The 70396-nt window shown below is 33.5% G+C and overlaps 7 protein-coding genes and 1 non-coding gene across 17 annotated transcripts in view; 5 read left to right on the top strand and 3 right to left on the bottom strand.

Annotated features, from left to right (window-relative positions):
• Window positions 1–2025, top strand: part of LOC107001713 (ADP-ribosylation factor GTPase-activating protein AGD5-like) — a 6440-nt gene extending 4415 nt beyond the window's left edge. Inside the window, exons 8-11 of the mRNA XM_015199684.2 lie at window positions 431–618; window positions 811–1047; window positions 1132–1181; window positions 1595–2025. Coding sequence (XP_015055170.1) covers window positions 431–618; window positions 811–1047; window positions 1132–1181; window positions 1595–1748 — 629 coding nt within the window. The 3' untranslated portion in view covers window positions 1749–2025. The remainder of the gene's footprint in view (window positions 1–430; window positions 619–810; window positions 1048–1131; window positions 1182–1594) is intronic.
• Window positions 2026–3451: 1426 nt separating this feature from the next.
• LOC107032059 (B3 domain-containing protein Os07g0679700-like) lies at window positions 3452–10577 on the bottom strand. Of its 6 annotated transcripts, none has more exons than XM_015233618.2 (8): window positions 10364–10577; window positions 8754–8835; window positions 8521–8619; window positions 7507–7640; window positions 6402–6501; window positions 5894–6068; window positions 5507–5586; window positions 3452–3762 (listed from the first exon to the last, which is right to left on the bottom strand). In XM_015233618.2, exons 1-7 carry the CDS (start codon window positions 10489–10491, stop codon window positions 5507–5509), a joined length of 798 nt encoding a protein of 265 aa, XP_015089104.1. In that variant the 5' UTR covers window positions 10492–10577; the 3' UTR covers window positions 3452–3762. The 6 variants fall into 6 exon arrangements, with proteins under 6 accessions (XP_015089104.1, XP_015089106.1, XP_027768351.1 ...); XM_015233620.2 differs by having other exon boundaries at window positions 5898–6068; XM_027912550.1 differs by having other exon boundaries at window positions 5903–6068.
• An 8899-nt stretch (window positions 10578–19476) lies between these two features.
• On the top strand, window positions 19477–30995 carry LOC107002384 (myosin-2-like). Of its 4 annotated transcripts, none has more exons than XM_015200384.2 (24): window positions 19477–20767; window positions 21381–21482; window positions 21584–21727; window positions 21813–21963; window positions 22057–22084; window positions 22255–22423; window positions 22564–22627; window positions 22811–22824; window positions 22925–23009; window positions 23851–23954; window positions 24069–24207; window positions 24688–24806; window positions 24924–25076; window positions 25159–25248; window positions 25663–25740; window positions 26139–26294; window positions 26572–26772; window positions 26889–27094; window positions 27173–27308; window positions 27972–28101; window positions 28463–28576; window positions 28656–28759; window positions 28917–28986; window positions 29489–29572. In XM_015200384.2, exons 1-24 carry the CDS (start codon window positions 20330–20332, stop codon window positions 29551–29553), a joined length of 3060 nt encoding a protein of 1019 aa, XP_015055870.1. In that variant the 5' UTR covers window positions 19477–20329; the 3' UTR covers window positions 29554–29572. The 4 variants fall into 4 exon arrangements, with proteins under 4 accessions (XP_015055870.1, XP_015055869.1, XP_015055868.1 ...); XM_015200383.2 differs by having other exon boundaries at window positions 29486–29572; XM_015200382.2 differs by lacking the exon at window positions 28917–28986 and adding an exon at window positions 30172–30995 and having other exon boundaries at window positions 19478–20767; window positions 29489–29692.
• A 613-nt stretch (window positions 30996–31608) lies between these two features.
• On the bottom strand, window positions 31609–31681 carry TRNAF-GAA. Its single transcript has one exon. It is a non-coding gene; the product is annotated as a tRNA-Phe (tRNA).
• An 894-nt stretch (window positions 31682–32575) lies between these two features.
• Window positions 32576–37123, top strand: LOC107032299. The gene is made up of 6 exons (XM_015233886.2): window positions 32576–32774; window positions 34239–34303; window positions 34401–34430; window positions 34509–35376; window positions 35683–35952; window positions 36818–37123. The coding sequence occupies exons 1-6, from the start codon at window positions 32652–32654 to the stop codon at window positions 36881–36883; spliced, it is 1422 nt and encodes a 473-aa protein (XP_015089372.1). The 5' UTR covers window positions 32576–32651; the 3' UTR covers window positions 36884–37123.
• Window positions 37124–39036: 1913 nt separating this feature from the next.
• Window positions 39037–46757, top strand: LOC107002473 (cyclic nucleotide-gated ion channel 4-like). The gene is made up of 8 exons (XM_015200511.2): window positions 39037–39861; window positions 41297–41512; window positions 43158–43471; window positions 43556–43664; window positions 44357–44593; window positions 45164–45250; window positions 45386–45651; window positions 46384–46757. The coding sequence occupies exons 1-8, from the start codon at window positions 39343–39345 to the stop codon at window positions 46631–46633; spliced, it is 1998 nt and encodes a 665-aa protein (XP_015055997.1). The 5' UTR covers window positions 39037–39342; the 3' UTR covers window positions 46634–46757.
• An 8467-nt stretch (window positions 46758–55224) lies between these two features.
• Window positions 55225–61221, bottom strand: LOC107031882 (probable serine/threonine-protein kinase abkC). The gene is made up of 5 exons (XM_015233372.2): window positions 60935–61221; window positions 58504–59860; window positions 57349–57618; window positions 56556–56711; window positions 55225–55856 (listed from the first exon to the last, which is right to left on the bottom strand). Exons 1-5 carry the CDS (start codon window positions 60946–60948, stop codon window positions 55737–55739), a joined length of 1917 nt encoding a protein of 638 aa, XP_015088858.1. The 5' UTR covers window positions 60949–61221; the 3' UTR covers window positions 55225–55736.
• A 1019-nt stretch (window positions 61222–62240) lies between these two features.
• Window positions 62241–70396, top strand: part of LOC107002597 (telomere length regulation protein TEL2 homolog) — an 8735-nt gene continuing 579 nt past the window's right edge. The window contains exons 1-14 of one of the 2 annotated variants that reach the window (XM_015200673.2): window positions 62241–62335; window positions 63442–63632; window positions 63815–63843; window positions 63931–64033; window positions 64505–64676; window positions 65265–65447; window positions 65857–66014; window positions 66396–66672; window positions 66807–67021; window positions 67154–67252; window positions 67350–67870; window positions 68151–68914; window positions 69253–69451; window positions 70177–70396. The exon at window positions 70177–70396 is cut by the window's right edge and continues 165 nt beyond it. In XM_015200673.2, coding sequence (XP_015056159.1) covers window positions 63446–63632; window positions 63815–63843; window positions 63931–64033; window positions 64505–64676; window positions 65265–65447; window positions 65857–66014; window positions 66396–66672; window positions 66807–67021; window positions 67154–67252; window positions 67350–67870; window positions 68151–68914; window positions 69253–69451; window positions 70177–70347 — 3078 coding nt within the window. In that variant the 5' untranslated portion in view covers window positions 62241–62335; window positions 63442–63445 and the 3' untranslated portion in view covers window positions 70348–70396. Of the gene's footprint in view, window positions 62336–63381; window positions 63633–63814; window positions 63844–63930; window positions 64034–64504; window positions 64677–65264; window positions 65448–65856; window positions 66015–66395; window positions 66673–66806; window positions 67022–67153; window positions 67253–67349; window positions 67871–68150; window positions 68915–69252; window positions 69452–70176 lie in introns of both variants that reach the window. The other variant, XM_015200671.2, reaches the window with a different exon arrangement.

Raw genomic sequence — 70396 nt, 5'->3', positions numbered from 1 at the left:
CCTAAGTCTTAGTGGACAAGTTACGCAAACCTAACTTTATTGATACCTTCCTCTTTATCTTGAGGTCTACATGGGTTCAAATTCCAATAGGGATAAAAAAAAAGTTGGATAATCTCCTCTTATTCGCCTAAGTATTTGTAGGCAGAGTTGCCAATAATAATTGTAACGGTGGAAGAGTTCTTGTTGCAGTTGGATTAGAGGTGCATGCAGGTTTGCTAAGCCACCAGCATTATACCAAAAGAAATCATTTCTTTCTCTTTTTAGTATGATCCATAATTTTCAGTTCCTTCTGTTTCTACTTCTGGAAAGAGGGAAGAGAGTGATAGTTTGAGAAGAGCAACAGCTTGAAAACACTCAGGAACCTGTATTACAGTTGCAATCTCGTTTCTTTAGCTCATTTTATTCTAATCAAACCTTGTAAACTTCTCAGCTTCTCAAGAAGAAGTAGAAGCAAAAAGCGGTGTTGCAAAATCTGATCATCGGAAATGCCAATCCGCTTCTGCAATTGATGATTTATTCAAGGATTCATCAACACTGTCATCATCAGTTTCAACTTCTTCCTTGTCAGAGAAGCTTCCGAAAGATGTCAAAAATGATATCATGAACCTTTTCGACAAGGTACTATATGCTATTTAACAATAGAGCTTTAGGGTGGTTGTTATTATTATTATTATTATTGTCATTGTTGAACTTGATTGGGGCAACATGGTCAGTGAGGATTCATATAGCTATTCTCAACTAGCATAGGATTGAGGCGTAGTTCTATATAGTCAAAAAATCATTTTATCTAAAATGATGTACTTTCTTCAGTCCAATATGGTGTCACCATTTGCTATGCATCAGCAACAACTTGCCCAGCTAGCTCAACAACAGTCTCTTCTTATGGCTGCTGCCGCTGCTAGTGGCAATTTGAAAATCCCTGGGGATGTTCAACAAAGCCCAAATGGCTCCAACATAGTAAACCAAAGTTGGCCACATGTAGGCTACCAGTTTCCTGGAATGATGATGCCAGCCAGTGGAAAGACTGAACTGGAGAAATATTTTCAGGTAAAATGCCTGAATTTTTAAAGTTCTATTGAAATGAGCCCTATAGACTCTGCTAAAAACTGTTTTTCTTTGCTTGTAAACTAGGCGGGAGCAGCACATTCAGCTGGAAACTTTGTGCCAGTATCGACATCCAGGTACGGACTTCTTATATGTCATTTGAGGACTGCTATAAATTGGTCTCGTAGCTGCTAGATTTAGATGCAACAATATTTTTGGAAGGCATTATCTGAGGTGAAATACCTGAATATAGGCTCTGTCTATGCAAAAAAAAAAAAAACGTTAATTAGACACAGTCTATCCTCAAGTTTTCACTTCAGATTGCGCCTTCTATCCCATGCCTAGTAAGCAGAAGCGTAAAATAGAGAAAACTGTAGCACAATAAACAAGTAAAATGAATAAAATCAATCATCAACTAAAATTATGTGCAAATATTTACGGAAAATGCAATATAAAGCTTAAATCATGGATCCGCCTCTGCAGAATGCAATATACTGGAGAGTATCTGCTATAAACCTCTCCCTTTTAATTTTCCTCTTGTATATTGCAGTGTTTATCAAATGGGACAGAATCATTCCGGCAATGGTACAGTTCCTTCTATGCCGAGTGGAGATGCTGCTACCACACTTTCATCAAGTTCTACACAATCGACAAAAGAAGACGACTTTTCATCTCTGACTCAAGGCATGTTCTCGAAACGCTGAAACTTTTTAAGTATACTAGTTTTCGGATCATAGTATACATATAGAGTTTTAATAGAAAAATAGCTACACACTGAGGGATATGCGTTGCTTAGGAGATTTTAAATTAATTGTAAAAAACGCAACACTCAGTTTACTTGATATCTGTTGATTAATATTTGTAGGTAGAATAATAAAGATATTGAACAGTTCATCTAAGAACAGAAACAGCTAAAATTAGATTTATTGCTCAACTCATTAGCAATTTTATTTATACATTTGGGGTCAATTGGTTTTGTAATTCTTATCTTGTTTTTAGTTATATATATTTTTACAATAGATTTTTATTTTTGTGCAAGACTTATTTGCTGTGTCGTAAAAATTGTACCAAGCTATCGTGTGAAATGCTTGAATTGTGAGTTGGATTTTCACTAAAGAAATTCAAAATATAGAGAAGCAAACACAAACTCAAAGGGAATTCATTATCTACTGGATATACGCACGGAAAAAAAATTGACGTGCTTCCATCCAATGTATTACTGCGGCTATTAGCACAGAGTTAGTTTGATGCTTATTCCCCATATACTTCTTCATTGTGCCATTTAGGATTTCATTTCCTAGCATCTTGATCAAAATGAACTTCTCCCTCCATTATTTGTTTCAAATTTATGTTCCTAGAAGGAAGATAATTATATCGACGAAAATGAACTTCTCCCTCCATCATTTCTTCCAAATTTATATTCCTAGAAGGGAGATAATCAAATTATGTGATTAGGTGTTCCAATAGCAAAGGAATGGAGGGAGATCGTAGTGTTTTTTCTTTATGTGAGAGTTGAAACCCTAAAAGAAGAATTGAGAATTTTTCTAGGAGATCGTAGCGTTTTTTCTTGGAGATGGAAAATCACGCACGATTTATTTGGTATCTAAATATATGGTTCGTTTCTATGAATTTTAACCGGCTTTTGTAACAAATTTTATTTGGATATTGTTATACGCAAGAATAGAATTCCCTTGTTAGCCGGCTTTTGTAATAAATTTTTATTTGTTCTTCGCCGCTTTGGGTAGGGCTTACTTCCTAGACCCCGTGGAAGTAGTAACTGTCGTTATAGGTCGTTGGGCAGCTGAAAAGTTGTCACAAGTAAATTTGGGGGGGCTAACGCAATTCTTTGTGCACCAACCGTGTAGTCTACTGAATCAATGCTACGAAAGATAGGATCGATTTTGATACAACCAAATCTACTCAATATCTTCCTCATACAAAACACTAAATATTTATAGCTAACTTGGTTGTTTAAATCGAGATAGTAACAAATTCATATGGCTTGAGCATATTTCTTCCTAAAAAATCTCTCATTGCACATCCTTTTCATGGAAAAAACTTTTCTGCACTGGGTGTTTACACCAAAATTCATTACTATGTGATTTAATGAAGTAAAACAAACATTAATTAATTAAGATTGAGTAAAATGAACTGTAAATTCAAACACGTGGCGTGCATGTATTGAATTGATGTAAACACCCGATGCGAATAAGTTTTACCCTTGTTAAAGTTTTAACCTTAATAGTCTCTTGTCCTTTTCCATTAAAAGATAAATTGCATAGATATAATTCATGTGAAACTTATCACACAAATTAGCAAAACTACTTTAGATTTTTGATAGTTCTTAAATGGTGAGCAAGTGTAATAAAATGATCTAAAATTATGACTTCTCATATGCAAAAACTTGTAGAAAGAAAAAGATAAAATTATACATAATAAAAACAAATATAAATTTAGAATGGCAATGGGACCTCAAGTTACAACAACTATGCCTCAATCTCAAAACAAGTTGTGATCAGGCTATATGAATCCTCGCTATTCACCTCAAGTTGATACGATTGGGTTTACAATCAATTATCTATAGAGATTCCATCAATTCCATAATACACGTACACGATCTGAGTATAGTTCCTGTGAACCTCATAAGTTACATATAGATCCGCCTCCGGTAAGAGTGTTGACTGTAGAGTGTCATGTTTCGGGACATCAAGCTGAGATCTGCAGAACATCATAATCTTCAGCTTAGTAGATCATCAAACTAGATCATTAGGATATATGAGCTTCGTATTCATATCATATATAGAATTCAAATAGAAATATTATATACAACTTCAACCATGATATATAAGTGCAAACTTTTTATGATGACTAATGAAAACTTAATAATGAAGGGCGGAAACATTTTGCATTCACGCAATGTTTGAGAAAGAGTTGCACTCCAAGGGGGTGTGGTGCAGGCAATCTACCCCTGACACAAGCATCAGCTCAAACCTGTGAATTATGGATCACAACGAGAGAATTTTACCGTTGCTCCAAGATTGCCTTCAAAGTAACTTGTAGTTTTCATACACAAAAAAGTATTTTGGTCAGTGAATTTTACTCTTTGTACGACGAGTAAAGTTAAGTAACCGGCATCAGATTCCAAACCAAACTCAGGATGTTGTTTCAGAGACCAAAAGGGAATAAAATGCATGCAAATCAAATCAAATTTAAGGACTAGCATAGGCACTTGCAATGGCGTCTTCCATACCATTTCAGCACATTGTCAGCATTTAATCTAGGATATAATGGTCAAAAACACATCGGAAACATCACTCTTTTGCGAGTTTCCACCTGGTGTTTACGTTTCTTATCTGAACTATCACCAACTAAGACACATCGATTAGTATATGATGGTGTGGTGTACACTCTTTTTTGTTTAAAACTGGTGTCGAATGGCACTCCATACGAATGATTAGAGGAATTAATTAGAAAATCTAAAATAAATGATGAAAAGCACACTTAAATGACATTTTTTACGAGTTTATAATCTGAACTATCTGGTGTTTGTCTCCTACCTGAATTATTTATCAAAACATCTCTCGAAATTAATAAGTCAACTGTCATGCGAAAAATTTTTGATTGGCAAATTAACTTGTCACCAACCTTTCGGTGATTGTACTCTAACACTTGGTCTAGTTAGCTTCGACGTGTGTTTTGATAAATAATTGGTGTAGTTCAGGTAGAAAACGCAAAACACCTGATAGTTCGGGTATGAAACTCGCAAAATGTGATACTTCAAGCAGTGGCGGACCCAGAATTTTCGTTCAGGGGGTTCGAAAAATAAAAATATAACCGTGTAAATAAGTCTTTAGAAATGGGACCCTTGATTTTTTTTGGGTTTAAAACCATACTTTTAGCACGTTTTAAAATGAAAAATAAGGCTAAAAAAAGCTTGAAAAACATAACTAATCTTTTCCTTAAAAAAAATGAACTAAAAAAGGAAAATAAATAAATGTTGTCGTAGGGATTCGAACTGGAGGAGTGCAGTTTAATATTCAAGGACTTGCCACTGAACCATCTAATTCTATTTATTATTGAGGGGGTCCGCCCCTTGACTTCAGGTGTGTTTTTGACCACCTATCTCTTAAATCTAATTAAATTCAAATCTCGTCTGGGGAAAAGTACAAGGTAAGGTACGAGTTCAGCTAAACAAGCTGAACCTGTACCTTTGGCCCACACCCTATATATATGTCGAGAAATCTACTACATATGTACAAGTATTCAATTTCGAACCAAGTAACTCAAATGGTCAGTGAATTCAGTAGTATACTAAATCTATAAAGTTCAAATCTTGGATCGCCTCTAAGCTCACCGTCAAACAATGCATATGATTCCATCATAATGGAACTTAAACTTCTCTTAACCCTTGCAAAGCTTTAGTTGGGTAATAAAACAAATCAAAAGAGTATGTCTTGCATACCTATGAGGTGGAAGAACCAGCCGAAGTATTCCTTAATCCCATGACCAGTTTCTGTCCTGGTTCAATTCGATAAAAAGTAACTGCAAACCAAAAAACTGCAACTCATGGTCCAATAAACGATGTTCCATACATGAGTAGAAGGAGCATTACACTACACTGATGCATCTGAACATGTCACTACTTATAGTGCTATAATCAACTAATTCACTAATGGTCGTCATAGATCAACAGGACATTCTATCAATTTTCTCAGTTAGAATTGCACTCTGCCTTCGAGAGGCATGTTGGTTTTATCTGAACCACTGTGAAGTCTTTTCTCGACATTGCAGATCCATTGACCACAAAGAAAGTACTCAAAAATTTAAATGGATAGATTACTTCAATTACCTACATCACCTGCTTGCCACTTCTTTGAGACCATGTAATCTCTAAGTCCTTCCAGCACATACATTTTACTCCTTGAATTAGGCCAAAACCGGAAGTGAAAATTCCATTCCTTGCCGTCGGTATCCAGTATACTAATGGGGATCTTGTGTGGCCCAGAAAGTGGAGGAAAGTAAGCCTACAAACAGGAAAGCTTAGAACAAAAACAACAACAACAACAACATACTCAATGAAACCCCACAAGTAAGGTCTGAGAAGGGTAGTGTACACCGAACTTACCCTACCTCATGGAGGTAGAGAGGTTTTGTTTCCTAAGGAGCCTCAACGCAAGTGCAGAAAATAAAAGTAGTTATGAAAAGGGAATGTGAAAGTGAAAAATTGGCAAGAGAAACTTGCTGAAATAAAAGATGTCGCAGGAATCAAAAATATAAAAAACAGTGGATATTAACATTTACCCCATAACACATCTTGCTAAAGAAGGCATGAAATTCCAGGAAAAATAGAAACTCACCTCAGCACACTTTTTGGGAATCACAAGACGTGATAATGTGAGATCAGCATCAGTGGCAGTCAACGATTTTTGAAACAAAGGGGTGACACCATGCCCACAGCTAAGGTATGTCAAGGAGCACAAGAATATCAATCGTTAAATTCAAAGTGCAACCATGAAGAGAGATCTTGTTGTCAACCACGTCGCATCTTAATGATTCAAATCTCAGTCATCAAGTGCAGTTAATTTTTTTAAAACAATTACAACCACTGAATGAATTAGAATAACAAAGTCTCAATACGATTAAGATGTTATATATTCACCAATTTCTGCAAAAATGACATTTCACCGCTAGTCCATCCACTTTCACGTCTAACCACCACCATCATCAACTACCAACACCACCGGCAATCACCACAGTCAGTCGTCACCACCACTAGTCACCATTTACAATCGTTACCACCAATCACCATTACAACAACAGTCATCAAACACTTTTAACAAGCATCACCATTATATATTGTTAATCTCACTATTAGTACTGCCACAATTAGTTGTCGTTATCATCCACCATGATTATAAGCCTCCACCACCATCAACCACCACTATTAAACAGCATTGTTAGCCACCACCCACAACCATCACCATTAGCGAACACCACCCCCTGTCGACACACACAACCACCACCATTAGCCATAACACCACCACCCACCATATAATTTTTTTGAAAAATATTTTGTTGATATAGTATCTTATTTGAGTTTCATATTTATTAATTTATAAATAAAGATAGGTTTTATACATTAAGATGTTGAGGAAACAAATAACCGTAATTATATGGTATTCAAATCCTAATACAACATTTTAATATTCAGATATGTATTCAAATTAACATGTTATAATCTAAATACACGTTTTAATATTCAAATATTCAATAAAATTCAAACGTTTTACTCTAAATAAAACAATATTAGGTTCTTATTCATCTCCATCTCCAAGAACTAAAAACGAGACCAAACTTTATTTGTGTACATACCACTTATTTTATTTGCTTAAAAAATGGCTTCAGTGCTCTCCCTTTGTAGTTTTCGGAGGCCAAGATGACTGAGTATACAACAAAGGATATTTTATGGAGATCTTCTGCAATTTTGACTCTGTGACACGAGGCCTGTACTGAGGTTCTATCATGGTTTGTGTGGCATCCAGCTGAGATTCTTCAGTTGGTACTGGAGTTTCATGGGACAAGCAGCGATTCCGTGCCTGCATTAAATAAAACTAGAACTTCATAGCATTGATCTCCTTGACCTCAATAGGAATGGCAATAGGATGAAGAACATTTTGAAGCATACCCTGATAGTTCTAACCTAAAAGAGTTGACTTTGCAAAGTTGAAAGTTTGGAAAGTAGGGAGAAGAGTTGCGACAAACATAGAAGTAGACCAGAAGTTACTATATGTCTAGAAGACAATATTTGAAAGATCCAAGAGCAAACTGGAAATAGTGTAAGAGCAGCTCTGTTTAGCTAGATTTCTTCCATACTAGTTTTCAATGGATCTTACCAATTGCAACAGGCCAAAAGTCAGTTATGACTGATAACCCCAGAGCTTCCATTGCTCTGGGAACTTCAACAAGATTCAGCAAAGAAATAATGAAACATCTTCTACATATCAGCCATAAACTAAACTCGTGTAGCATATAGTACAAATAGGATGGAGGAATATGAAGCTGAATTCTCAAGAATCATTTTAAGAAAGGTGTTAATGACCAACACAAGAGATGGGCAAAAATGTGCTGTGAATTGTGATCACAAATTTCAGATTAGAAAGGAGGGAACATATCTATGAAGCAGCTATCATGGTTAATGATCTTAGACTCAGTTGGAAATACTACGTCATAAGTGGATTTTGGTGGGAGCAGGCATTCAATGTTGCATTTTCTATTATAGATGGTGGATTGTGAAAATGATGGATTTTGCTATGCAGGTCAATTGGTTATCAGATGAAGGCATACTAAGCTGTGCTAGTTGGCATTGTAAGTTGGAACGAAAGTGAGAGAGAGAGATGGTCGACAAATATTGACAAATGATCTGGAGGGAGTAATAACGAGTTAACTACAAATTAAAAATGCCTAAAATATTCTTACAAGAATGAAGTTCTTCTTTGAGCACTCCATGCACATAATTCCACCAAAATCCAACAGCAGATATGAGTTGAAAGACACAATACATCCACAATGGATCAACTGCAATGAAAAAATATCACTGCTAAGAAATGCTTCTCACAGAGCATACAATATACAAATGAACAGAACCCTTCATTCATAGACATATCTATCTTTGTATCTACACAACTATGACTGATACCTTTTCCACTAACCTTCCCACAAGATTCACAATCTCTCCAGCCATCGTCACTTGGATGGAAAATCTCACAGAACCTCCCGTACTCATATACAGAACTAAACGAAAATAAGAAGTAATCAGGCCAATGAAAGTCTCATGTATCAGAAGAAAGATTGCATTTATTAATAGCCTTGCAAGCCTCAACATGTTACAGCACATTAAGCCAAGTAACGGAGAGAACTGGAATCTCTTCATCGCACTCAGCACAATTATGACACACACAATTTTCCTGACACAAATTATCATCACAAAGAAAGCATTTTTTCACATCTCCATTTACTATGTGAGGAAAGGGTTCTGCACCATAAACTTTTTTTGATTTACTGGATATTGGCTTTGCCCCAGCAAATACACGATATGAACTAAAGCTGTTGGATTAGGCCAAACCCATAGCTCCGAATAAGGGGGGCAATTTACTTTAAATACTAGGATAGTATTTTAAATTCAACTTTTCCACATTTTTGGTGAATTTCTTACTACAAATTCATATAGTTCTGCAGCATAATCTTTTATTTTTGTTTAATGCATTTTAAATATATTATTAATACATATCAAGCAAATTTTTAAGAGTTTAATGATAAAAAAACATATCTAAACTATCACTTGCGAGTTTCATACCTCAACTTTCCATTATTCACATTTACCTACCTAACTATCACCTTTTCACGAGTTCATACGACAACTATGACTCCATTTGTATTAAAATTCAAAACACACCTCGACTCCAACATGTGTAGGCCAACTCACCATCGACATGTGTTTTGATACAAATGTATTGATAGTTTAGGCAGGTAAAGAGAACAATGAATAGTTTAGATATGAAACTCGCACTCCATTTTTATTAAAACACATCTCGATGCTAAGTTGGCCTACACACCTTATAATCAAGGTGTGTTTAAAATTTTAATACAAATGGAGTGATAACTGACGTATGAACCCGTGAAAAGGTGATAGTTTGGGCCGGGAACAATGGATAGTTGAGATATGAAACTCGCACTCCATTTCTATTAAAACACATCTCGATGCTGAGTTGGCCTACACCTTAGAATCAAGGTGTGTTTAAAATTTCAATACAAATGGAGTGATAACTAACATATGAACTCGTGAAAAGGTGATAGTTTGGGCCGGTAAAGAGAACAATGGATAATTGAGATATGAAACTCGCAATCCATTACTATTAAAACACATCTCGATGCTAAGTTGGCCTACACACCTTAGAATCAAGGTGCGTTCCAAATTTTAATACAAATGGAGCGATAATTGACGTATGAACTCGTCAAAAGGTGATAGTTTAGAAAAATGGATAGTTGAGATATGAAAGTCGCACTCCATTTCTATTAAAACACATCAGTTGGCCCCCACACCTTAGAATCAAGGTGAGTTTCAAATTTTTTTAAATACAAATGGAGTGATAATTAACGTATGAACTCGTGAAAAAGGTGATAGTTTAGACAGGTAAAAGAAAACAACGGATAGTTGAGATATGAAACTCGCTAAAAGTGATCGTGTGGGTATGTTTTCTACCACTTTTAAACTATTTGGGGGCATTTGTAAAAGTAAAAACAAAAAAACAAAAAAACTTACGCGCAACGATGACAAAGCTGTGCGAATTTGCCACTACGAAGGCGCCAGCCATTTCTGAAGGTAACTGAGTTTGATGAATCTTCACATTGAAAGCAGAAACTTGTTATTGAAGAAGAAGGAGAAGCCATTGATAGAGAAGAAGAAGAAGAAAAAAAACGAAACCCTAAAAACAGAGCAAAGACAAAATTTTCAGAATGGAAACTGATTAGTATTCAAAAAATAAGTGTGTGATTAACATTTATAACAGAAACAGAGAGATAATTATGTAATTACTTTGATTAATTTGTTCTCTCAAATAATGAAATTAGCAGTTAAACAAGATTAAATTTTATTTTTTTTTTAACCATAAATACAAAATTGGAAATGAAGAATTTAGTCTAATTTGGTAGGTTGATGAAAGGGCATACATTGGATTTTGGGAACATTTAAGACATATTAGACCAATATGGCTTCTTTCACAACCAGAAAGTCTCAAGTTCGAGTCTTTCGAGAATAATAATTTTTATGTTAGGGATATTTTGATAAGTATTATTTCATCTTTATCCAAAAGATTTAAGTCGAGTCTTTTTGGGTACGGAATTACTTCTATTAGAGAGCGACAAGTCGGCAATATGAGACTTTTCGTGCAATTTTGAATTTGATCGGATTTCAATGTGAAAACCGGTGAAGTGAGAAACCAAAAGATAAAAACTTAAAAATGAACCTTGCAATGTCTAAATCTTAATATAATTGAACTTTAATATAGATATTAAATATCCAGATGGAAAATAAAAAAAAATTATATTAGAAATGTATACAAATTCGTAATTTACCTATTTCAAAACAACTTCAAACATGCGTTGTTTGAAGTTTTTTTATGGTTGAAATTCAAACAAAAGTAATCAAATTCCATGCATACATATATATTTGGAATTCATTTATTTTTATTCAATTTTATCTAGATGTGGCTCAATTAGTGAATATTGCTCACACTTCAGTTATTTTTGTCTAAACTTTGACTAGTTTTTTGAAATTTTTGTGCATGTATAATTGACATTGAGTATTTTTATATGAACTTAAATCATAATAAAGCAACATATTATGTAGTATTGTCTATAATTAAGTATCGGCAAAATGGTCTGGTAGATCCTTATACTTCTATCAGTTTGTATTTTGCACCATTCTATTTATTCCTTTGTCATCTAGACCCTTAAACTCAATTAAAATGAGACTTTTCAGCCCTTCCAACAATGTGTATAGCCCACTCTCCTTTATATAATTGACATGTCATATCCACGTCAGATATATTAATGTCACGTCATAATTATTTAATAACTATTTTAAAAATTATTAACCAAAATTATTTTAGAAAATGTAAAATAATAACATTTTAATTTATTATTGGCATTTCTATTTCTCCTAATTTTCACTATTTTACAATCAAAAGAAAGTCGACGCCGGGTCATCGGTCATCGTCATTTTTGCCGGCGAAATCACATATACTTTCTCCCTCACCTGTCGTCATCTCAGATGCACACCATCACTATTTTTCTTTCCTCCTCCAACCTCCACAATAACAACAACATGCAAAGGGATATTGGTATCATTACTTCGATGATCTCCACTACGATCATTTCTACAATGTTGCCGCCATTCATTTTTTGGTCGCAGGCTGTTGGTGGGGTTTGGGAGTGTTGAAGTTTTTCAAGTTTTGTTTTGGAAAATGTTTGGAAAATCTCAACAGAAACAGAAATTTGGCGTAACTAGCCACCACACATTAGATCTGGCCACGCACGACCAGATCTGGCCAAAAACATTTCTGTAATCCAACGCCGACTACTAGTTTACACTCTAAATTGCCTATAAATACAATTTCACAAAAATATATGTCATGAAACTCGTCGAAATTTACTCATTTGCGTGAAATTTTTTTGAGTTATCAAAATAGATTGAAAAGAAATGTTTAAGGGATTAAAAGGAGACTTGGAGGAGATTTCTTGAGTTATCGAAGAAGATATTCAAAAATTGCAAGCGAAAGAAATTAGAAGAAAACAAGTTAAAGGGATTAGAAGAAGTATTTCTTGAGTTAAAAAATTCATCCAGAATTTCTGTGAAAAATTGAAAATATGGAAGAAAAGAAAGTTAAAGTTGCCCGGAAAGCAATTAGCTTTGAGAAGAAAAAATATCTTTTTAATTAATTGTTTTTTTTTAAAAAAAAAAATTCTTTTATAATTTTATTTTTTTAACCTAAGAAAGTTGTTCACTCGCTTTAAAATGTGTTATGTCACGCATTTTTGTCAACTCAGCCATTTTAAAGACACATAAGCTTGGTCAATGGTCAAAGAGATTTATTAAATTGTGTTTTATTGAGTTTAAGGGTCTAGATGACCAAAGTGTAAGTATGAAAATTCAGAATACAAACTGATACAAGTATAAGGGTCTACCAGACAATTTTACCTTAAGTATATATAGGTATTATAAATATCATACTTATACATTAAAGGTTATACAGATATCTTGAATTTTTTTTCCCTTCTTATGCATTAGTTTATACATAAATTTTTGAAAGAGCAATTTTTCATCAAAGGCTCATGAATGAGTCATCCAACCTAGATTACAACTATATAAACTAAAACAAAATGGAAATTATATATTTTAAAGGTATTTGTAGTAGAAAAAAAATGTTACAATTTTTATGCAAAAAATATATAGATTACAACTATATAAACTAAAACAAAATGGAAATTATATATTTTACTTGGACTGGTTGTGTTGGGCCATATCTGAAGAATGTTGAGTGTATTTTGAGGAGGAACTGACACATATATACGATTATTATAGGCATAATACATAAATGTGCCCTTTAACTTAGCTTCAAATCATATTTTTGTCTTTCAACTTTAGATGTGCACAAATAGACACTTAAACTTGTATAAAGTTGAACAAATATACACACATGTCTTAAATATCATCCTACATGTCATTTTTTATCCTACGTGTATTGTGCCATGTAGGACTCATGTGTTTATTTATTTAAAAGTGTCTGTTTGTGCATTATGAAATTTGGAGGTCAAAGTTAAAATTTGAAGCCAAATTTAGGGTCCAATATATGTATTATGCCATTATTATATACAATTGACAATATATAGTACAATATTAATTAGCAATTAATAATCCCAAAAAAAAGAAGAAGCGCGTAATAGTCTAAAAGGAATATAACGATTTTTTATAAAAAAAAATTTAACCAGGATTAATTAAGGAGATATGGGATTATTTTTCATCCTTATTTTTAACTCATATAATTAAGGAAGTTAGCTTTCAGTTTCTTTAAATTATCAAACTCAACTTTATTATCACTTTATTTTTTTTAAAAAAATTATGAAACACAGTTTACAACAACATAAATATATATTGAAATGCTCATAAGTAATGAAACAAAAGTTTGACGTTTTAAATAAAGTAAAATTTAAGAATAGTAATGTGACTTATATTTATTTATTTATTTATCCTCAAAGGTCTTAAATAAATACTACTATTGTCTATTCAATAATTAAATAATAGTGTGCTCTAATTTTGATATTAAATACATGGTTTTGTGAATCTTTATTATATACTTTAGTAATAAAGTTTGTGATTGAATAAGCATATGATCTTGTAAGCATGTAATCAAATAAGCTTGTACAAATAGATAATTTATATGATAATTTGTGTAATCAAATAAGCTTGTACTAATATATATGATCTTACGCTTTTACAATTCGTACTATTTTATTAGAAAGTGAAATGCACATCAGCTTGAAGTTGAATACATACAGAATTCTCTACAAATGCCATCAATTTGTATCATTTAATGTTTAAAGTAAATCATTATGATCATTTTATCAGAGACTAATATAGTTGTAAATAAAAAAAACTTCAAACGTTCATAATTTTGGTTTTGGATGTTAGTTTTGGATATAGAAAAACTCTTTTTACGTTTCATACCTCATTTGAACTTATAAATACCTATAATTACCCATTCATACTAATACACATAGTTTATTAAATCATCACAAACACCTAAAAAAGTTTGGTAAAAAGCTACATGAAATAAATGTGTGCCTCTCTCGAAGGCAAACAATGTATACTATTATACCTTTTAGCACATAATGAATCATGTGAGCTGTGACGAATGAAAATTGTAGGTCCATGAGTTTTCTTTCAAACACCACCTAATTTGTATCATTTAATGTTTAAAATAAAACATTATGACCATTTTACTTGAGACTAGTGTAAACAAGAGAAACTTCTAATGTTCATGATTTTGGTTTTATAAGTTAGTTTCGGGTATAGAAAAACTCTATTTCATGATTCATACCTCCTTTGAACTTATAAATACATATAATTACCCATTCGAACTAACACATATAATTTATTAAATTATCACAAATACCCACAAAAATTTTTGGTAAAAAATAAACATGCAATCAATGTGTGCATCTCTAAAAGTTAAACAATGTATACTACCATATCTTTTAGTACGTAATGAATTAAGTGAGCCATTACATATGAAAATTGTAGGTCAATGAGTTTTCTTTAAAAATGCCATCAAATTTGTATCATTTAATGTTTAAGGTAAAACATTATGACAATTTTACCAGAGACTAGTAGAGTTGTAAATAATAGAAAGTTTGAAGTTTCATAATCTTAGCTTTAGATGTTTGTTTCGCGTATAGAAAAAATCTATTTCACGATCTATACCTTATTGGAACTTATAAATATTCATAATTACCCATTCGAACCAAACATAATTTATTAAATCATCACAAACACCCATAAAATGTTTTGATAAAAAAACTACATGCAATCAATTTGTGTCTCTCTTGAAGGCAAATAATATATATTATTATATCTTTTAGTACGTAATGAATCAGGTGAGTTGTGACAAATGAAAATTGTAGGTCAATGAGCTTTCTTTCAAATGCCACCAATTTTGTATCATTTAATGTTTCAAGAAAAGCATTATGACCATTTTATCATAGACTAGTGTAGTTGAAAATAAGAGAAACTTTGAACGTTCATAATTTTGGCTTTTGATGTTAGTATCGGGTATATAAAAACTCTATTTCACGGTTCATAAACCATTTGAACTTATAAATACCTATAATTACTCATTCGAACTAACACATATAATTTATTAAATCATCACAAACACCCACAAAAAATTTTAGTCAAAAAACTACATGTGATCAATGTGTGTCTCTCTTGAAGGCAAACAATGTATACTACCATATCTTTTAGTATGTAATGAATTAGGTGAGCCATTAAATATGAAAATTGTTAGTAAATGAGTTTTCTTTCAAATGCCACCGATTTTGTATCATTTAATGTTTAAAGTAAAGCATCATGACCATTTTTTCAGAGACTAACGTAGTTAGAAATAAGAGAAACTTCGAACATTCATAATTTTGGCTTCAAATGTTACTTTCAGATATAAAAAAACTCTATTTCATGTTCCATACCTCATTTGAACTTATAAATACCTACAATTATCATTCAAACTAACACACATAATTTATCAAATCTTCACAAACACCCACAAATAATTTTTGTTAAAAAACTGCATGCAATCTATGTATGCGTATCTTGAAGGCAAATACTACCATATCTTTTAGTACGTAATGAATTAGGTGAGCCATGACATGTGAAGATAGTAGTTCAATGAGTTTTTTTTCTAAATGCCACCAATTTTGTATCATTTAATATTTAAGGTAAAACATTATGACAATTTTACCACACACTAGTATAGTTGTAAATAAGTTCTGTAGAAATTAAGTTATACAAGAAACGCAATAAGCATAGTTCATAAATGTGCTCTTCAACTTAGCTTCAATTGATATCTATGCTCTCCAACTTTGTGTGTGCACAAGTAGACATTAAACTCATATAAAATTGAACAAATAGACATATTCGTCTTACGTGACATCCTACATAGCGTTTTCATTTCATACATAACGTCCTACATGTATTGCATCAAATAAAACATGTAAAGTGATAAGTATTTTTCTATTCTTAATCAATTCAAATTCATAGTATTAAATCACTTTTTAATTTAAAAAAATATACATTTTACTCTTTAACGTAAAACTTCTCGATACAAATCAAATATTAGACCTTAAAACAAATATCTAAACACCTAACATGGGAGAGATGGATGAAAACATACTCTACTCTAGCACAAGCAATATCAAAAGTTGTAATGATTAGATATAATGTTAGGACTTCTTTTAAGCATAAACATAAATAATTTCAAATAGTATATACTATAAATGTTGATTATTTACACAAAGCATATAACATGGTTAGTGTCAGTGTTACCATGGAGAACATCTTAATACAATTATTTTATTTTATTTTATTTTTTTGTGTACTTAGATAATTACTTTAGAGTTGATTAATCTGAATTCATTTATGAAGATTTCATTTTGGAGTAAGATGTTTTCTATATATATGAAGGACGACTTTGTTCATAGAAAACTCAAATCAACGTCGAAACAAGATTTTCACTAACAGAATTAAATATATAAAGAAGTAAATAAACAAAAAATTTAATGAGATTCGGAATCTGCTATAAATACATAAAAATGATGTTGACATTTGACGTGCAGTGCAATTTTTTCGTGAAAAAGGTTTAGGTAGATTATTACACCCTTAACTCAACACATGAGAACATAATACATATATTGGACCCTAAACTTGGCTTCAAATCTTAATTTTGACCTCAAACTTTCATAGTACACAAATAGACACTTTAACTATCTCATCTTTGAATAAATAAACACGCGATTCCTACCTGGCAAAATGCATGAAATGCATGCATTATGCGCGAGTGAGGGGTAATTTTCGAGGCCCACAAAGGTAGAAAAAATGCTGAAATGACAATTCCACCCTTAATGAATCTCTTTTATATTAATTAAAATTAATTTTAATTTTTTTTAGTTTCAAAATGACATGTAAGATATTTTTTTTCTAAAAAATGACATGTAAAATGTTTAGTTAGTTGGCAACCACTGATTGGCTACTAATACACGTGGGAGCGTTTGCATTTCACGCACTTTGGCTCCAAAAATCGCGTGTTTATTTATTGAAAGATAAGATAGTTAAAGTGCCTGTTTGTGCACTATAAAAGTTTGAGGTCAAAATTAAAATTTGAAGTCAAGTTTAAGGTTTAATATATGTATTATGCCCAAAAATAAAGAAGTATTAGACACTCATCGTAATCATTTTTTATTAATGACAATATATAAAGAAAAATATGAAATTTATGATTTTGTACCGCCATTTCATAAAGATAATGATGTAATAATAATAGTAATTAAATTCACCGTTAAACTTATAAATATATAAAAAATGTCTTATTACATATAAAAGATTTGATTTTTATCGAGTGTCTAGAATATATTAGTTGAATAACAATGGCATACATGCAATTCTATTTATTATTTTTGACTTGAATAAAATTAAATTAACACAATAATTTTTTATTCTTCATGACAAAAAAATATATAATTCTATTTTAATAAACTCTATTTAGATTATATGGAGAGTCTTGATTATGTCAATTTTTTTTCTTATAAATAAAAAATGTAAATATATAGACTTTGCATTTCAAATTACATAATTCTACGTGCTTCAAAATTTAAAAAATATTCCCTTACATGGCTCCAACAAACAATATAAGAAAGTCAATGACCACCACGTTACATTTTTTGTCTTGTATTTTATTTTATTTATTTATATTTAAATTATGGTCAAGCATGAAATATTATAATTATAATAATTAAATTTGACGTAGCACATCGTATAACGATAGTTTCAATTATTAAGTGATTTAAACTCAGGATATATTCATTGATTTGGATATGAATTATGCATGTATTAAATTAAGCATAGACGATATTTGAGTAATCCTAATTAGCTATATTATGCAAATAAAAAAGTAAAATAATTTATTTATAAATAATTAAACTCTACATAACTAATTTTGACATAAAATAATAAATAGATTTTTTTCTAACCAACTTCAATATATTATTAATTTACATAACTTCAAATTAACTACCAAATGATTCCTAATAAATTAATTTGACGTTGACGGTTAGCCTACTACAACCCTCTTCATATTTTATTCGAATTTAGAAATTAAATATTATGTAAATAAATTCGAACAGACCAAAATTAGAAGAAAATAAAAAGACAATATAACAACAAAGAATAAATTAAAACAGGTAATCCCATCATTTACCATCGTTGTCTGTCCACCAGATCATTAATATTTTTTTCGTTTTAATTTATTTATTTTACATATTTTTATCTTATTTTGTAATTTTTAATCATAAAAAATTAAATAAATTTTGATGTATTCTATCCTTTCTGCTTTGTAAATTTCATACCAAAAAAGGAAAACTATCATTTTTCTTTTTCTTATATTAGAATAAATATTTGATACTTTTTAGTTTAAAAAATTCAATGAATAAAATGTAAATAAAATACAATAATATGTTTAGTGAAATCTATAAGAATATTTTCTTCGTGTTTTTTAAATGTTTATTTTTGAATTGGCATACTTATTAAGAAAATAATTAGTAACGTAGTGAATTTACTATTTTACCCTATTAATTATAAAGTAGACGAAAAGTTTTACATTTTTAAAAATAATTAGTCATTTAATTGAGGATATTATAGGTAAAAAAATTGTCCTTTTTTGATTTGTCAAAATGGACAAGTAATTAGAGACAACTATAAAAGAAAAAGTGAACAAGTAAAAAGGGACGAAGAGAGTGGAATGTACCCAACTTTATTATTTTGCGAAAATAGAAAAATCGATAGCTCATATACAAAAAAAATATTAACGAATGCTGATTGACCGTAACTTGTAAAATTTTTATCGTCTTTCGCGTCACAATAATTTATTTTATTTTCAACCCGGTTCATCTTGCCTTGTATCCATATCCGTCTCGCATAACTTTAGATCCACCTCATTATCATTCGTAAATATGATATCATAAGTATTTCTTCACGCTTAATCAGATACATCGTGTTATTACACATGTATTATTTGTGAGTATTTTTATTATGTAATGTTTTTTTTTATGGTCGTGAAAAACAATAACCAACTCATAACAGGCCAACACATCTTGTTTATCCATTTTTCGCCATTTTTTTTCTTCCATTTTTTCTTCAAATCCAAATTGTTTGTTCTTTGTCGACAATTTGTAATCTTATCACATGTGTCAGCCTTGTAATATGTGAAAAAAATCTGCAAAAGAAGTTGGTGTTTTACTCTGTTTTTGATTTTTTAGCTTATAAGAAGAAGAAGTTTGCAGAAAGTTTCGTTTTTTCACAATTTTGGGAAGAAATTCAAGGTTTATTAGCTCAGAATCTCATTTTCCTTTGGTGGGGTTCGTTTTTCTTGGAGGAATTTGAGGTTTATTGCATTTTTTTTTGTTTGGGATTGGAATTTGACGTTCATGTTCGAGAACCCCACGTAGAAATCTCGAACATGTGTTGAAATCTGAATCTGTAAATCGGGTTTTTGGGATTGTGGGGTTGAAGATTTGGATGAAGATTGTGGGTTACTTTGTTTTTTGATTTTAGCTTAAGAAGAAGAGGAAGATTCCAGAAACTTCGTTTTCCAGGAATTTGTTACCATTTGGGGAAGAAACATAAGCTGTATTAGCTCAAAAATCCCATTTTCCTTTCTTGGGTTTCATTTTTTTCTTAGTAGAAATCGAATATTATTTCGAGGTTTATTGCGTAGTTTGATTGGAATTTATTTGATGTTCATGTTTGAGAACCTTCAATGTGTTGAATTCTGAATCTGTATCAGTGTTATTGGGATTGTGGGGTTGAACAATGTTCAGATTTGAATGAAAACTGTATTTTATAACAGAAATTTCTAAAAAAAAAAAGAGAAGCTTTTTTCCTCTCTTAATTTGGAACTTGAAAATGTCGTCGGTTTCGGAAACTTCTAGAACTCTTAGTTCTCTGGAAGAAATGCTGGAAGCCCTTAAGCAAAGGGACGAGAATGAGAAGCCTAAAGATTGCCCACCAGCATTACCATTTAGGCCAAAGTTAGCTTCGAGAACTAGGCCTCCTTCTCCGAAGAGATCGATGCCTGGTACCCCGGAAAAGCGTGACATCGAATTGGAAAATGGCAAAAGAGAAGAAGAGTTTAAAGGGAAACTAATTAATGTGTTTGGAGCCAAAATGTGTAAAGAGGTGGATTCTAATAGTGAGTCACCTTATGTTAATTCATCAGCTCAAAAGGAATATAGACAGAGATTTTGGGAAAACGATGGTGCCAAGCTTGATAACAAGCTTCCTTATTCTCTCCCAAAGTTTCGCGAGGATGAGGACGACAATATCAGTTATTTTATTGAAAAGGTAATAGGAACTGTAGAAGTTGTGTATTGTTCAGTTTTATATGCTTAGTATGCTAATTTTGTTTGTTTGATAGAATGTTGAATTCTGGAATGTGGGACTTCAGTTACTAGAAATCCTTAAGAGTTTGAATTGATCTTCTTGGCTTGGGAAGTTGCTATTATCGTTTGTTGACTAATTATCTAGTTAATATAGACAATTCATATAGCTTAACTAGGTAGGGCGTTTGGGATTAGGAGAACTCAAAATGTGAGGACAAGAGAGATAATTTTCTGTTTGGTTGGACAATCCACAGTACAGCTGCTCAAGTTTGTGAATATAGTTTGGAATATCTTTCAGCTCTTTTCTTTCTTGAGCTTATTGCAGTTTACCTGTAAGTATTTGGGCATGTTTGGAATACTAACAGTTTTAACTAAATGGTGGGTTGGTAAACAAAAATTGTTCATGTTCTACATCGAACTCCCATTGTTTGTCGAAGTGTGTTGGTTTTTTTTTTTGGCAGGAAGATTTCATGAATTTTACCTGATGTGGTATAGCTTTTGAGACATCTTTTTGAATGTAATTAACGAGTATATTAATGGTGGTCCACACTCATCTTCAAAGCTCTGTATTTCAGAAGCTTCGTGTTTGGTGCCATCTGAAAAATAGACAGTGGGAACGAGGACAGGTGCAATCAACTTCTGGAGACAAAGCCTCAGTATTGCTCTCTGATGGCAGTGTAAGTTCACCTGTTCTGGCTATTCACTATGAGGAACAATGAAGTTTAAAATAATTGAATTAAAAAATATGTATGCGTACTTAGACTTTGTCAAACTTTAGGTTGTGGCAGTGCCCGTTGGAGAGCTTTTACCTGCAAATCCAGATATTCTTCAGGGCGTGGATGATCTCAGACAACTTTGTTATCTTAATGAGCCATCGGTTCTTCACAACCTCCAATATAGATATGCTCAAGATAGAATATATGTGTGTACTCTTAAGACAGCTCACTGTCTCATCAGATGTAGAACATCATGCCTTCTTTTAATGTTTTCTGTCCCTATGCTTACAGACTAAGGCAGGGCCTGTTCTAATAGCAGTCAACCCCTTCAAAGAGATCCAATTGTATGGGAGCAAATTTGTTACAGCATACAAGAAGAAACTCTTGGATAGTCCTCACATTTATTCTATTGCTGAAACTGCCTACAGTCAAATAATGGAAGGTCTTTATAATTCCTAAGTTCATTCCTGGTCTCTGAAACTTTTAGATGACATTAGTCGATCCTTATTTTCTTGCTTCTCCTTGCACCTTGCAGATGAAATAAATCAATCCATCATCATAAGGTTGGTTGAAGTGTCTCATTGTTAGAATTTGTAAAGCGAAGTATCTGATGATAGTAAAAGTGTTCCTCTACACTGGTTGAGTAATTGCATGTCTTGGTTGTAATGATCAAATTTGTGGTAAGCCTAATGCTTGTATTTTCAAACAACTAACTTCTCTTCATATCATTTAGTGGGGAAAGTGGATCTGGGAAGACGGAAACAGCAAAATTCGTGATTGAATATTTGGTTATGATTAGTGGAGGCAACAATCGTGTAGAAAGTGAGCTGCTGCAGTCAAGTTGCATATTGGAGGCTTTTGGAAATGCTAAAACCCTCAGGAATAACAACTCCAGTCGATTTGTCAGTCTCTACATCTTCCTCTGTTTCTTTTTTGTTTGCTATCTTTTTTTGGGGGGTGGGGGTGTAAATGGAATAACTTCTTTGGATTGGTTATGGCCTTTTTTTGCACTTGAACTAACAGATGCTCTGATGGGTTGCAGGGAAGGTTGATTGAAATTTATTTTAGTGCAGAGGGAGGAATTTGTGGTGCTAATGTACAAGCATGTAAGGATGTTAATTGAGATGAATTTCCTTACAAAAAAAAAATTCTTGTCACTTGTTACTTGTTAATATTGTTTTTGGTATCAATTTGTTGAAATTGTTTTGTAATGTTATTTTGGTCCCATTTTACTGACTTCTACCAATCTTTGTGCATGTCAAATATGTTGATGCTAAAATAATGGATAGTTCTTCTTGAAAAGGTGGGCATTTTTCTCTTGTGTATTCTTCCTTGTATTTTCTTGCTATAATTGTGTCTGTTCATCAGAGCTGAATCTTTCTGAGACATGTCTAATTTGGCAGTCTAGAGTGGTTCAACTGGCTCATGGAGAGAGGTCTTACCATATCTTTTACCAACTATGTGCTGGGGCTCCTTCTTCTTTGAGAGGTTTGTATTCTGATATTGAACTTTTCATTATAGTCTTCTTTTGTTACTTATTTTACTTGTTTTGGGCTTTACATCTGTCATGGGCTCCACATTTTAATTTCTCAGTAGGATGTGATTTTTCAGTAATTTCTCTGAATTTATAAACATTTTCAAGCCGTGAACCATCTTCTATTGTTACTGTTGCGTTGTACTACCTGTGAGATGTTTCTCTTCATACCTTTTTCAGAATGGATATTACTATGATTCTAAAAGCAACATAGGAGCTATAATTTTCTGAACAAGTGCTTTTCATTATCAGAAAACATTAGTTAAAGAACTTTTGTTGGTGATGGTGATCTTTTGTTTGAATTTGTGATATTGTAATGGTAAATATGCGTCAACTTGCAATCACAAGTCTGTAGTTATTTTTTTTACTGGATGCTGTTGAATGTGGAATACAATAGGTATCTGCTTGGTGCATGAAAGTTTGAGTTGGAAAATTTGGAATTTGAGCATAAACTAGATGGAGTAGAGTAGATTATATCAAGTGACTGGAAACACCTGCAACACTGTCTTTGAATGAAGTTCTTTGAGTTCTATGTACATATATGTGTGCTTTTTTCTTTTTGGTTCAAAAGACCACCTGAAGACATAATATTAGTCATTTCAACTTCTTTGGCTTTCGATTATTCTAGAAGTGGGACCACTGTTTCTTGGCTAGATGTGTGATTCAATACTCTACAGCTCTGAATAATTCTTTTTTGTGTCTCTTTTTTAAAAGGAGAGGTGGGTGTTAAACAAAGAAGTCCTTGGAAGATTTTGTACCTTCACATTCAGAACTTTTGTGTGATTCTTTTGGCAGATAAACTTAAGCTGAAAGGTGCTTCGGAGTACAACTTTCTCAACCAGAGTAATTCGTTAGTGATCCATAATGTTGATGATGCAAAAAAGTTTCATATGCTTGTGGTAAGCTCAAGGGATCAGATTGGTTAATTTAGATTTTAATTCTATTGCTTTCAATTCAAAGTAATGTAGGATCATTTTGTTGTTATTAATTCCTTTGATGTACTCCCTTTTCAGAAAGCCCTAAACACTGCGGGGATTTCTGAAAGAGACCAGGAACATACTTTTCAGATGGTTGCTGCAGTACTATGGCTGGGAAACATAACATTCCAAGCAATTGGCAATGGAAACAATGTTGAAGTTGTGCAATGTGAAGGTGAGCTATTTATGTGAAGTGCAATTTTGCTAATTTTGCACTATAATGTTCTTTCTCCTTTGAGTAGGAGAGACAGTGTATTGTTTTGTCATTGTCAGTTTTGCTACTTTTTCCTGGACTTGTATTTTCAACTGCAAGTTTAATCTTTTGTAATCATCTTTTCTCTGAGCCTTTGAGGTTCTATTTTAAGGTGTTTTTTCACTCTTTTAGGCCATGAGCAGGTTATAACGTCATAAAACCTTTTTTTAGGCTTTATGGGAAATTTTTTTGCTTTCTCAAGATAATTCTTTTCTTTCCCCTTTTTCCTTGTGTTCTTCCATTTATGACTATTTTGATTCTTGTGTCTCTTTCATGCAAGGATTTTGAATTATGCCTTATTCTGCTAGTTCCCTGATACAGTTTTATAGGTTTTTTATAATTGTGCTTAACTGGAGGTACTAAAGCTAACATGTTTGGTATTTTACTATTCTGGTGTTGCAGCCGTTATAAATGCTGCTAGTTTGATGGGCTGTAGTGCTAATGACCTCATGCTAGCTTTATCAACCAGGAAAGTACAAGCTGGCAAGGATAAGGTTGTCAAGAGTTTAACCATGCAACAGGTTCGTTACTCAGTTGTATGGGCTCTGCATCAAATACGTTATTTCTGCAGTTTTGATTTCGGAACTCCTACCTTTTCTTTCAAGAACCATAACGGAATGGTTTTAATTCTGATTCAGGCAATTGAAACAAGAGATGCAATGGCCAAGTTCATCTATGCAAACCTGTTTGACTGGATAGTGGATAAAATTAATAGATCTCTTGCAATGGGTAAAGAGAAGACTGGTAGAAGAATAAACATTTTAGATATTTATGGTTTCGAATCATTTGAGGTAAATTGATTTTCAAGATGTTGTTACTATTGTAAAACATAAAAATATATCTGTTATCCCACTTGCCTTTTTTTCTTTGCAGAAAAATAACTTTGAACAATTTTGCATTAACTATGCAAATGAGAGGCTCCAGCAGCATTGTTACCGACATCTCTTCAAACTTGAGCAAGAAGTAAGCACATCAGCATGCTTCGTAGTTACTGACTTCTTGTTTCTTCATGCATTTTCTTTTGGGATAATGTTCTTATTTCTTTATTCCTTTCAGTTACTCACTTCTTTTTACATAAATAGGAAAACAAAGAACTAGGCTTTTTGCTGACTTTGCATCAGCTGATTATAATATAAGTGGAGTTTTTACCTTGTAAAAGAAAGAGTGAAATTTTTCGTGAAAACTGGAGTGAGCACATATTTTAGGACCTCGGGTGCTGTCTGCAAATGTTGTTATGTTGTGCAGACGAAATAAGGATCATTGTCAGACACTTTTCTCTCTGATTTGTGGCATATCTGAGCCTTATTCCGACTCCTGTAGATACTTACTACAGCTTATGTCAGATAGTGACCCCAAAACTGATGTATTGTAATTCAGGAATATGAATTGGACGGAATTGATTGGACAAAGGTAGATTTTCAAGACAACCAAGACTGCTTGGATCTTTTTGAGAAGGTATGTCTGACTTTTGGTTCTTTTCTTCCACTCATTTTGCATTCAATAATGTTCATTGTCTGCTAAATTTCTTTGCTTCAGATTACTCTTCTAACACTTCAGCACAGCACAGTCATTATCTTGTTTTGTTTTCTCTTGTATTGTTCTTACTCTTTCTCATATTCAATTGTTGATTTGGATAAGAAGAGACACTTGTTCCCTTATTAGAAAAGAAGAGACACTTGTTCATTCTGATAATCATAATTTTGATGGTCATCATTTACACACGCTATATTCTCATATTGTAGAAGTTAAAACTACTTCTTGGCAGTGAAGTTGTGAAAATGCTAACATATTCAGTAGACGTTCTAATGATAAATCATCTCCTGATCTTTGGATTCTAATGATGCCTTCTGCAGAAACCCATTGGGATAATATCTTTATTGGATGAAGAATCAAATTTTGATAAAGCGACTGACTTGGCCTTCGCCAATAAGCTTAAGCAGCACCTGAAAGCTAACTCTTGCTATAGAGGAGATAGGGAAGAATTTGGTATTCGCCATTATGCTGGAGAGGTCAGTTTCTTTCAGAAATGTGTCCTTTTTGGCGTCAGTCTTGAGAACTTGTGCCCTATGATATATATGTAGTCATGAAAGATAATTTCCTTGCTTCAACTGAGACTCGTGTGAGTAAATTAAGGTTTGGGATCTGATGGATTAAAATTTGCAATAGGGCAACAATTGATGTTTCAGGAAATGAAGATCAATAAGCTTCTTTCAAATATCTCTGGTATTGTTGCTAGCTTTAAACATTTCTGTTTTATCATTGTAAAAGTTTTTTCATCTTGTTTAGGTTATCTATGACACAAGTGGTTTCTTGAATAAGAATAGAGATCCAGTGCATCCCGACACTATTCAGCTACTCTCATCGAGCAGTGAAGACTTGCTCAAGTTGTTTGCCTCCTCTTTTGCTAATCAGTCCAAGAAAACAGCAAGTTCAAGTCATATCGAGATATCAGACTTTCAGAAGCAAACAGTTGCTACTAAATTTAAGGTAGTTATGCCATTTTCTTAATTTCTTATAAGCATTTTATGTTAAATATTTGAGAAAATAACTCTGTGTTATAATGCTGAAAAAATAGTCAATATTGTCTTTATCAAATCTTGCAGGATGTGTTGTTCAAATTGATGCAGCAGTTGGAAAGTACTGTGCCACACTTCATTTGTTGCATAAAACCGAACAATAAGCAGGTTCCTGGCATGTACAGCAATGATCTCGTCTTTGAGCAGCTCAGAAACTACAGTCTTCTTGAGGTTGTTCGGATCTGTAGATCTGGGTATCCTACTAGAATGACACATCAAGAATTCTGTATAAGGTGAAATGTGTGCTCCTCGCTGTACTGCTAAGTTTCCCTTTTGGATGCGTTGTGATTTATACAAATGTGGTTATTTAGGTATGGTGTCCTCCTTCCAGAAGACCACGAACGCAAAGATCCCTTAAGCATGTCTGTTACCATTCTGCGGCAATTTGACATCCTTCCTGAGATGTACCAAGTTGGGTATACAAAGTTATATTTCCGGGCAGGACAGGTATGTTTTTTTTTTCTTAGTTTCTCAAGTATACCTATGTTTTCTTTCTTTATAAAAAAATATTTTGATTGCCATAAATCATTGATGCAGATGCAACTTGTAACTTATTTAATCATAGCTATTACAGAATTAAGCAAATAAAAATTGTAATGTCTCTCAAAAATTAATTAGCTACATCACGACGAGAATTTCAGATTTAAGAAGCACATATGACCTCATATATATTTCTGCAAATAGTCCCATGATATTAGAACAATGAGAAATGACAAAAGATGTGCTAATAATTTTTCTAGGGAAAATGCACAAGTACCCCTTCAACTACCCCTGAACTTATTTTATAAGTAATTTTCTACCCCTTTTCAGCCTACGTGGCACTAGCTTGAAAAAAAAAGTCAACCAGCGTTGGGCCCACAAGATAGTGCCACATAGGCCAAAAAGGGGTAGACTTATAAAATAAGTTCAGGCGGGTAATAGGACCTTAGTATAGAATAAGTGTGTCTCTAACATTTCGGGCATAGGTTGAGGGGGTACTTGTGCATTATCCCATTTTTCTATGATAAGTGCTAAATTTGGACTTCCAATGAGGCAATGGTTGTGCATGTTACTAAAGAATAAATTTCTTAGTCTATCAATTTTCTGAACTTCTATCATGGCGACTTGTAGATTGCTGTGCTGGAGGATGTGAGGAAACAAGTTCTGCAAGGCACTCTTGAGGTGCAAAAGTGCTACAGTGGTCCTCATGCTCGTCGTGACTTCCATGAGCTCAAAGGAGTAGTGATCGTACTTCAATCATGTAAGGCTGAACGTTTTACAGCAGTTAATTTTTAGAAAGAATGTTGTTCAACCTTCAAAGAAGTTATTAATGAACAGAATTTTCTCTCGCCAGTTTTATTTGTACATTAGTTCTGTTTATTTCAAACTATTTCTCTTTTTCAGTTCAAAAAAATAATAATAACTGCTTTTTCAAAATTATTTAGTCGATAACTTCCAAGTTCTTGAGAAACCAGTGATTCCATATCCAAACTCCTTTCTCTCATTTCTTTCTTTCTTCCTTCCTTTCTTTTTAGTGGGAATAAGTTGATGTCATGGAATTTTCTAGAATTTTTAATTCGAGGTAGTACTTGGTGATATGATGTCAAAATATTTTATTGTAGTTGTTCGTGGTGAAATTGCTCGAATGCAGTATAAGGATTTTCTGGAGTCTAAACAGAAAGACGCTAATAAAGAAAATGATGAGCAGCTGGTGGCTGTTCTGCAGATACAATCAGGTAAAGTTTTTTTCTTTTGGCATCTAAGGTTACGAATTTCAAATATGGATTTGTTTGCCTAAATTTTCTTTTCTTGCAGCTATTCGTTGCTGGTTGGCTCAGAGGCAACTTAATCAACTGCAGAAGTCGAAAAAGTTAAATCAAGACAGACCAAAACCAGCCAAAAAGACTACGGAGGTGAAGGTAATCTGTTCGGTAGATGATCATCAATATCTTTATGTGCAAGCTCTCTTGTGTCAACTTCTGTTTATCTAGATGGTCCCTAGCATGAAATAGTTTATCTTTCTACTAAAAGTTTTTCCATAAGTTCTATTGTAACTTGTCTTCTTTCTTCATTCAGAATTCTAGTATCTGCTTCAGGATTAATATCTTTAAGAATTTGGTGGCCTGTTGCGTGAAGCCAGTTTTAGGTATCTTTTCCCCCCTTTTAGCAAATCCCATTTTAGGTGTTCTGATACTTTTCCTATATGAAAAATAAAAAAATGTTTCTTAATGTTTTATCCTTTCTCAAGAGGATTAAATACTCAGTCCTGAAATTGTTGTGTGTTTGATTCTTTAAATTAGAAGGTAAAAAGTGAGAAAAATGTCTGTTTCAATGCATAGGAAGGCTCTTTTTTGGTTTAGTTGTTAATCCTATAGTGCATCCCTGAAAAATCAATTAATTAGCAGCCAAAAAGAAGGAAAAAGGACAGTTTGTGAAGAGTAAATGGTGGACCCCAAACCCCTTTTCTCTACCTTATAATCCACTCACTTTTTATATGTTCTAACTGCCCGTGGCTGTCGCGTGGAGTCTAATTTTAGGAACTAATCTGCACACTCTGGAGGCAACAAAGTAGCGTATCTAATACTTCACTTTGACTTTTGAGAGTAAGATTGACTCTGTAGTAAGCCTATTTCTTTTTATCTCAGCAGGACTTGCCTGCAGAAATTTTACCTTCTGTTGTCGAAGACCTCGAAAGGCGGGTTTTGGTGGCTGAGGCAACCCTTGAAGAGAAGGAAAAGGAAAATGCTGCCCTAAAGGAGCAAGTAAATCAATTGGAGTCCCGATGGTCAGATTATGAGGTCAGGATGAGGTCGATGGAGGAGATGTGGCAAAAACAAATGGCATCATTGCAGGTTAGTAGTATCTCCAAATCTGTGTGATCATAGAGAAGAGAGAGTTTTTCTATTTTGTTGTGTCTTCTTACTAGTGCTGTAGTCTAATGGTTCGGGTTTACGATAGAGAGATGTATTAGGTCCATCAGATTCCGATGCAAAATCAGCCATATGAAGCTCTCTGTAGTTCCTAACCATAATCCTGCTTTGTCAATGACTTGAAATCTATGATGATATAACGAACGTGCATCTAGTCATGATGCTTCTTCGGCATTGAACAGACAAACATATCTCCTTGCCCAGTGAAAGAAGCACTTGGGGCCTGGGAAGCAAACAAATAAATCTGAGCAGAGTGTCTTATTCAGTAGTTGATATTTGGGCCGTTAATGTTATTTTAATTTGCTTTCGGGTGTGAAGTGTATGCATATGTTCTTGATATTCCATATTCAGGAACGATAAATCTGCTAACGTCTTATACATCAAATGCTTTGCTTTGGCAGGCAAGTTTGGTTTCAGCCAAGAAGAGCCTTGGTGTTGACAACTCTGCCAGTCACCCTGGAAAACTTGAAGGTTCCCCATCTCCTTGCGGTTATGAATCTGAAGACACTACAACAACTATGGGCACTCGCACTCCTGGGGGCAGCACTCCTATAGAATATGCTAGCAACGGTGTAGATTTTGGAGGTATTAGAGAGATTAATGGTGGTTTATGTGTAGTCAATTACCTTAGCAGGGAGTTTGAGCTACGAAAACAAAATTTCGATGATGAAGCCATGGCAATTAGTCAGTTAAAGTCAGGGCAGTTACAGTCTAGTAGTCCTGCAGAAGATTTTCGAAGACTCAGACACAAGTTTGACGAATGGAAGAAAGACTACAAGGCTCGGTTAAAGGAGACAAAGTCGAAGGTACACAAGCTTGGTTATTCAGAAGCAGAGAAAACTCGTAGAAATTGGTGGGGTAAAAAGAGCAAAAGATAACTACTACTTCTTCTTCGTCGTCTTTTCTGTGTGAAAAATGTATAGATAGAAACTCATTTTCCCAACCATGGGTTCGTAGCATAGCAGACTTAGCGGAGACCGGGGAACGTAGTGTGCTCCTATTGAAAGGATCCACTCTCTCCTTAGATAGTTCTAGTCCTGTTTGTGATTCTGTTTGTTTTTTGACACTATGTTAGGTTCATGAACATACATGCATAGAGTTCTGCAGAACTTGTGATAGATGAGTTGCAGCTGCAGAAGAATGATTTATTTTACAACTCAAATGAGTATCAAAACATGATTGCATTTTGCTTACTATTACTAATATATTTCTGGATCTTCGTTCACAGCTATTTTGATTTGATGCACTTGAGTCGAGGGTCTTTTGAAAACAACTTTTCCACCTTCACGAGGTAGGAGTAAGGTCCGGATATACTCTGCCTTTCCCATATTCCACTTTTGGAATTACACTAAGTATGCTGACACCTGTGCTAATGGGACGTAGTAGGTTTCTTATGTGGAGTAGCGAGGTGTGAATAAGGCGGATAAGTTTTACTCCCTCCGTTTTAAAAAAGAATGATTTTTTTTTTGGTCTGTTTCAAAAAGAATGACCTCTTTTTTTTTTGTAACATTTTAAAATCAGCTTTCCACATGGCATGTTTAAGGTCACAAAATCAAAGGGTAATTTGTACATTTAATCTAACTTTAATTTAGGACCACAAGATATAAAAGTTTTCTTTATACTCTTAAACTCCGTGTTAAGTTAAACCAGGTCATTCTTTGTGAAACGAAGAGAGTACATTCTACTTTAGCCGACATTATTGATTGTTTCCATGATTCAAACACTTTCACAATTACGAAAAAAGAAAAAATAAAACAAATATGAAAAAAGAAAAGTTTATTATATGGTCAAATAAGACAAAATATGAATGCTACAGCAAATGAAAAAAGAAAAAAGAATGCGGTGAACGTGGATCGAACACGTGACCTTCAGATCTTCAGTCTAACGCTCTCCCAACTGAGCTATCCCCGCTATATGTTAACTTATTATTCAAATTAATAAATATTTATAATTAACCTTAAAATAAATAAGCAAAAATTATGTCATGTCGCTTTGAGTTTGTAGTCCTATCTTTTTTAACATGAAGATTAAGACGTCTAAATATGAATACATATTTATATATTGAGATTTGAGATATTTCAAATCAGAATATTAAATAATTAAGATACTTTGTTATTCAACATCTTAATTTAGTCATAAACATTTGGGAGTACAAGTGTACTCTTTTTTCTTTAGTAAAGGCAGACTAAGCAAAAAAATTTTCTGATCCTCGTTGAAAGTCACTCTGTGAGACGTCTAATAGTCTCTGATTTGATCTTCGAATTCTTAGTTTCAGCCCTAAGCACATAGAGATCTATAACAAGTCTTACTATATAACTATTGAGTATCAAACAAGAGCTCAAACTAATAAAAAAAAGGTGATACACGAAATTCAAAAATTTGAAGTAGAAATATACATCTTACTTGTTATCAAGCTCATCCGAAAGAAAAACATATGTACCATTTAAAGTAGTTTACTTTATCCGTCTCATTTTATGTCACACCTTTTTCTATTTTAATTTGTCTATATAAAATTGTCACTTAGAAATAATTTAACTTTAAAATTCCTAAATTACCCTTAATAAAATTATTTATAGCTACACAAATACCTAAGGATCGTTTTAGATCCTAAATTTGAAAAACCTTCCCTTTTTTCTTATACAATGTGATAAGTCAAACAATGTCACATAAAATGAGACGGACGATTAATATTTTTCAATGTGCCAAAAAAAAAATAAAAAAAAATAGAACTTTGAAAAAGAAGAGGATTATATTGTACTGTTTTGAAACTTTTAAGGACCTCGTGGCAATTTGCTCTTTTAAATAAAGCCCTCCAATTTGAAAAGAAGGCGAAAAAGTTACCGGAGGGACAGCAAACTGGCCGGGGATTTCACAGATTCCGATGAAGGCTCAAATGGGTCTGAGAAAATCGTCAAACAAACTTCTCACTGCAGATCGTGGAGCCAATAGGATTGGAAATTTATACAAGGAACACAACGAACAGTTCGATCACTGGGCGTTTCTGGTATTTCTCTTTAACGACTTTTTTTTGTTTAATCCTCTTAGTGTTTGTATATTTTTTTGCTGAAAATGCGGGGTTGAGACCCCATTTCACGTAGTTGAAATGGGTTTGTATAGAAAAAGAGAATTGAAATGTTTTCTGGTATTTCTCATTTGGAACTTGCTTTGATTTGGGGTTTCTTTGTTTGTGTTAGCAGCATTCATAATTTTGCTTCACTTAGCTTATGAATCATTGTGGTTTTAGTATTGAAACCCATTTTACGTTGTTGAAATAGGTTTGTATTGAATAATAAAATGGAATTTTCTATGGGATTTCTCATGGGTATTCATCAACAACAACATAGCTAGTGAAATTCCACCCAAAGTGGGGTTTGGAGAGGGTAGAGTGAATGGAGAACTTACCCCTACCTCGTGGAGGTAGAGAGGTTGTTTTAGGAAGACCCTCAACTCAAGTGAAGCAAATCAAAGAGTAACGGAAAGGAAAAACGGGGGTGGAGAGAACATGACAACTAGTTGGAAAGCAATGCAGAGCATACATGCGAGGAATAATAACACCAGCAACATAGGGCAATCACCTAAAACGTAGTAAACAATAGATGATAACACATACCAAAAGCCAGAAATTACATGAATAAGACTAGTACTACGAAAAAACCCGGTCTTTCTGGCTACCGCCAAGCCTTGTTCCGTTGGAAATCAAGCAATCTAAAGGGTACTTGTTTACTTGAAAGCTGTTTTGGCCTAATTAGTCTTTTTTTTCTGGTTGCTAATTTGGGTTCTTTGTTTGTGTTAGCAATGGTTATGTTTATCTCTCATGTACAATAGCTTTCGGAATCACTGTGGTTTTGGGATTAAGACCTTGTTTGGCTTGTTGTATTGTTGTTGAGATGTATGTTGTGTGGTGGATGTTATGGGTTTCACCTGGTTGAAGTGGGTTTGTATAGAAAAAAAGAATGGAAATTCCTCTCGCATTTCTTATTGGTACTCACTTTATTGAGTTGTTTTTGACCAATTCTTAGCTTGTGTTAGCAGTCCTGCTTTTACATCCCTCATCTCTCGGTAGCTTACGTGTTGCTGTGGTATTGGTTTAGGTTTATGTTCAGACTACCTTTTCTTATTTGATTGTCACCAACGGTACCTGTTCATTCAAAACGTTCTTACAAAATCCTTCGCCATGAACATAGAAAAGAATAATTATTTAGTATTGGGGTGAAATAGGTTTAGATAGAATGGAATGTGGGTATATAAGATTTATATAGTTAGAGTTAAACCAGTTTGGGATTGATGTGTAGTTGTTTGATTGATTTGTTGTTTTGCCATAATTTCTCTTTTTCTGTCACCTTGTAAGTGTAGCTTAATGTGGCCATACTCCATAGCAATTGAAACTGTTACAATGGTTTGTAAGGGACTTTGGCATTTTAGTTATGTGGTTACGGTTGTGATGGTTTCCTGATGCTGATATCTGCAGGATCAAATTGAGGCCCCTGTGTGGGTGGATCTTACCTTGGAATGTAAGTCCGCCTATAAAGACATGTGAGTGGCTGTATAGGTTTGTTTGTGTTTCTCAACTTTATGCTGGTTTCTTGGGAAATTAGTTTTTCAATCCAACATTTTCATCTTTTTGTTGCAGGGACGAGGAATGGTTCCACATAAGCCATCCGTAAGCAACTTCTGTTTTTGCGAACTTGTGCAGTTTCACTATAGTATTGTGGTATCTCTAAGTTGAATGAGCTTTCAGGTTTCACCAGGCTTCTTCTCGAGAGTTGAAGTCAGCATTTTCTCACTCTGGAGAGAGTTCCATAAACCTGGAGCATGGCATGCAGGGATCATCTTCTCCTAAGCTCCCACCTTCAGTTTCAAGATCAAGAGGCAAAGATTTCCGAAGCAGACAGTGGAGTCAAGGAGATCAGACGCTTACTTTGGATAAGAAACATCATTTAAAGCACTTAAGTAAAGGGGGTTTAGAAGCTGATAAAGTAGTTGAGCATAAGACAAATAAAAAAAAATTAACAAGCTCTGCAGCTTTAGACTCAGATTCTGCTTGTCAAGCTCTGTATTCCAGGGATAAAAAGATTAGCTCGAATTCTTTGGCTGTCTATAGTGACAAAACCCGCTCAATAAGCAGCAGCATTACATCAGAGCATGGTGAAGAGTGTTACAAGCAAGAGTTATGTGTTAGCGATTCCTCAAGCACCATTACATCTGAAGCTTGTGGACAGAAGTCCTTTGAAGTGTCTGGTCCAGTACTTGGTCAAACTACTGGGCTATTGTCATCTCTAAGAGTAAGTCTGAGGAAAAGTTGTGTTACAAGACAAGCATCAAGGATGGAGGTAAATGTTTGCAGGCAACCAGAAGGTCGGAAATCTTCCTCAAGTAAATCGAGTGTAGGATCTTCTTCAATTCCCTACAAAGAAAGGGAAGGCGAAACTGAGAGAGAAAGTAAAGAGAAAACTCCAGAAAGCAGAAATGTAACTACAATTGTAGAAGCGAAACTGGCTAATAAGTCCAAGGTTCCTGTTCAAGCTCATAACAGAACTTCTATCCCTAAAATGGTTACTGGAAGAACTGTTTCTTCGTCTGTTTCCAGTGAAACTAGTAGACCAAAGGTGAGAAACCACAAAAGTCGTTCAAAAGCTTTATATGGAAAACTTCCTCTTTCTTTTTTCATCATTCCACAACTTTTATATTTAGAAGATTATGTTTTGGCCAGGGAAACTTTTACCTTCTATTTTACTGCCAAGTTTGGGGATTGACAGGGGTTTATTTCTAAGTGTTAAGCATTGAAGCTGGACAAGCATTTTTTATAAATTGACTTCCTTCTTCTTGGTGGGAGGGGTGCATTACTAGCGTTTCTTGCTGCATTTAACCATTGATAAACTGATTTGTTTATTTAATTGTGTGTGTTGTTATAGGTTCACCCGACTAATGTACAAAGAAAAGCATTGGTTCCTCAAAGAGCCAATGGACGTGTGGCCTCAATTTTGGTCTCAAAGCCTAGTGAAAGAATTGGAAGTAGCCATTGTAGAAGGGTTGTGAGCAGTGGTAAGGAGAATGCTGTTGTGAGAAAGGGTATAAGCCAGAAGTCAGTTGTCAAAGACAACCAGGGGTGTAGTACAAAATTCTCAAGTTCCAAAAATGAGAATAAAAGAAGCTGCCAGAGCACAAAGTCAAGTGGTTTTATGGTAATGTTTTTACTCTTAGCCGCTTATTGTTGCTCAATATTTTTACTTTTTGACTGGTATAAAAGATAAGAACATATCAATAGTTTGAACTGTAAATCCAAATTATTGTGGTGGAGCTAAGTCTGAAGATATATTGCAGAACTTAGCAATTGTATTCATCATAGTTTAATAGCTTCTGGCTTTATTTCGTGTTAAGAGTGCAAGAGTCATAAACATGCCATAGACATTTCTAAATTCTATGACTATAAAATCAATGATATTAAGGATAAAATGAGATATTTAAACATAATCTAAATATAGAAAGGTGATCCCTTTTAGGAGACTATAAAAGGAAGTGTTTCACATAAAATGAGACACGAGGGAGTATCACTTATTAGGGGCTTTTGACTAGAAAGCCTGAAATGTTGTCTAAGAAAATGTTAGATTTGGTACTGGTTTCAATCTCAGCGTTCAATTAAGTCTCTGGGGGGATGATTCACGTAAGAAGTCCATTCAATGTCATCGTCAGTCATTCTGTTGCTACATCTTTTGATCATCAAAGTTCTTTTAGCCTCTTTGCCTTCTCATGTTTTGCTACTATGTTGTTCGGACTCTTCAAAAATGTTGCTGCGCCCACGTCAGATCCTCCAAAAAATGTACTAATTTTTGAGGATCCAACGTGCACTCGGTGTCTTCTTTGAAGAGTTCGAGCAACATAGTTTTGCTATCGTACATCCTTTTCATTATTCACTATGTTTTTCCTCCGAACTTTATAACCATCAGCGCCACTAGACATGCCAATATATTCTTGATATATTTCATCCCCTTATCAATCATTCTCTCTAACTTTTTACCATTATTGTGATCTGAAATATTTTCAATGCAGGTGAATCTAGATAACAGAAAGGAAGTCCCGGATCGTGCAAATGTAAAGAAGAAGGCTTTTTACTGATAAAAAATTGAACCTGTATGTAAATAGTACACACTCTACCTCTTGCATTCTCTGCTAAGTGTGCAATGAAAATGGGTAAATGACATGTATCAAATTGATTTTGTGATGTTCATCTTATTGCTATGCTGCAATGTTACTATCTGGTATGTAGCAATATTGAGAGACATAAAATTTTTGTTGCATCTTAATTGTTCTATTCAGTGGTTGATCAAAAGCATACTAGATGTGTTCCTTTTCTAATCTATATGGTTTGTGTGTTCAATATGGAGAAGGGTTGAGAGAAGGGCGAGTCCATTATCCACGGAGTTTCAAAGCTGAAAACATATAGATGTGTTCTTTTCTTTGAATTTAGCCTTCAAACATAGATATTGGATACCACAAAAATATTAGATGTGTTTTTTTTGTAACTCTTTAATTTTAGGCCAAATACATAAACTGATCCATAAACTTGTTGGTTTTTTCCCCTCAGGTACCTCAACTAGGCTATTTTCTTATTGAATCATTGAACCACCCAAATTTGCTTCTTTTAAACACCGCTGATTGATGTGAAACTAGATTTTGTGAGGGTATTGATAGAGAGGATACATATGATGTTCCAGAACTCATTAGTTCAACTGATAATGAAAATATTCGAGAATAATTGTGTTTTACTTGAGGTCATTTGAAGCCATTAGAAAACAAATAAGACTAACACATAGTTTGTCTTCATTCATTCAATCAAAATCATTTACAATACGAACACAATTGAAGGTATTTACAATAGAAAAGTCTATCAAAATCAGCCAACAGTATTTAAAAGGAACAAATTATGGGTGGTTCAATGATTTAATAAGGAAAAAATGACGTAGTTGAGGTACTTGAAGGGGAAAAATCCAACAACTTTAGGGATCTGTTTATGAGTTTGGCCTTAATTTGAACTTTTCACGTAATGTTTGTTAGACCATAAGATTAAATGATGCTTTGATACATTTTACATATTTTTAGTTTAAGAGTACAGGTTTTTAAATGTCATTTTTACTTTATTTAACTCTATGTTAAGTTAAATCAAACAAATCAAACAAATAGATTACTTATTTGTTGCTCTCACTTTGTACCAAATGAAAATCAGACAAATAAATTAAAATAGAGGAATTGCTTATTTATTACTCATTTTGTTTCAAAATAGGTGTTACTTTAGTAAAAATAAAGCGTCTTAAAATAAGTGTCACTTAAAAAGTTCCCGATTAAAAAAAATAGTACTACTATATTCTTCCAACTATACCTTTGGATTGAATACTTACTTTTTTCTTAATAATGCTTAATTTTCAAGAAAAATCTAATAAATAGAGGCGACATTTTTTTTTATGAGCGTGAAATAAGAAACCTTTTTTTCTGAAAATATTAAGACTAACCTAACATGAGAAAATTGAACCAAATACACTCTATACCATGTTATAGTTATAGTTCATGTTACTTCGAATTATACACTCTTAGCGTATATAAGTTAAAACTCACTCGAAAATCTTTAGGTGATCTCTTCAAGTACCTAACGACTCTATTAATAATTGTTATTTTTGTGAAGTGATATTTGATTTTAATAGTAATGTCTGTACTTGTAGTAACGTTGGATAGTGTTTCTTTTTTTCTTCATATTAATTGATTTTGCAAACAAACAAAAATAAGGAAATTTCTTCGAAATTGTGTTTTTTCAAACTTATTTGTGAGTATATGACATAACCTCTGCACCTTCCTTCAAATATTTGTTTTTTTATATACAAAAAAATGTCCCTATTTTTGTTTCCTTTCCCCCCATTTTGTTTTTCCAATATTACCCTTTTTTCGTATTTTTTTGTTCTAGGGTTAATGACCATAATTCAGATTCGCATTGCGTAAGGTTCATAGAGGAGAAGTACTCCAGTACTAGGAGTTTTTCTATTCGAAAGACTCAAACCCAAACATCTGATTACGAATAAAAGAATTTGTTCGTCGTATATATAACTAAACCAAAGTTTTTATTATTCTATTTTTGAGTTTCATTAATTGTTGATACATATAGTACTACAAATTACCAAGGGTCAGTTTAGGTATTTTATCCAATTTGTCTTCTTACTTTATCAAATATTCCAAAAAAAAAATAAATACAATTATTTGTATCTTCTTTTTGACACATTGTTATAATACCTCCCAAACTCTTCATATATTCTCTTCTCTTCTCCAACTCCCAATATTAACCCTTCTCTCTTCAATTCCGCGGATTTCCAATGGACGTTCTTGTCTAAAATCTTATATTTCCATCGAAAACATTTTTAGATTTTACGTGTTTTTAGTAATGACACCCTTTTTATCGCAAGAGAAAAATACATATATTAATTTCTAGCTAGTAGTAACACTCTCCAATATTACAACGCGTGTTTTTAGTAGTGACACCCTCCAAACACGAGAAGATCAATACACGTGTTTTTAGTAGTGATACCCTAAAAATGTCTAGTCATCACGAACATACATATGATATTAATACTGAAGATGAAGATGAAGATGAAGATGAAGAAGTAGAAGAAGAAGACGAGTACTCCCATAGTGAGTGTAACAAAAGTATTGATCATGAACCATGTAATGATGGTCGTGGTGATAGTCGTGATGACAGAAATAATAAAGTTGGATTAAACATGATATTCTCAAGAAGTAAATTGATAGACCCTAGAGCACAATGGGTTAAAGAATGGAATAGAGTTTTCTTATTAGTATGTGCAATTGGTCTCTTTGTTGATCCACTTTTTTTCTATACAATTTCTATAAGTGAAAGTTGTATGTGTCTTTTCGTCGATGGGTGGTTTGCCGTCGCCGTGACGGTTTTACGGTGTATCAACGATGGTTTACATGTATGCAATATGTGGTTGCAATACAAGATGATGATAAATAGAAGAACAAATAATATACCATACTTGAAGGCTAACAAAGGTTTCTTCTTTGATCTCTTTGTTATACTACCTTTACCTCAAGTAAGTTATACCCCTCTTATCTCTTACTCGATTTCTCGTGATCAGAAATGGATTCAGAATTTAAGTTGTTAAATAAGTTGTCGTATATATATTGAACTTTTTTTTGTTTATGTATATGTTATATGTATTCTGTTGTTTCAGTTTATATGATTATATTTCTTTTTTTATTTTAGTATAGTACAAAAAAAATGACAATTTTACAAATAGTTGTAGTGTATATGTTGAACTTTTTTTTTTTTGTATGTGTGTATGTTATATGTATTCTGTTGTTTCAATTTATGTGATTATTTTTAGTCTGGTACAAGAAAATGACAATATAGAAATAATTTTATTTAAAGTTACAATTTATACCCTTAATGATAAGCTTTTTACTTGTATAAGATGTTAAATAGTTGTCGTGTATATGTTGAACTTTTTTTTTGTATGTGTGTATGTTTTATGTATTCTATTATTTCAATTTACGTGATTATTTTTAGTGTGGTACAAGAAAATGACAATGTAGAAATAATTTTATTTAAAGTTACAATTTATACCCTTAATGATAAGCTTTTATAGTATAGAGACATATGATCATATTTCCTTTTTAGTTTGTCGTTTATAAATTTGACAACAATTTTGGCTTAAATTTTTCACTTTATTATTAACGATAAGCTTTTTTGTTTTGTTTATATTTGTATGTAATTCAAACGGGAAATAATAAGTTCAGTTGAAAGAGATAAAATTTGCCCTTCTTAGATTCGTCTCTATATATGACGCTTTTCTTCACGAAAAATTAAATATCTTGACATGTTTAAAATTATAATTTTTATAATTTATAATTTACATACCTTTTAGTTGCAATTATCAGTACTTGAATTTTGATAGCAAGTTATGTATATATTTTTGGATTTTAGCATGAATTATTTACTAAAAGATGACAAAAGAATGTGCATGTCATCCATTACTTTTGTTGCATGTGATATAAACCAATATATTCTTGTTTTTTTAGTAACTATTCAAAATATCGATGGATGCGTATATAATAATTTTCTTGAATAATTTGATATAAGTATAAATAATATTTTTTATCAGATAGTCACACTTGTATATAACATCAGAAAAAAATATGGTATTGAAGTTCAAATCTCACAATCACATATTTTATTCACATTAAAAAATATAATAAATTAAACTTTTAAATAATATGATCATGATATACTTAATAAAAACGTTCCATATCTAATAGCATAGTCTTTTAATAACGATACAACACACATATATATATATATATACCTTATTTGTTCTTTATAATTTTTCAATAAAGAAGATTCACTTGAACCAGATACCTGATACAGTTCATCGATAACTAGTATACATAATTCTTTAATATTATCAATATATATATATATATAATTTAAATTTATTACATGATTAATTAATTTTCATTTTTTTGCAGCTAGTAATGTGGGTAGGGATCCCAATTCTATTGGAAAAAGGATTAACAACAACAGTGATGACAGTTTTATTAATAATATTTTTATTTCAATATCTTCCCAAAATATATCACTCAATTTGCCTCTTGAGAAGAATGCAGAATTTGTCTGGCTATATTTTTGGCACTGTTTGGTGGGGAATTGCACTTAACATCATTGCTTATTTTGTGGCATCGCACGTAAGTTTTATACGCTGACAGTATATTTATAATTTTATATGCATATTATAATAATTATCGTCAATAAACATGATATTATAATCCAAAAAGTCAAGAAAATAACATGTTATAATAAGTTAAGTTGCTTTTTTTTTAAAAAAAAAAAATTCTTTTATGTGTATATAACTTAAATTCTCAAACAAAATATAATTTGTGTACATGATAAAAGGAAATTTCATTAGGTTCTAAAGTAAATGAATTATTCTTTAAACTATTTAATTAGTGACACATTAATAACAAATGTGGTAGCTAATGTTCTTGTTTTTACTATAGTAAAAATAAAACTTTTAGGACTTCTGTTTTATTTTATATGATATTATTTATATTTTTATTTAAAAACTTTTATTTTAATTTGGAAATTACAATAGAATGTAACCCATGTACCTTAATTTCTACTTTAGAAACTCATAAACTTTAAATTAAGTTCTCATTTTCTTATTATAGACTTGATTAATTTTCTTTTTAATTTACAATACTGTTCATATGTAGTTTTCAAATATATACACTCTTTTTGTCTCAATTAATGTGATACTTTTAAGATTTCGAGAGCTAATTTTTTTAAGGGAAAAGGGTCTGATATACCCCTCAACTTTGTCATTTGGAGCTGATATACCCCTCGTTATAGTGGCTCATATATGCCCTTACCGTTATACAAACGACTCACATATACCCCTGCCATTACAAAATGGCTCACATATACCCTTCATTTAACGGAAGTTAAAAAATTAGTTTTAAATTTATATTTATTACTTCTAATTTTTTTTAAAAAATTATTTAGTGGTATATATGATTCTTCTATCAAAGTTCAAGGTATATTTTAATTTTTTTTCATACATAAATTATTTTGTGACTTCTTTTATTATAATTATTTGAGTTTCTTATTCTTATTTTGTTTTTTTCTTTCATTCCTTAGTTTAAAGAAAAAAAATTAAATTTTTTTTTGTGTGTATTGTAATTTAATTTTGTATTCGAAGAAAAAATTTGGTCATCTACAATAAGTTTTACAAGAATATTAGTGAAATATAAATAAATTTGATTATCAAAATAATAATTATAAATTAGTCATTGAAACAAAAAAAAGTCAAAAAAAAAATCTTTGACGAGGATTAAATTTACTCATATGGGATTATATTTTTTGGAAAAAAATAATAAAAATTTAGATTAAAATTATTTTTTTTTCATTTCCGTTAGAGGAAAAGGGTATATGTGAGTCATTTGTTTACAAGTAGGGTATATATGAGCCACTTTCATAACATGGGGTATATCAGCCCTAAATGACAAAGTTGAGGGGTATATCAGACCCTTTTCCCTTTTTTTATTTGACCCTAATTTCAAACATATGAAATCTTTTAAGTTTTTAATTTTTTTTTTACATATTCAGAAACAACATAAAAAGTACTATAGTCCTAATAATTGACGTGATATAAAAAATAATCACAATAAAAAAAATTCATTTGACTCTCGAAATTCATATGCATGTACTTTAGTTTAACTCTCGTACTCTGAACCTGAACATACTAAATTTGACGCTCAAATCTATAGTTCTTGAATTCACATACATATACGTTTTTAGTTTGACTTTCGTACTCTGAATCCGAATACGCAGGCTGTGGGAGCATGTTGGTACTTGTTAGGTATTCAAAGGGCAGCCAAATGTCTTAAAGAACAATGCATAGTTACAAAAGGTTGTAACCTAAAATTGTTGGCATGTGAAGAGTCAATATATTATGGAACAAGTGATTTGGTGAAGCAAAAAAATAGATTAATGTGGGGAGAAACAATTAATGCAAGATTAACTTGTCTTAAAAATGAACAAAATTTTGATTATGGAGCTTATAAATGGACTGTTCAACTTGTTACTAATGAAAATCGTATTGAGAAAATACTACTACCAATATTTTGGGGACTCATGACTCTAAGGTATGTACTAATTATTTTATCTGGTTTTGTTCGGACTTTTCAAAAATATTTTTTAATTCGTGTCGAATTCGAATTATTGTGCAGTACATTTGGAAACTTGGAGAGCACAACAGATTGGCTAGAAGTGATTTTCATAATCATAGTTCTTACCTCTGGTCTAATTTTGGTCACCATGTTCATTGGCAACATCAAGGTAAATTTAATATATTACCACGATACGCATATTAATTGATGTATTTTTAAAAATAATTTTAAGAATAAGTAATTAATGTTAAGAGTAAAATATAATTGTTTTTTTATATGTTATATCTCGAGAAATTTTATTTTAATAGTATACTGAAATTACAACAATAGAATAAAGGAGTTTTAAGTTTTATGCATTAATATAATAAAAGTATTTATAGAACCACATGTAAAATAATTAGAGTAATTCTTTTTCATGATTATAATATAAATACTCTCTTGGTCTCCACTTTATGTGACCATATATATATTTCCTTTTGAGTTTGTTAAATTGAGAATAATTTAATAAACTTTTTAATTTATTTCATTTTACTTGTAATCCGTAAATTTTAAGAATATCTTATAACCATAAGTTTTAAAAATTTTCTTTTATGTGTTAATGAAATCACATATCGAGTCAGATATGATCATATAAAATGAAATAGAAGAACGAGTTACATTATCAGATCACTCAAAGAATATCCGCAAGTAACCCCTTCAACATAAAAATTTGTAATCTTGAAAACCAGACAATTAGCCATATGATTGACATAAAACTTTCTAACGCTGACACGTCCAATGATATATATAACTTAAACTCTTGTAAAAAAATTTATGTTATCGTTTTTCTATCACAACTAATATTAATCTTGATATATGTAGGTGTTTTTGCATGCAACAACATCAAAGAAACAATCAATGCAACTAAATATGAGAAACATAGAATGGTGGATGAGAAGAAGAAGGTTACCTAGAGAGTTAAAGCAAAGAACTAGAAATTTTCAAAGGCAAAAATGGGCTGCAATGCGTGGTGTTGATGAATGTGACATGATTAGAAATCTTCCTGAGGGTCTTAGGAGGGACATCAAGTATCATTTGTGCTTAGACTTGGTCAAACAGGTAACGTAACGGACTGATAACTACTCCTTCATCATTAATCCGATATGAGAATATGACTATCCAACTCATCTTGATACACAAAAAAGATATATATACATATATATGAGTCAATTTGACCTACGTACATACTTCAGATGACTCATGAATATATATACGCGGTCAAACCTAAGGCATAATACAATAATGTGCCCTTTAACTTGGCTTCAAATCACATTTATGCTCTTCAATTTTGGATGTGCACAAATAGGCACTTAAACTTGTATAAAGTTGAACAAATAGACACACATGTCCTACATGTCATTTTTTGTCCTACGTGGTGTCCTACGTGTATTTTACCATGTAGGGCTCATGTGTTTATTTATTTAAAAGTTGGATAGTTAAAGTGTCTATTTGTGCATTATGAAAGTTGAAAGTCAAATTAAAATTTGAAGCAAAGTTTAGGGTCCAATATATGTATTACGCCCAAACCTAAATATTGTTGAATGAATCATATTTTCATGGATCATATAGTTGCATTAGATAATATTATTGATATTATTATAATGATATTTTGCACTTTATTATTTTTAGGTCCCTTTGTTTCAACATATGGACAGTTTGGTTCTAGAGAACATATGTGATCGTGTCAAGTCCTTGATTTTCACTAAGGGGGAAACAGTAAGTTTGAGTCAAAGCGACGAATATCAAATTTCTAATATCTAACTATTTTTTTTAGTTAATTTATCGCGCCAAATAAAATTAAACGATAAATTTTACTGTTTAGCTAAAAAAATAATTTAATTTTTTATTTAGGTATCTAGAGAGGGTGATCCAGTACAAAGAATGTTATTTATTGTAAGAGGACACCTTCAAAGTAGCCAATATTTACGAGATGGTGTCAAAAGTTATTGCATGTTAGGCCCTGGAAATTTTAGTGGAGATGAACTTTTGTCCTGGTGTCTCCGGCGACCTTTCGTCGAGCGGTTGCCACCGTCCTCCTCCACGTTGGTGACCCTCGAGACCACCGAGGCCTTCGGCCTAGAGGCCGAAGACGTCAAGTATGTGACACAACATTTCAGGTACATTATCGTATTTCAGTTATGTGTTCAACTGAATTCAATATATTATCATATGTGTTTTAAGAAGTACACATTTTATTTGCGATGGAAGAATATAATAACAAAATTTATTTCGAAAAAATTTACCCGCACTAGGTATTTACATCAAGTCAATACAATTTTTATTATTACGTGATTTAATGAAGTAAAACACATGTCAATTAATTATGATTAAGTAAAATGAACTATAAATTTAAACACCTGCCATACATATATTGACTTGGTGTAAACACCCGATGCGGGTAAATTTTACCCGTTATAAACTCATTGTAAATCCATTGCATTTTTCTGTAATGGTTATGCATGTGAAAAATGATGTTTATTAAATAAATTCAGTATTTTCTACGCAAAACATAAAATGTATAATTTTTTCACCTATAGATGTAGGTAAAAATCACAAAACTTTATCATTTGTCCCTTTTTATATGAAATATTACTAAATATTTTGAGTTATTAACTACGTTGACTTATAGTACTAAACATATAAGTTTAAATATATAACTTATGTTCAATAATACATTAGAATATGTAGTTCGTTATTTATTGATGGATTTTTCGAAATTTTTCTTTATTTTTAAATGTCTTGGCCTTCGTATTATGAACCCTTCACATGCATAATTTTAAAAGTAATTATATATTAATTATATTTGACGTCAAAAAATTTATCGAGTCAAAATTTTGAATCCGTCTCAGATATACATTTGTGGATGAGAAAGTGAAGAGAAGTGCAAGGTATTATTCACCAGGATGGAGAACTTGGGGTGCTGTTGCTATTCAATTAGCTTGGAGAAGATATAAACATCGTTTGACACTTTCTTCTTTGTCTTTTATTAGACCAAGAAGGCCATTGTCTCGTTGTTCGTCGCTCGGGGAGGATCGTCTAAGACTATATACTGCGTTGTTGACTTCACCAAAGCCTAATCTAGATGATTTTGATTTTTAATTTTTTTTTTTAAAATAATAATATAATAAGTCATATGTACTTATGTATATTTATAATTAGGTTGTGATTAACACTTAATGAGATATTACACATGATGGTCTCATGATATACATGAATTTGGTTATTTTTTGTGCATGTTAGTATGTTTTGATTATTTTTTTTTTTGAGTATGGTTGATGAATTTTGATTTACTTGAAATTTTGTGCATGATTTTTTTTTTGACAATCCATGATCTATGTCATGTTTTAGCAATTAGGGGCCACTCCACGAGAAATTAAGATATTTTCATATTTTTCGTGTGTATTAGACAATGATTTTTTTGTTATATGATCTCAAGGAACATTTTTTCATAACGTTAACTTTGTAATGACTGGGTGTGACAATACATATAGTCTCACCATAATCCACATTATTCTTTTATCATATAAGGGTCGCTCAAAAGGAATTAGGCGATTTTTTCAATTTTTGTGTGTTAGTCAACAATTTTTTTTGGTGGTATGACTTTCGGAAACTCTTTTAAATTTTTTTTATCGGACCCTGACTTACCGTGATCGACTCCGTTTTTTAGCATTTAAGGCCACTCAACAAGAATTAGGAGATTTTCTCAATTTTTCGTGTGTGTTAATCAATGAATTTTTTTGCCATATGAATTTTCGGACAAAAAATTTCAAAACATTTAAGTACCCTCTATAATAAAATGGGGAATAATACTATAAACTTACCATGATCCACACTATTTTTTGGGCACTTAGGGATTATTCAATAGAAATTAGACGATTTTCTTAGTTTTTCGTGTGTGTTAGTCAATGAATTTTTCAAAGATACGATTTTCAATAATTTTCTTACCAAAACTTTGATAGAACCCTCTATAGTAACCAGTGAAAATAATACATATACCCTCACCATGATCTATGCCATTTTTTTTACCATTTAAGGGCTACTCAACACGAGTTAGACGGTTTTCTAAGTTTTTCGTGTATGTTTGCTCATGAATATTTTGGTGATATGTCTTCTGGACTATTTCTTTGTGAAACCTTTATGGAACCCTACGTAGGGAATTAGGAGAGTACTACGTACAATCTCACCATTTTCAGAGATTCGGACATTTAGGGTTCAATTTACAGAAATTAGGCTATTTTCTCACTTTTTCATGTATGTTAGCCCATCAATATATTGGTGATATGGCTTCGCAGAGAGTTCTTTGCAAAACCTTGACGGAACCCTCCATAGAAAGTTAAATGGAATAGTACGTATAGCCTCACCATTTTCAGAGTCCATTTGGGCATTTAGGGATCATGTTTTCTCTGCAAAACTTTTATGGAACTCTCCATATGGAGTTGAGGGAGTAGTATCCATAGTCTCACCATTTTTTAGTCTATTTAGGCATTTAGGGATGAATTTACAGAAATTAGGTGATTTTTTCAATTTTTCGTGTGTGTTAGCCCATGAATATTTTGGTCATATGGCTTTCGAATGATTTCAATTTGAAACCATTACAGAACCCTCTGTAGGGAGTTGGAGGAGTAACATGTACAGTCACCAATTCGAGAGTCCATTTTTTATATTTAGGAGCCAATTTATAGGAATTATCTGATTTTTCCAATTTTTGTATATGTTAGTCTATGAATATTTTGTGATATGTCTTCAAGATGATTTCTTTGTGAATGTTTACAGAACCCTTTGTAGGGAGTTGGAAGAGTACTATGTACAATCTCACTATTTATAAAGGTCATTTTATGCATTTAGGTCTAATTTAAAGAAATTAAGCACCTATGAATATTTTGGTGGTATGAGTTTTTGACGATTTCTTTGTGAAACGTTTACGGAACACTTTATAGGGAGTTGAGGGAGCTGTGCATACAATGCCACTATTTTTAGAGTCCATTTTAGGCATTAAGGGGTTAATATTTCATGTGTATTATCCTATAGCTATTTTGGTGATATGAGTTCGTGATGATTTCTTAGTTAAACCTTTATGAAACACTCCGTAGGGAGTTAGGGGAGCATTACGTACATTCACACCATTTTTAGAGTTCATTTTGGGCATATAGAGGCCAATTTATAAGAATTAGACAATTTTCTCAATTTTTCGTGTGTGGTAATCCATGAGCATTTCGGTCATATGAGTTCCAGACAGTTTCTTTGTGAAGCCTTTACGAAACCCTGCGTAGAGATTTAGGGGAGCAATATGTAGAATCTTAATAGTTTTCAGAGCCAATTTTGGGCATTTAGGTGCAAATTTACACGAATTTGGTAATTTCTTAGTTTTTTGTGTGTATTAATTCATAAATATTTTGGTGATATGACATCGAGACGATTTATCTACAAAATTTTAATGTAACACTTTGTAGAGAGTTGGGGAGAAGTACATAGAGTCTCACAATGTTTAAAGTCCATTTGGTCATTTAGGGTTCAATTTATAAAAAATCGATGATTTCCTCAGTTAGTCGTGTGTCTTAGCACATGAATATTTTGTGATATGGATCGCAGATGATTTCTTTGTAAAATCATTACAGAACCCTCCGTAAGGAGTTGGGTGATCAATACGTACAATCTCACCATTTTTAGAGTCTATTTTGGACATTTAGGGACCAATTTATAGAAATCATACGATTTTCTCATTTTCGTGTGTATTACCCCATGAAAATCTTAATAACATGGATTCTGAATGATTTCTTTGCACAACCTTTATGGAACCCTTTGTAGGGAGTAAGGGAACATTATACAATTTTCAGAATCCATTTTTAACGGTTCGGGTCAATTTAAAGAAATTATGTGATTTTTTCAGTTGTTCGTGTGTGTTAGCCCATGAATATTTTGGTGATATGACTCCAGATGTCTTTACAAAATCATTGTGAAACCCTTCGTAGGGAGTTGGGACCAGTGCGTACAATCTCATTATTTTTAAAGTCCATTTAGGCATTTACGGTCAAGTTATAGGAATTGAGCGATTTTCTCAATTTTTCATATGTCTTCCAGATGATTTCTTTGTGAAACATTTAGGGAACTATACGTAAGGAGTTGAGGGGTAACAGGATAAGACTGTAGAGTCTAGCCTTTGTAAACTATGTTTTGGGCATTTATGAGCTGATTATCAAAATTAGGCGATTTTCTTAGTTTTTTGGGTTTGTCAGCAAATGAAGATTTTGGTGATTTGGCTTCCAAATGATTTCTTATGAAAGTTATACAGAACCATCTGCCGGGAGTTATACGTTAGGTTTCACCATTTTAAAGCTCATTTTGGACATTTAGGGGCCAATTTACCAACAAAAAAAAGGGTGATATTATGAGTTTTTCACGTATGTTAACCCATAAATATTTTGATAAATATGGATTTCGAATGATTTCTTTGCAAAAACTTTATAAAACCATCCCTACGGAGTTGGGGAGCAGTACGTACAGTCACACAATTTTTAGAGTCCAATCTTGGCATTCAGGGGTCAATTTACAAAAAATGGGCAATTTTCTTAGTTTTTCCTGTATGTTAATCCATAAATATTTTGATGATGTGACTTCTCCGTGAAATCGTTATGTAACCTCCGTAAGGAGTTGGGGGAGAAGTACGTATAATCTCACTATTTTTAGAGTTCATTTTGGGCATTTAGAGGTCAATTTGCAAGAATTATGTGATTTTCGCAGTTTTCTATGTATGTTAATACATGGATATTTGGTGATTCGGAATCCTAGATTTTTTTATGTCAAACTTTTTCATGGACGCTAAGACCTTAGCAATATAGTCAGTTCGTCCCCACGAACAAATCGATCCATTTTCAAGGTCAAACGAGTTCCAAAACAGTATAACCAAATTTTACTGATTTTTTTGTGTTATAGTCCATGTATTTTTAGTTATTTTGGATTTTGGATTTTTTATGGACAAAATTTTTCATGGACGTCCTTTAAGACCGTAGCAATAGAGCAGCTGGTCCCCACGGGCAAATTGACCCATTTTCAAGGTTAATCGAGCCCCAATGCATGTATAACCAGATTTTACTGATTTCTGTGTGCTATAGACCATGTATTTTTGAAAATTCCAAATTCTAATTTTTTTAATTGAAATTGACGTCCGTTAAGACCTTATCGATGGAGTCAGTTGGTCTCCACGAGCAAATCAAACCATTTGCAAGGTCGAACTGATCCAATGTAGATATAACCAAATTTTACCAATTTTCGTGTGTTATAAGTCCATGAATTTTTAGTGATTCGATATTCTAGATTCTTTTGACCAAAACTTTTCATGGATATCAATTAAGACCTTATTAGTAGAGTCAGTTGGTACCCAAGAGTAAATCAGCCCATTTTCAAGATCAAGCGACCCTCAAAGCAGATATAACCAAATAATACCGATTTTTGTATGCTATAATCTATGAATTTTTGGTAATTCTGGATTCCAAATTTTTTTTACCGAAATTTTTCATGGGCGTCCATTAAGACCTTAGCAGTGGAGCCAGTTGGTCCCTATGGCAAACCGACCTTTTCAAGGTCAGATGAGCCCCATGACAGGTATAACCAGATTTTACCGATTTTCATGTGATATAGTCAATGATTTTTGGTGATGTAGGATTCTGTATTTTTTTGGCTAAAATTATTAGGGACATCCGTAATGACTTAACAATGGAGTGAATTGGTCCCACAAGCAAACCAACCTATTTTCAAGGTCAAACGATCCCTAAAGCAGGTATAACCAAATTTTACTGATTTTCATGTGTTATAGTCCATGAATTTTTAGTGATTCGGGATTCCAAAAAAAATTTCCCAAAATATTTCACAATTGTCAGTTAAAACCTTAGAAATGAAGCCAGTTGATCCCCACGGGAATACCGACCAATTTTCAAGGTTAAACAAGCCCTAAGGTAGGTATAACTTGATTTTACCAATTTTCGTGTGCTATATTCAATAGATTTTTGGTGATTAGAAATTTCAAATTTTTTTAGGCCGATATTTTTCATGAAAATCCGTTAAGACCTTAACAATGGAGTCAGTTGGTACCTACGGGCAAATTGACCCATTTTTTAGGTGAAACGAGCTCAAAGCATGTGTAACCAGAATTTGATGTTTTTCATGTGCTATAGTCTATGGATTTTTGGTGATTTAGGAGTCAATATTTTTTTTTTATCAAAATTAAACATGGATGTCTCTTAATACCTTAGCAATAGAGCTAGTTGATCCACACGGGCAAACCGACTTATTTTCAAGGTCAAACAAGCCTTTAGGTATAACCAGATTTTATCGATTTTCGTGTGATATAATCCATAAATTTTTCATAACTCGGATTTGGAATTTTTTCATGCCAAAATTTTTCATGATCGTCCGTTAAGACCTTAACAATGGAGTTTGTTGGTCCCACAGGCAAACTGCCCATTTTGAAGATCAAACGAGCCCCAAAGAAGGTTTCATCAGATATTTCCAATTTTCGTGTGCTATAGTCCATGAATTTTGGTGATTCGAGATTCTAGTTTTTTTTTTGTCGAAATTTTTCATGGACGTTTGTTAAGACCTTAGCGATGGAGTCAGTTGGTCCCCACGAGCAAACCGACCCGTTTACAAGGTCAAACGAGCCCCAAAGGAGGTAAAATCAGAATTTATTGATTTTTGTGTTTTATAGTCTATGGAGTTTTCGTAATTCGGGATTTTGAATTTTTTGATCGAACTATTTTATGGATGTGCCTTAAGACCTTTGCAAGTGAGTCAGTTAAACCTCAAAGGCAAACTGCCCCATTTTTAAGGTCAAATAAGCTCTAAAGCAGGTATAAACAAATTTCACGATTTTTTATGTGCTATAGTCCATGGATTTTTTGTAATTCATAATTCCAAATTTTTTTTGTCTAAATTTTTTATGGACGTCCGTGAAGACCTTAGCAATAGAGGTAGTTGGTCCCACGGGTTAACTAGCTCATCTTTAAGGTTAAACGAGCCCCAAAATAGGTATAACTACACTCTACTGATTTTTGTGTGCTATAGTCCATGGATTTTTTGTGATTCATAATTACAAATTTTCTTTTGTCAAAATTTTCATGGACACTCATTAAGACCTTAGTAATAGAGTCAGTTGGTCCTAACGAGAAAACTAACTCATTTTCAAGATCAAACAAGCCCCAAAGCAACTATAATCAAATTTTACCTATTTTCATTTACTATAGTCCATGAATTTTTGGTGATTTGAGATTTCAATTTTTTTTTTTTGTCAAAATTTTTCATGGACATCTATTAAAAACTTAGCAATGGGGACAGTTGGTCCCCACGGAAAAATTGGCCTATTCTCAAGGTTAAACGAACCCCAAAGCAGGTATAACCAGATTTTATCGATTTTCGTGTGCTATAGTCTATGAAATTTTGGTGATTTGAGATTCCAATTTTTTTTTTTGCCAAAATTTTTCATGGACATCTATTAAAACTTTAGCAATGGGTACAGTTGGTCCCCACGGGAAAATCAGCCCATTCTCAAGGTAAAACGAGCCCCAAAGCAGGTATAACCAGATTTTATCGATTTTCGTGTGTTATAGTCTATGAATATTTGATGATTCGAGATTTTGAATTTTTTTCAGTCAAAAGTTTTCGTGGACATCCATTAAAAACTTAGCAATGGGGACAATTGGTCCCCACGGGAAAATCGGTTCATTCTCAAGGTCAAATGAGCCCCAAAGCAGGTATAACCAGATTTTACCGATTTTCATGTGCTATAGTCTATGAATTTTTTGTGATTCAGGATTTTAAATTTTTTTCAGTCAAGTTTTCATGGACGTCCGTTAAGACCTTAGAAATAGAGTCAGTTGGTCTCCACGGGCAAACTGACCAAGTTTCAAGTTCAAACGAGCCCTCAATAAGGTATAATCAGATTTTACCAATTTTTGTATGCTATAGTCCATGGTTTTTTTGTGATTTGAAATTCCAGATTTTTTTGGACGAAATTTTTCATTGCCGTCCATTAAGACCTTAGAAATGGATTCAGGTTATCCCCGATGGAAAACTGACCCATTTTCAAAGTCAAACGAGCTCCAAAACAGGTATAACTAGATTTTATCGATTATTGTATACTATAAATCCATGGATTTTTGTTGATTCAGAATGTCAGATTTTTTGGCCTAAATATTTCATAGACATCTGTTAAGACCTTAGAAATGGAGTTACCTGGTCCTCACAGGCAAACCGGACCATTTTCAAGATCAAACGAGCCCCAAAGAAGGTATAACCAAATTTAACCGATTTTTGTATGCTATAGACTATGAATTTTTGGTGATACGCGAATCCAAAATTTTTTAGTCTAAATTTTTCAAGACTTTAGCGCAAGCCGACCCATTTTCAAGGTCAAACGAGCCCAAAGTAGGTATAACCAGATGTTACCGATTTCGTGTGCTGTAGTCCATGAATTTCTGGTGATGCAGAATTTTGAATTTTTTTATCAAAACTTTTTATGGACGTCCCCTAAGACCTTAGCAATGGCGTCAGTTGGTCCCCACGTGTAAACTAGCCCATTTTCAAGGTCAAACGAGCCCCAAAACAGGAATAACCATATTTTTATTGATTTTTGTGAATATTTCAATAAAACAACTTTCACGTATTTTCTTTGCGAAACCTTTATGATCAGTTTGTACAATTTCACCATTTTTAGAGTCTTTTTTTTGGGGCATTTATTGCCAATTTATAGGAATTTCGCGATTTTCTCAACATTTCGTGTGTGTTAGGCTATTAGCCATAAATATTTTGGTGATATGAGTCCAAAATAATTTATTTGCAAAATTTGTGTGGAACCCTCCATAGGAAATTTGAAGAGCAGTATGTATAGTCTCACCATTTCAGAGTCCATTTTTGGGCATTTAGAGGTCAATTTGTAGGAATTAGGTCATTTTCTCAGTTTTTTTATGTGTTAGTCCATAAATATTTTGGTGATACGACTCCTAAACGATTTTTTTGTGAAACGAGTACGTAATCTCTGTAGGATGCAAGGGGGAGTAATATGTCATTGTCATTACTTTTGAAGTCCGTTTTGGGCATTTATGGTTAATTTACATAAATTATGCGATTTTTCTCAGATTTCATGTGTTAACCCATTAACTTTTTTTTGTGTTATAGCTTCTAGATGATCTCTAGTAACCTTAAAGGAACTCTCCGTAGAGAGTTAGGAGAGCAGTACATATAGTCTCACCATTTTTATAGTCAGTTTTAGACATTTAAGGGCCAATTTATAGGAATTAAACGATTAGAAATGGCCACTTAGTGTAAAAAAAAAAAAAAAGATGTACATCAAATTTTGAGAGTATTTTATAGAATCAAGTAAAGCACAAACCTCTAGTCAAGGCATCAATTTAACCCATGAAAATATATCTCACTCAATCCACCTGTATGATCAGATTGGACTGTGCATATATATACACATTGGCAGGTCATTCTGGGTATATCAAATTACCTCATCTACAAGTTTTGGCCAATTTTATGACGGTAGTGTCCGAATCAACTTTACACACATCTCAATTAATCATCGCACACTTGCTATAACAACAACCAAGTATTTCTATCCATCAAAATTTAGGCAGTTGGAAAGAAATCACCTTGTGCCTTTTCGCCTCCACACTTGGATTTGAATATGAAACTCGTGGTTCATCTTCAACTTAATTGACCACTAGGCTATACCCATGGGTCCAATCATTTGAATATATAACTGTTGGATTAATATAAAAAGTCCCTCCCAATTCCTTGGGATACATAATTTCCATGCATTATAGCCTACATGAGACATATGGCTCAACATCTAAACATTTGACTTAGAAGAACCCTGCTATAGTTGCTCTCATCAATTTCAATTTTCAATCAACTAACCATACCTTAAATCCCAAACTCTCTCATCAATACATTCTTGATAAGTACTTATTATCGACTCACACTGTGACGAAAAATAAACAAGAAACAATGATATCAAGGTTAGAGCTAATCTAATTGTAAAATCTAAAACGAAAAAGAGAGAAAGGTATACATCCTTATTCTCTAAAGCCAGATGCTGTGTGTTATATTTCACTTATCTTCCCTTTACTATATATTACTCCATCAAAATTGTGGGATCGTTTTAGGTAGGCTGGGTGGGGCGGGGAAGCGAGCAAACGAGACACCTTTTTTATGGCGCCATCAACCCTCCAATTGTGTGAAAGAGAGACTCTGCCCAATCGTCTTTGAAAAGCAACTTTTGCAGTGTCTGTAGCACGTCGTATTCAGGGTCCAGTTTCCGCTGCCATCCCTGTAGGAAGACAGAAAAGCATCATGGTATATGTTCAAACAAATTATTACCCTAAGCTTTTCGTTCTATTGGCATTTGGAAGAAAAATAGAGGGAGGATGAATCATGTGGAATAGGGCATGGGAAGAAAAATATAGAAGGAGAGAGGAAAGAGGAAAAGGGGACACGTTAAATCAAAAGAAGAATAGATCAGAGATAACATCCATCTTTTTTCTTTTAATAATCATGATATCCGGCCTCAACTAATTCCACGGAAGCCTGCCACCTTCCACCGGTAACAAGTACTAGGTAACTCTGTCCACCAAGGCTAGGACAAATGGAAGAAATCACCTAGCGTTTTTGTATTGGAATTTAAACCTGAGACCTCAGGGTTCTCAACCCACTTCATAGACCACTAGGTCATACCCCTTGGATGCTTCTCAAGCATCTACTTCTGTGGTTGGGTTATCAATAGAAAATGTAGTATGGAATAATTATTTTGGGCTAGCTTTACTGATAACTGAATTCAACAATCACATTCGGCAGATTTTTTACCAGAATCCAGATAATACTTGAGAAAGATAGACGCAGACATTCCCAGCACACATATAGATCATAAGAACCATTAAAACGGGATAAGTTAACATAGGAATATAGCAGACAAGTCTATGCACTGCTGAGTTATCAGACGGTAAAAGCATCAAATAAGGCCAAAAGGTACCTCCAACACCAAAGTAGTCACAATCACAGTGCAAATGTTGCCATCAATATTCACCCGATGACGTCTAACTTGCTCAAGCAATTGTTGCATGCAATCTGCCGGATGAATGCCATCCCCTTCAGCTGTCTTCCAGAAGTCAAAAGTTCCCTCCACGTCCTATTACCAAAGTCTACATTATGTTATTCAACAAAGACATGAATCTAAAAAAATTTGGGGTTTTTGACATAGTTCACTAAAGAGACTTAAAAATGAGTGTTTGTATCTCATCAGACATAAAATAAGTGGGACAAAAGCTTTTACAATTGATTCTCATCTTCACAGTTCACACAAGCAAGCATCATGGAGCTGCTTCACTTGGGACGTCTTTCACCTATATAACTGTGCATCTCCTTTCTTTAACAATTCTATTATTTTTATGGCATATGTACATGCTGCATCAAAAAATTTGCCACAGATACATGGTGGTGTGGTAGCACCATCCAGTGTAAGGAAGACAAACTTATAGAAAAATGAACCACTTGTAAGTATATTCGACATATTCATAAATGGACCTAAGACAAGATGAAAGAGGATGCTTTTTATGCTTCCTTTTATTATCCCTGAAAGAGGTGTAACATATGCACTGCACTTGAAGTCAAGTTAAACGAAAATGCAAGACGCGAAGTAAGATATCGATTTAGCTTTTCCTTCTTGGACAATTAATCGACTAATGAGAATCAGGTAATCAACAGTCTGCCAACATTGTACAATTATGGACTTCATCATTCTTTTACAACAAAAAATAAGAAAGCACCTTGATGAATTCCTCTGGATTTGGACAGCTCTGTTGTTTAGATAGTCCAAGAGTACTTTCTGCAGCAGTGCGGCCATCTCGAAGTGCCACGGCCTTAAAGAACTCCAGCAGGAGGAGTCTGTCCTTATTGGATAGCTCAGCAGTCATACCCACATCAAGGAAGACCACATGAGGTCTCGATTTGAAAAGTCCTTTACCTGAAGCTCTGTCTTGCGGTGATCTAACAAGAATGTTCCCAGGGTGCATGTCTGCATGTATGAAATTATCCACCTGGAATTAAATGGTATAGTATCAAAAAGAGAGAACAATTTTAATGACTATGTTGCAAAATTGAGGAATTGTAAGATCCCAATGGAAGAGCATTTTCTACTTCCCTAAATAATAGGAGAAAAGAGTAAACAATCTCAAGTTGAAGACTGTAACTAAGAAAAGATTAGTTTGACAGCTTACGGACTTCTTATACAAAACCAAAAAAAAAAAAAAATATATGAGGCAGCTAATCCATAATTGTTCAACAAAGGAAGATCTTCGCTTTACTGAAAAGCTGCTCTCAGCAATTAATGAGGTCAACATGTTCGATAAATTTGGTGACTAACCCAGAGTGTTTTGCTCATTATTACCATCACAAAAACTCAAGCCACAATTGCAAAGTTGATTTAGGTATTTAGTTTATATCAGAAGTTGATTTACAACAACATAATACCCGAGTAGTCCCACGAGTTGATTTATGCTGTACACATTTATTAAAGCAATAAGAAATTAAGAGCTCACAATGAATCTAATCTCCATTTCTGAGGAATAGTATGTTATAATGTTCAGAGATTCTACATGATGCCCTGATAAAATGACCTTTTTTTTGTTGTTGGGTATGTTAAACCCCACCCCCAACTAACGCTCCTGCGCAAGAGTCAATGGTGGTCCTTTCTACTTGAACATCACGCCTCAATATCGAAGATGAAGTATTCTTTTCACTAGGAGATCCTCCATTTTCTTAGCAACCAATTTTTACCTATGTACTTCGGTAGTTTTACTTTCAGTCACGTTTCTATTGGCATATTCCTTCTTGAATTACTTTTTTTTAATCAAGTAAAGTATTTCATTATTAATTAATAACCAACTTCGACTTTACCGTATGGCTAAATTACACAGACATACCAACATCATCTTCAGTAGTGCATGAGTCCCAATGTGAGCAAGGGCACTTCGGATGCTCTCACGTCCTTCAAACTCTTTCATAGGTTCTTCAAGCTCTTCAATGTAGCGCAAGATATTTTCACCGTCTTCATAGGTTTCCACTAAAACTGCAGGATGCACCAAAGGATATAGAGGTCTGGGAAATGATACATCCTTCCATCTGCGGAAGTTGTATATAAAACGACTCAAGTTAGCTGCTTCCCTAGAAAGATCAACTTGTGACATCATAAAGACCGCAAACTGCTGTATGCTTTCATCCAGTCTCAACCACTTCAAAGTTGGGAAGATCTTTGAAACTTTTGCAAACATGTTAATTAGTACAAAATCCCTCCTGATAGATTCACCAACGCCTGGGTGCCTAACTTTGACAGCGACACGAATGGGTTTAACCCGTTGTCTAGGATATCGGAATTTCAAGGTTGCCCGATGAATTTGAGCAATACTACCAGATGCGACAGGCTCCTCCTCAAAATTTTCGAATATTTCAGGCAGCTTCCGTCCAAACGCCTTCTCAATGCTTCTTTTTGTGTATGCATAGCTATGTGCTGGTGCCTTTGAGTGGAGTTCAGCAAGTTCATTACACATATCATCTGGAAACAGATCTGGCCTTGCTGCTGCCCATTGACCCCACTTAATGAATGCTGGACCTGCCTTCTCTAGAGTTCTTCTCACAGCACGAAGCCACGTCTTCCTAAACTCAATACCAAAGGAGTCAGCAAAAGGAGCCATTAGCATACAAGGGGTGAACAACAAAGCTAAGTATACTGCCCTCGAGAGCAATATCAAGCCCTCTAAAAGCAAGAAGATAAATGAAGTCAAGTAGATATGTCCATCCTTTGCATGCATATAGAGCGATTCTGGGGATGTGAAACCTTCTGCTTCTGCAAGCACACTTTGATTCCATGCTAGCTGTCCAATAAGGAAGGCCAAAATGCCAGGAGATACCAGATGTGAGCGAGACAAAGCAAGGCTCATCACACATGTAACCCTACTTATTGGTGGCAGTATTGTTCCACAGCTTGAATGAATTTGAAGTAGCCGTTTCCAGGCAACTCGAGCATGGTGTGAGACTGTCTCATTCGTAAGGAACAAACAGCTAGCTTTCGAATTGTACGTCTTCCATAAGGTTCCTTTTGCCTCATAGAAAGTGCTGGAGGTAAATCCTCTATGACAAACTCTACATTGTGAATGTAATCTGGAAAAGATAAAAGAAAGTCCGGTAGGGCACGTTGTCCAAACCACTGAGTTCCTGGCCTTGGTGCTGGCAAGAAGGGAATGAGCAACCCTTTCAACACTTCCCTTCACCAAAATTCTGCACCTGACAAAATAAAACTTGTATTAGAGCAGTTGCTGGCGATAAATTTGGAACGATGGCAAATATTTTTCATATAACATGTTCCTTGTTGAAATATTTTTCTATTAGAAATGGTAAGAAAAAAGGAGGATAGGGAGCTCACCCAATGTCAACCTTGTTGAAATCATTTCCAGTGTACAGTTACCTTATGGTGTTGAAACTTTTCTCTCCAAGAAAATATTTTCTACCAAAAGGGGGAGAATAACTACATCACTTACTCACTTATGGGCCGTAGTTGTTTTATTTTTTAGAAATAACAGATTTTTTACTCCGCATCACCTGCCTCATCCAAGAATTGAACATTGTTGTGAACGAATATCATCAACACTATCACTAGCTCTACCTCATAGATTACCATACTCATTTACTTTATTTTGTCTAAATTATGAAAATTAATCAAAAAAAGATTTTTTAAGGCAAACATTTTTCTCATATCAATCACGATCTGAACCCTTTTTTTCTCTATAACCCTGGTGATATGTAATTACGATTTACTAGCCAGTGGATTAAGTAAGACTTAGCAAGTTGGCAAGTTAGTTACATGGTGGTTAAAGAAGTAGTTAAAGTTGTTAGAAGGCACGTGAAAACCTCGTGACTGTTCCGTAAGTTAGTCCCCAACTTACTTCATTATCTCTATTTCATTTTAGTTCATATTATGCCGTGTTTGAGCTAACGCACACGCACCTCAACTAATTGAACAGGATACATATGCTATTGAGATAACCCTGTCCATCAAAGACTCAACAAAATGAGAAGAAACCACATTGTATTTTTGCTTCCCTGGGCTTTAAACCTGAAACCTCATGTTTCCCAACCCACTACATCACACCCTTAGGTACTCAATGGCAATATGAACCTTATACTCCCATCATCATAATGAAAAAACATAAAATAAGCAATTAATCATCCTTATTAAGTCCAGTTCTAGGCCTAATTAGAAATACACAATCATAAGCAATATAAAGAGATCTAAAACTTCGAAAAATAGATTATTTTTTTCAAAAAACTTAGACAAATGAAGTAATATCAGAAACGGACCTTGATGCGGCCATTGATAACTGATGCTGATAGGTCTTCTAAGATACAAAGCTGATTGATACACCCGCATTTTTCACCTTCGACGCAAAATGTATCATCGATGAATTTTCGACACCGTAAGTCGATGGATGAACACTACAATAGTGAAGTAAACGACACCGTATTGACCGGAAAAATCAGCTGCGCACGGTGGTTTTGGGTTGTCGCCGTCGAGGAGAAAGTGACTGAAAAATCTACCGGGTTGTAAGTGTGTTTGGCAATTGACCCGATTCTGAATCCCAAATTTTCTTTTAGAACATTTTACTCAACTAGCCATTTTTAACATTATTTAATTTATAGCCGTTCTAATATTCGATACCTATATTAAATCTCGATTATTTTAAATCACATCGATAGAACCTTAATTTTAAAAATTATTTAAGTTATAATAAAGGGTTGTTTCATAGTACATATTAGATAAATTAAAATTATTATTATTATTATTATTAATCTTTTGACGTATTTATTTAGGATTGTTTGATAAGAAATATTAGAAAAAATAATATTGATATTAGCTGATATCAAATTAGGAAAAAAACATTCTTTTAAATAGACTAAAAAAAAAGATAAATAAATTGATACAGAGAACTAAAAACTAACTTATAATTATACTCAATAGGTGGTTAATCGTGGTTTATTTGTATTTGTTTAAACTACAACACTAACTTAAAAAAATTGAAAATATAACTTTTAGATCCTTTGTTATTTAGATATCAATAGTTAAAATTGATACACGAATATCTTAACTTAAAATATAAATATATAAAAATTCATCTTTTCTACTTAAAAATTAAAATCTTCAAACAAAATTTTAAATTAAAATTTGTTTGCACAAAAGAATACCAAACCTCAAAGTATATTTACAATTTCAAACACAATTTGTTGCAACTTTAAATTACATATATTTTTTAAAAAAAAATTAGAAGTGAAAAAAATAGCCACTTTTAAAGCACCATTATTCAGGAAATCAATACTATTACGATTCACTTTTAATTGTCATGAATTTATTATTATCATTTTAGAGTTAAATTATAGTAATTTTAATTAATATTTTATGATATATTTTTATAATATAAAAAAAATTACAACTTATAGTACCTTTTTACAATTTTGAGTATCTAAATTTTTGTTTATAATATTAAATTAATATAATATAATTTAATTTTAAATTAGTTAAATTAATTTTTAAAAAAACACAAATATATAAAAAAAACAAACTATGGAATTAAATTTACAAAGTATTTAATATTTAGCCCCTTCCTATAATATATAATAAAACTTAGAAGTATGAAATTGGGAATTTCCAAGCCTATACCCTTTATCAATTGAGCAGTTTCCGGTGAGCAAGAATCACTTTTTCCGGTAAGATTCCCGTCGAAATTGTAATGAAATTAATGAGTTTTTGAAAACCCAAATGCAAAATACAGTTGTTTGATAGCATGGAACTTTTTTTTTTTTTGATTTTGTAATATTTTTTTTTGTCTGTGTTGCTGTATGTATGCTCCTTCATTTTGTGTTTGGGGCAGCTAGGGTTGTATTTTGTACTACTTAGTATTTAGTGATAGTAGTAAAGGTGTTGGAGTTCTTCAATCTTGGTTTTATAATTGCTTGCTAAGGAAAGTTATGTTTTTGTACTACTTAGTATTTAGTGATAGTAGTAAAGGTGTTGGAGTTCTTCAATCTTGGTTTTATAATTGCTTGCTAAGGAAAGTTATGTTTTTTTTTTTTTTGGATAATTATGGTGTTTGGGCAGCTTTCATTTTGCGCATCTCGACTAAATTCTAAGAGCGAAAAGGTATGAAGTAATTGTCCACCAAGGTTAGAACAGATGGAAGAAATCGCCTAGTGTTTTTTTTTTGTCTCGGCTCACGGTGCTGAAGTTATGATTGTCTGGAAAATTCTTCTGTATACTGGATATTAGAAGCAATTTTTGGATTTATACAGAAGATAACATTTCTATTTTAGACATATTAGGTTCCTATAGGATTGTAGATTGGTGTGTTAGCTCTTTTCGTTTTTGTTTACTTGTAAATATGGTCAGCGTAAAACCCATGTACTGATTTTTAATATATACAACTTGTTACCTTCTCATTAAAAAAAAAAAAAAAGAAGGAATTTTTGTTGAATTAGTAACATTTGGTTCGATTTTCTAGTTGGTAGTTACTGACATTAATAGAGGCGTTGATGTTCTTCAATCTTGATTGTGTAATTTCCTGATAATAAAGTTATGTTTAGTTTGGAATTGGTCTGCGTAAGAGATATTAAAAGCAATTGTTGTTGAATTTGTATCATTTGGTTCTTCAGACTATTTTTTTGTGTAGTACTGTAGTACATTTGCCACTCTTATTAATATTTTCTGTTCAAATACGTTAAGCTTCTTATAATGCTTGTTGCCCTTGTTAATCCAGTTAATCCTTTCCGACGATCAGAGACTAAACTTCCAATTATTGATTACTACTGAAAACCAGCAAAATGAAAGACAAAACTCCTCTGGGGTCTATGGAGAAGGAAGCAGAATCAAGGCAAAAGAGAGAGGTACTAGAGAAGGTGGGTCAGGTCATTGCCTCAATCAAAGATGCCAAACACGTTGATCAAGTCATCTGTGCTCTTCATTCCCTCGCCCTTCGTCTTTTCCCTCTTGACTCCCACTCCCTCGCAGGTGTGCTCTCAGTGTTAAATAAACTTTTATGGTTGATTAATGTCTCAATTTCTGTCTAACGAGTAATGTTATATTTACTTAAGCATTGTTGCTACCTCAACTTCTCTGTTCTCGAGGAATCCCTCCACCCCCCCGGTTTTGTGAAAATAAATAATCTTCTTCTAATTTTGGTCAATGTATAGGTAGCATTAACGAGCAGTACAGGGAACAGGTATGTAGCTAATTTTTTCTGGACTATATTGTTATGTTTTCTGGGTTTTCTTTTCGTGTAATGATTTAATTGTTTTTTCAAATCAAGTTAACAAGTGCGAGACTCCCGGATACACACGAGAGAGATGAATGGTGGCAGATTTTCTATAAAGGCCCTGCTTTCGCAACATTGGCTAAGATTTTGTTATATGGTAAGGTTGATAATCCTGGTCATTTAGTCAAATGAAAGATCTCTTCTTTAAAACCCCAAGAGGATGTCTTTTTGAACTGTTTTTGTTTTTGTTTTTGTATTTCTTTTCTTGGTTTTCAGAATTAATTGTGAGGTGCAACTTCCGTATCCTTTGATTCATGTAGTTCGTTATCTTTAGTTTTTTTTTAAAAAGAGACCCGGAGAAAAAAATTCTACTTCTGGAATTGGTTTTAGGAAGTAATTGTAAATGAAATTTATACTTCCTCTAATCTATGTTGCTCATTGTGTTTGTTGTATTCAGTTCACTCTTTGCAGAGTTACATAGACACATTTTTAGAATAATAATTGTTGCAATGATGCTTTTGTGTATATTGATATGATTCCTTAGACAGAGAGCTTGCTTAGAATTATCATCTTGATGTATTGGTTGGTTTCTTAGTATGACAAGTCTAATCCTTTTTTTTCTTTTCAGATGTGGCTTATGATTGGCTGAAATGTCTCCCCATTTCTGCAAGGATGCACATCTATGATGTGTTCTTTTTGAGAGGCCAAGTTATTGAGGTTGTTCAAAAGTTAGGTCCTTGTCTACAATGGAGAGGTAGTAGTGATGATGACAACCGTTCCGTCCACTCAAATGCTGAAAGGTAGCATAACATCTTCCACTTTGTGTGTATGTGGTTCATAGAGTACCTATTCAGTACATTCTATCTCTCTTTGTGGCAAGTTCTGGTAAAGTGAGAATGCAGTCTTAACAATTCTATGCTGTCATATACATACACATGAAATAGTTTTTCATTGGCTTTATTTCATTGCATTATGTTTCACTAAGTCAGACTATGAAGAATAAAATCGCTGTCTAGAAATGTGCAGGTGGAAAACTGTTAATATTTACGCAGTTATCACTTCAGAACTAGCAGCATGTTGTTTTAAATTTTAATTGTAGTCCCAAAATGAAATTGGTGGGAAGCTATACAATAAATATTATGTGAAAGGTTTTATTGTTGGTTGTTAGCACATTGCTTTGTTCTGCCCATAATATCTTTTCTGTTCGTATGGTAATGTTATTCTGTCTCATTGTGGTGCAATGTGTGAGTATTATACTGAGCACTGATGTCTAATCATACAAGACTAGACTATGTAGACTTATTTGAATGGTGCAACACTCTCCCGTCTGAGATATGCTCACAAAGTAATGGCTTCCTTACTTCTCATCTATTAAACTCTGACTGCAGATTGCTTGTGCTTTGTTTGCTTGACAATATGGGAGTTTCTCAGATTGCTCGAGAATTGTCTACCTACTGTCAGGAAGATCTTGCCCATGAAGAGCTCAAGCAGATTATATCCCTGGTGGTCCAGCTCCTTACGTCTATACCTGATAAAGCACACGCAGGAACCCCTAATGCATTATCATCACAGTATCCTTTTTATTTTCTTTTTTGGGATAAAGTTCCCTCTGACTAGATTGTCTGTTTTCATGCAGTATGTACCTGTTGAATCTATTATGATGTTAAGTTGAGCTCCTCAAAATGAGCTGGAAGTTTTTTTAATAGTCTTGTGTCATGGTCAGAGAAAACAAAGCCAAAGCTCTCTCCCCCCTCCCTGTCCGCCTCCCCACGCTTGTGGGTTGTAAGCGGTTGTTCACTTTACAATTTAATTTCGTTTTCAATTCCTCTTCCTTCTGGTCCGGCAGGGAACACTACTTGTGCCAACTACAATTTTCTTTGAAGCTTCATTGTTGCATACGTACTGTAGTTTCCTTCTCTTTGCTATTTATTCCTTTTTTGCCTCCTTGGTCTTGTTCCACTCTTTACCAGTGAATTTCAGTGTGTTCTTCAAGCATATCACCACTCAACTTCTTGCGGGAGCACAAGAATGGGACAAGCTTTTAGATGGAGGAGATCACATTGATAAAAACAAATTAGGTGGTGTCATGCTGTTAATGGGTGAAGCATTTGCTCGCATTAGTCGGCGAGGATCAGCAGGTACATTTGATCAACACAAGCAAATTGTTCAAAGAATCATAGTCCCTTTGTCCCAATTTATGTGATGCACTTTCCTTTTTAGGTTGTCCCAAGAGGAATGATACCTTTTTATATATATAGAAACAGCTTAAGTTTAAACTTCTGATTTTACTCTTAGTGAGATGATTTATAGCCACAAAAAATATCTATGGCTTGTTTTAGACCACAAGATTCAAAATTTTTTCGTTGTTTCTTAAACTTTGTGCTCTGTCAAGTGTGTCGACTTGCATGACATAATTTGGACCCGGGTGGGTGGGGTGGGGTGGGGGGGAGTACTTTTGTATTTGTAGAAATAGTTTGATATATCAGTTTATAAAGTGGAATCAATTTCTGGAACTGTAGATGTGCTGTTAGGTGTAGTGGTTCCTGAAATACATAAACACGTACAGAGCTTCTTACCACCAAATTCGGATGTCCCTATGGATGAAGCATTTCAATCCACGCCTGGTCTGCGATTCTGGTTAAAGATGATGGAGTCAATAAAAGACCCTTACTCCTTAGAAAGAATGACTGAACAGCTACTCAAACAATTAGCAGCTCAAAATACAGGAGATATTGAAGCTCACTGGATTTTGTGGATATTGTTTCATCAGGTTTTCCATCAACAAGCCTCAGTTAGGTTGTGTATATTCACTATGCATTATATTATGATAGAATTTGGGTTCCTCTTTAATGTCTTGAAAAGATTCTTAATCTGGGATAGAACATCATGTTTTATATTTGATGTATCTTTTGTTCAATTTTCTCTTTCAGGTCCATGTTTCTTGAGAAATTCTTAGTGTGGAAAGTATTCCCTAGTAAATGCTTGAGATGGATTCTTCACTTTGCTGTTTTTCAGTGTTCCCCTGAAAAGTCCTCATCAGTAAAATCCTGTAACCTCCGTACTCTCTTAGAGACTCTTCAGCGTCTTGTGAAGACTTGGTCCAAACGGGATTTTGTGCAATCAATTCCAATTGAGCAGCAAGCCTGTATTCTTTTTCTTTTCTTGTAGCTGTAAATTTTGCATCTACTTTTTTTCTTTTGGTTGAGAAAAGTTGTAAGATGTGTACTTCCTTTAGGTTCTACTCCATATATTTATGTTTCCTTAACTTAAGATCCAGATATAACTGCTGCCTTAGGCCTTTGCTTAGAGAAGATGTCTAAAGAAGATTTAGATGCAACCAAGGATGCAATGCACTGTATTCTTGAAGGAGTGAGCTGTAAAATTTCGCTCTTACTGCTATTCAACAATATCTTTCTGGATGAACATTAACTAGTTGATTTAATTCTTCTCATATTTTTTATGGTTGCTAACAGGTAGGTTGGGAAGTGCTGACCATTTGATTCGAAAAATGGCTAGCAGTGTTGCATTAGCATTTTCCAAAGTAATTGACCCCCAAAATCCTCTCTACCTTGACGATAGTTGCCGTGAGGAAGCTATTGACTGGGACTTTGGTTTATTAACCCCAGAAAAAAGATTATTGGCTAGGCCCACAGACATAGATGGAAATAAGGGTTGTTCAACCACAGCAGCTGGAAAGGTCAATATAGCTGCTGCCAGCAGACATGATAACGTGATGACTAAAAAGAAGAAATTATTTGGATATGAAGCTGTTGATCCAGATGAGATCATTGATCCAGCATCCCTAAATAATGAGGTTGACTCTAGTAAAGATGATGACGATGATGATGATAATGCAAGTGAAACTTCCGAGTCCTCGAATGACTCGTCTTTGCAGCCATATGACTTGTCAGATGATGGTGCAGATCTAAAAAGAAATTTCTCACAGTTAGTGGATGTGATTGGAGCACTAAGGAAATCTGATGATGCTGATGGTGTGAGTTCAAAATTCTTATATCCATATATCAGACAATCTGTAGAGTGTTAATTTTGTCATCCTTCTAAGAAATGAACAAGCTTTGATGCCCTTTTTGTTTCTATGAATGATCTGTACCAGCGTATAGTAGAACGAGAATTGATCAGATAACTATAAGCTTATAGTTATCAAGATTACTAAAAATAGTTTGGTCTTTAGTAATACATGTGCTCCGAGGTTATCACTGAAGTAGATGAAAAAGTTCTCTTGTTTGCCATTTTGACGTCTTTCCTCTTAGCAGGTTGACCAGGCTATTGGTGTTGCTGAGAAGCTTGTACGAGCTTCACCTGATGAGCTCAAGTTTGTAGCTTCTGATCTAATCAGTATTCTAATACAACTTCGCTGCTCTGATTCAACTATTGAAGGGGAAGAAGAGTCTGCTGAAGAGAAGAGACAAAAAGCGATTGTTGCTTTGATTGTCACGTGTCCTCACGAATCTCTCAGTACACTAAATAAACTACTATATTCACCAAGTTTAGATATCAGCCAGAGGTTAATGATACTTGATGTAATGACGGAGGCTGCACAGGAGCTCGCAAACACAAGGATTTCAAGACTTAAACAACGGTCGAACGCTCTTGTATCATCCATTGGTGATGAAGCATGGTTCATGCCAAAACCTATTGGTCCTCCAGGAGCTGGCCCTTGGAAGGAAATTTCAACACCAGGGACTCCTTTTAACTGGTCTCATGGTTATGAGAGAGAACTTCCCCCTAAATCAGGTCAGATCAAGAGAGGAAAGACACGCCGTTGGAGCCTTCATTCAGCTTTACCGGTAAACCAGCTTGAATGGTCCCAGAATAAGTTTCCCCAGTATGCAGCGGCTTTTATGCTTCCAGCCATGGAAGGATTTGATAAGAAAAGGCATGGTGTAGATTTGCTTGGTAGAGACTTCATTGTTTTGGGGAAGTTCATCTACATGCTTGGTATTTGTATGAAGTGTTCAGCCATGCATCCAGAGGCATCTATTTTGGCATCTCCTCTTTTGGAATTGTTAAGATCAAGGTAGTAACTCTTATATATGATGTCAGAGAATAAGACCTTCTTACACAACTACCCCTCTAAACTTACAAATGTCTAGGAATAGAAGATGAGTTGTTACTGGAGAAAGAAAAATCTTTTCTTTTTAACTTCTAAAAGAAACTGCGTCCTTTTTCCAAAAAATAAAAGAAAAAAGAAAAAATGTCATCTTCTTTAACTGAGTATAAGTGACCTGACTCCATTTGTAATTGTTGGTTGGAATTGGACAATGCACTAGTTTGTCAGTGGGAATTCCAGTTCTGTTTCAATTTTTCCGTGTACATTTAGATGCTCTCTTAAGATTTCCCTCTCTATACTGGCAGGGAGATATCTCATCATGTGGAGGCTTATGTTAGGAGATCTGTCCTGTTTACTGCTTCATGCGTACTGATTTCTCTTCATCCCTCCTCCGTGGCAGCTGCCTTGGTTGAGGGGAATTCTGAAATTTCAAAAGGACTTGAGTGGATTCGCAATTGGGCACTTCATATTGCTGAATCTGACATTGATAGGGAATGCTACACAGTAAGTCAAACGATCTAAATGTTCCCCTATAACTTCTGTTCTGTTTGCTTTATGCACACCTACAACTCTGTAGATTGTTAGCAGACTATGTTGTAGTCTTGTAGACACCACTAGTACCTTCCCCCCGTTTTTCAGGTACATATATACATATTTCAAGTCCTGATAGAGACTAAAGTCTTAAGTCTTCAAAGGCAAGTTTTTGTAATTTGTTTTCTGAAGGTGCTCATAAAAAGACTGTTTTTTTTAAAAAAGCAAAAAAAAAAAAAAAAAAAAAAGAAGAGAGAAGGCAGCCCGGTGCATGAAACATCCTGTGTTCACGCGGGGTACGGGGGAGGCCACATCCTAAGGGTGTGTTATGTAGGCTATCTACCTTGACGCAAGTATCCGAGGCTGATTCCATGGCTTGAACCGTAGCCTATAGCTCACACAGAGACATTGGGTCTTAATTGTGTGTCTGGCATAAGAATTATCTAGTATTGCTTGCAGGTTACTTAGTTATGATTACACTTTGCTTGTCCGGATAAATCTTCTCTTTTCTTAATGTCATTTGCTTTTATGCTCTAACTGATATATCCAAGGTGTAGTTCTTGTTATCATCAATCTCTCCTTTTGAACAGTCTTCTAAACTCTGCTTGGTTTTGTTTTCTGGTCTCATAATCTAACACAATGTTTGAGTTTTTCTTTTCTGCTTTACGTAGCCAACCTAATTACTTCTAATATTGCAGCTGGCTATGACTTGCCTCCAACTCCATGCTGAGATGGCGCTACAGACTTCTCGAGTACTTGAATCACCCGAAAACTTACACGGATCAAATAAGAGCAGTCTACCATCAAATATATTGAGGGGGGCTATCAAAATACCCAGTTCAAATGGTGGCATTCTTAGTGCCCCTTAGATATTATTGACATGCCTATCCTCCAGTTCTATCCGTAAATATCCAATCT

This window comes from Solanum pennellii, chromosome 10 (genome assembly GCF_001406875.1).
Source record: "Solanum pennellii chromosome 10, SPENNV200".
In the NCBI taxonomy this organism is placed as follows: domain Eukaryota; kingdom Viridiplantae; phylum Streptophyta; class Magnoliopsida; order Solanales; family Solanaceae; genus Solanum; species Solanum pennellii.
Note: the sequence above shows the minus strand (reverse complement) of the source record. Positions and strands in the feature narration are given on the sequence as shown.

Coding starts and splice junctions, on each gene's coding strand:
- LOC107002384 (XM_015200380.2), top strand. CDS start 20,330: ATGTCGTCGGTTTCGGAAACTTCTAGAACTCTTAGTTCTCTGGAAGAA. Junction 21,728..21,812: donor ATGCTCAAGATAGAATATAT/GTGTGTACTCTT, acceptor CTATGCTTACAG/ACTAAGGCAGGGCCTGTTCT. Junction 26,773..26,888: donor CAGTTGCTACTAAATTTAAG/GTAGTTATGCCA, acceptor CAAATCTTGCAG/GATGTGTTGTTCAAATTGAT.
- LOC107032299 (XM_015233886.2), top strand. CDS start 32,652: ATGAAGGCTCAAATGGGTCTGAGAAAATCGTCAAACAAACTTCTCACT. Junction 32,775..34,238: donor TCGATCACTGGGCGTTTCTG/GTATTTCTCTTT, acceptor TGATATCTGCAG/GATCAAATTGAGGCCCCTGT. Junction 34,304..34,400: donor AAGTCCGCCTATAAAGACAT/GTGAGTGGCTGT, acceptor TTTTTGTTGCAG/GGACGAGGAATGGTTCCACA.
- LOC107002473 (XM_015200511.2), top strand. CDS start 39,343: ATGTCTAGTCATCACGAACATACATATGATATTAATACTGAAGATGAA. Junction 39,862..41,296: donor TTATACTACCTTTACCTCAA/GTAAGTTATACC, acceptor ATTTTTTTGCAG/CTAGTAATGTGGGTAGGGAT. Junction 43,665..44,356: donor TGTTCATTGGCAACATCAAG/GTAAATTTAATA, acceptor TGATATATGTAG/GTGTTTTTGCATGCAACAAC.
- LOC107031882 (XM_015233372.2), bottom strand. Junction 57,619..58,503: donor CACTACTGAAGATGATGTTG/GTATGTCTGTGT, acceptor ATTTAATTCCAG/GTGGATAATTTCATACATGC. Junction 55,857..56,555: donor TGACTACTTTGGTGTTGGAG/GTACCTTTTGGC, acceptor GTCTTCCTACAG/GGATGGCAGCGGAAACTGGA.
- LOC107032059 (XM_015233618.2), bottom strand. CDS start 10,491: ATGGCTTCTCCTTCTTCTTCAATAACAAGTTTCTGCTTTCAATGTGAA. Junction 6,502..7,506: donor TTGCAGAAGATCTCCATAAA/ATATCCTTTGTT, acceptor GACATACCTTAG/CTGTGGGCATGGTGTCACCC. Junction 5,587..5,893: donor GTGGCAAGCAGGTGATGTAG/GTAATTGAAGTA, acceptor TTTGGTTTGCAG/TTACTTTTTATCGAATTGAA.